This window comes from Fusarium vanettenii (genome assembly GCF_000151355.1).
Source record: "Fusarium vanettenii 77-13-4 chromosome 6 genomic scaffold NECHAsca_53_chr6_3_0, whole genome shotgun sequence".
Taxonomy (NCBI): domain Eukaryota; kingdom Fungi; phylum Ascomycota; class Sordariomycetes; order Hypocreales; family Nectriaceae; genus Fusarium; species Fusarium vanettenii.
In genome coordinates, this window is record NW_003315836.1 from 1 (window position 1) to 66,726 (window position 66,726).

The window sequence follows — 66,726 nt, forward strand, 5'->3', positions numbered from 1 at the left end:
TAATAAAGTCTATCATAATAGCTTCTTATAGTAGCTAAGGTATTAATAGGGGTTATAATTTATCGTAGGGCTTATAGCGTTATACCTTAGTTTTTGCGTAAAGGTTATATTAGCTAATAATTATTATAATAATTTTCTTTATATTAAGAAAGGTATATATTATCTTAACTTATTCTAAGGTTTTATTAATTCCTTAGTATCTATAGAGTTAATAACTATATATTTTATATATAAGATTATATTATAGTTCCTTTAGTACTTATTACTTATCTATTTTTTTATTACCTAAGAGTTACTTATTATACTCTAGGATTCTAATAAAGAGTAAATTACCTTATTCTATTATATAAATTATTCTAGTAATTTAATAGGGTATACTAGTAACTTTATCCTATTTATAGATAATAGGTTCTATCTCTAGGTAATACTTTATATATCGCTATATTTATTTTTTAATTTTTTCTTTAAATATATAATTATTATAGATATAGTTTATTTATTTCTATATAGGGTTATAGTTTTTATTATAGGGAAGTTAATTATAATAGTAATTAAAAATAAGTTTAAATACTTAGTTAGGGATAATAAGTATCCCTTAGTATATTAAGAGTCTATCTTTATTATATTAATATCCCTATGCATAGTCTATAAAGTTAATATTTTACTTTCTATAATTCTTAATAAGTTTAATATACTTTAATAATAATACTAGTCTTATATATTATTTAATATATATAATAATTTATTATTATAAATATCTTTTAATAGTAAAATATAATAGCTATTCCTTAGTTTAGATTTTTTTAGTATTAAGGTTAGGCCTCTAGCTAATAATATCTACTCGGCTATTTTTTAATCCCTTAATATAAATAATAATATAATCGAATTCTAAAAGGTATTTAATATATTATAATTATTATTTACTAAGTTCTTAGGTTATTATAAAATAAGAAATATTCTTATAATCTATATAAACCTTAATTTAGTATTAGCTTTCTAGGAGGTAATATTAAAATTCTTTAAATATATTAATAATTACTAAGAATTCTTTATTATAGATAGGGTAATTAAGTTTAGCTCTATATAGCTTATAGGAGTAGAATAAGATCGGGTATAATTATCTTTTATTATCTTATTATTTAATCTAGGCGCCTAAGGTAAAATCCGAGGTATTTATTTTAAGTTTAATTTATTAAGATAAATTAAATATCTTAAGTACTAGCTCGCTTAGGATAAGTTCTTTAATCTTATTAAGGGCATCTTTAGCCTTATTCCTAAATATAAAGGTTTTATTTTTCTTTATAAGTTCTATTAATAATATAGTAATCTTCCTAAATACTTTAAGAAACTTATAGTAATAATTAATAAATCCGAGGAAGGCTTATATTTCCTTAATATTTATTAGCTCCTTTTAGTCTCTAATTACTAAGACTTTCTTAGGGTCTATATATATCTCGTTATAAGAGATAATATGCCCAAGGAATTCTATTTCTAAGGCATAGAATTTATTTTTCTTAGGTTCTATTAATAAGTTAGCATTCTATAATATCTATAGTACCTTATAGATATATTCTATATATTCTTTTTTTATTTTAGAGAAAATAAAGATATTATCTAGGTAATATATAATAAATATATCTAAATATTCTTATAATATATTATTAATTATTTATTAGAATATAATAGGTATATTAATAAGTCTAAAAGGCATAATGAGGTACTTAAATAATCTATACTTAATATAAAAAGCGGTTTTCTATTTATATCTTTCCTTAATTTAAATAAGGTTATAGGCTCCTTTAAGGTCGAGTATAATAAAATATTTTATCTTAAAAAGTTAACGTATATGATAAGTGAGTGGATCAAACAAGTAAGTGGATCAAAAATCCTCACCCTTCTCAATTGAAAATTCTATAAAAACATAATAAATCATCTAATTAATTAAAACTAATCGCTATACTCTTCTTTAGATATTGTAATAACTATCTGACATGTTCTTGCATTATGACCCGTCTTGCCGCATCCTCCATAGCGCCTTTCCCTCGGTCGCCCCGACCCTCCTTGACTACTACGTCTCGACGATTCCCCCTCTGCCTGCCCATCCATATTCATCTGATTAATTGCTTCCCTTACTTCCCCCACTGTTATCACTCCTCCTTTCTGTAGTCGCCTCTGTTTTGCCCTCCGCCGCCGGCTTAGTGTCTTATTTGCCTGCTGAAGATCGCGGACCTCGGCCCTCAATAAGGCAAGCTTATATATAGTTGCCTTTGTTCCCTTAGAAAGCGACTTTAATGCTTCCAGTATTGACTCTGGCGAGCTACTATGATGCCTTTTGATTTGTCTATCGAGGTATTTAGATTGAGATTCGGCCTTAAGGACCGTCTTTGGCGTCTTTGAAACCCAAGTAGTAGAGAGCCCGGCCTCTTCCTTAGCCGGCGTCGGCGTCCGTAGCTGCATATTAAGCTTCGAAATCACACTTTCCGGATCAAGAGGAATAATGCTAGCCCCTCTAAAAGCTGCCTTGATGTTTTTCTCTGTTATGGTGGCCTGAAATGCTGCATAAAATGCTAGAAAGAACTCGGTCTTGGAAACGTGGGTTATAGAGCATCGCATTAGATGCTCGATTTCTTGACTATATGCCCTCTTGAGTAGGCTAAAGTACCCGACGTCGAGGGGCTGAAGCAGATGAGACGAATGAGGCGGCATAAAGAGCGTAATAATCTTGTTTGCCTGGTAATATTTCTTAAACTCGAGAGAGTGGTGACTTTCGTGGCCGTCGAGGATCAAAAGACGATAGCGGCTAACCGATCGCGTCTTAGTGTACCGGTTAAAGTGCTTTAGCTACTCTAGACCTAGCTCATTATCGGTCTAGCCATTGGGAGACGTTGCAATGGCCTAATCGTCCGGGAGGTTGCTGTCTCGGTACTAGTTGGCGAGGTGATACTGGCCTGCACCTATGATGAACGGCGGGATCGCCTAGCCTTCCGCATTGATGGCCTGGATGATAGTAATCCATTCCCGGCTTCTAGGCTGCACTAATTTCGGTCTTGCACGCCTTTCTGTGCCTGTGACGACTATTCCGTTTATAATAACGCCTATCATAAAGCCAACCTCATCGAAGTTGTAGATATCGGCTAGGTCGATACCGTATTTGGCGATTGTGTTCTCCATGAGCTTGAACCACTTTCGAATCTCGGTTGGATCTTTGTATTTGGCCCTCTAGTAGTCGTATCTATGAAAAAAGCGCGTCTTGAGCTTATCGTGTCGCTTGATGAAGTTGGAAGCCTAGCGCTTGCCGATGGGTGGTGCGTTCCGGTCGGCGAGCAGTCGGTTGGCCATTTCTTCCATACCACGCAGTCGTGGGGGAAACCCTCGCGAGTCCAGGTCTAGGATGAACTGAACTAAGATCTGTTCCTCTAGATCGGATAATTTGCGTGATTTGGGGGTGGTATCGCGCTGAGACTGAATGCCATTGTGTCGGCGCCATAGTGTACCATAACTAACTTTATAGGTCTTTGCAGCGCGTTTGAGACCTAGATTGGGGTTATTTTGATAGGCATGAAGTGCTAGAAGGATTCTTGCCTCATAATTTGTCTGTGATATGCTTGGTGGTGAAGAATCAATTGATTAAGTAGAGAGGGTGGAGGATGAGGGATTTTTGATCCACTCACTTGTTTGATCCACTCACTTATCATGTACGTTAATCCTTTAACTCGCTAATAAGAGGTAGTAATATGCGATCCTTAACTATAATAGTATTAAGTATTCTAAAATCGATATAAAGTTAAAGCTTTCTATTTTTTTTTAGTATAAATATAATAAGGTATTTAATAAGTAACTTACTTTCCTTAATATAGCCTTTCTATATTATATCTTTAATATATTCCTTTAATATTAGAAGTTATGTTTTATTAAGTAAGTAGAGTTTACTAAAGCTAGGTTACTTCCCGTTGATAAACTTAATTTTTAGGTTATATAAGGTATATTTTAGTAAACCTATCTCGAGTTCTTCTATAAAGAGTCTTTTATAGATTCTATATTTCTATAGTATACTCTTAAGTTATTTCTCTTTTAAGCTATCCCCTTTTAGTTTCTTAAGGTCTTTCTCAAGTATATAGAACTATTATATAATTTATATAATTATTTTTTATTATTATTATTTCTATTTATTATAGTATTTATATTTTATCTCTATAGGTAGAGAGGTATCTTATATTTATCTCTTCCTAATTTCTCTATTATTAATAAAAGTTTAAGATCTTTAATCTAAGTTATTATTTAATATAAAAGATATCTTAGTATTATAAGAGATTATCTAGCTAATTCTCTAGTTAAAATATAGGTTAAAGTATTATAACTATAGGTACCTAAGCATAAGATTATAGCTCTAATTTAATATAATATTAAATAAGATTTCTTAGTTTTTTCTTTTAATAAAAACCTTAAGGTAATTAATCTTATAATTAATAATTCTATTATTATAATCGAAAGGTATTCCTTCGAGGTTATATACTATATAGGGCTTATATTTATGCCTCTATAGTAGCTTAAGCCTATTTACTATTATTAGGTTAAAGTAATTCCGCTTAGCTCTATTATCTACTAAAGTATTTAATTATTCTCCCTTAACTTATACTTTTAACTCTAGGTATTATTACTTATATCCTCTATTTATAGAGTATAAGGCCTTCCGGGGTAGTTTATTCCCTTATTTATCTATCTATTGCCCTATATTAGATAAAGTATTTAGTTTTTTAACCTATAGAAAGCATAGCTATAATAATTATATTTATATTCGCTCTTATTATATACTTTATAATTATAGTCATCGATCTAGCTATATAGATACTCTTAGTAGCTTTTTTCTTCTTAGGCTCCTAGGTTTTCTTATTCTTACTAGCTAATTTATTTCTATTAGTCTTTAATCTTATAGGTAACCCATTTTTATTCTTAAATAGTATAATAGAGGTTATTATTATATTATATATAGGCTACGCTAATAGATTTATACTAATAGAAAATTTGATATCCTTTTATCTCGTATTATAGGTATAAGTTTTTATTAGGTTAATATAATAATATAATAAGAAAATAATCTTACTCTTATTTTTCCTTCTAATAGGTCTTATATTAGTATTACTAATAGGATATCTATAAGATATTAGTATATTCTTAGTATATTAGGTATATTTATATATTATCTCGTAGGTTAAAAGGTATTTCTAGATATCTAGGGTTTTCTATTAATTTTCTATAATAGGCGCAAATATAGATTTCTTATTTATTAGCGGTATTTATATATTCTTATGCTATCTAGATATATTATTCCCATATATTATTCTAATATCGGTTATTATCTTAGTTATATAATCATAGGTAGGGATCTTCCTCCCATAGTTTTTTATTAGTTTTCTATATTCCTTTTCTTACTTATATAAGTTTTTCTTATTAGTACTCCTAAGGGTTTATAGTATTTGCGATTTATGCCTAGGTTAAACTACTACTTATTATTTTTATAATCTAGTTATTATATAGTAATCTATTATATTAATTTACCTTCTATTATTTATAGATCTTATTATATTCTTATAATACCTCGACTTAGTATTAGGGGCATAATATATAATTGTATTATATAGGGTTATTCTACTAATAGTCCCTTTGATAGACTATGGCGGGTATCTAGGATTTGCTATTCCTATTATACCCTATGACCTATTTCTTATAGTCGAACCCTTCTGTGGTGGCTTCCTAGTAATCGGCTTATTCCTTCGGGGCCTAAGGCGGTGGCGTTTAGTTATCCTTTATCTTAATAGACTTCTTATGTTAGGTAACCACGATAGTTTTTATATTAAGATCCTTATTTAGTTTACTAGTTAATTCGGGTAATAGTTTCTATCTTAACCTATCTATAAGATAGAGCTATTCTATCTTCGAAGGTTTTATCATAGTATACTATAGCTTTAGCTAGGGGTAATTATTATGCCTAAATTATTCCTTAGTGAGGTATACCTAGCCATAGGGTATAGTAACTTCTCTTAGTTCTAGACCGGTATTATTATACCTAGTCTAGGCTATGCTAAGTATCTTAGTTATCCGAAGAGCTATCTATAATTTATTATTAGCTTATATAAATCTTACTTATTTTTTACCTTCGGGGAGCCGCTATTACTATAGCTAATAGTAACCCTCCTTAATATCTCGCTACTTCTTATAGTAGATCTTCTTAGTATAATTTATCTTATAGTAATATTAGCATTTAAGCCTATAGTAGTCGTATTTCTTCTATTAGGTTATTCTAAGTTTTATAGGTCCTATATAGGTTCTATAGGATATATTAGCTTATTAGGATTACCCCTAGTTAATATTAAATCGAGGTTTCTAATAGTTTTCTTTATTATTATAGGGGTTCTAGAGTTTTTTCTAAGAGAATTATTAATTATTGATCTTAATTACTTAGCTAATATAATTAATAAGGTTATTAGGCTAGTTTTTCTTATAGAGTTTAGCCTATATTTCTTTCTTAAGTTTATTAAAGAAAAAGGATATTAGGGGTTCTTAGTCCTAATTAAGCTTTAAGGTAAGCTAGAGGTACTTAGTGCTATATTCTAATATAGAGCGAGTTTATTAGAGTACCTTAATTTCTTTTTCTACCTAGGCCTTTTTATTTATTATTCTAAAGGCTTATTAGAGCGCGGCTTTAAAGGCTTTAAAGCTAAAGTAGAGGTTTATAGTTTAAGGCGAATATTTATTAAGTAATTTAATAAGGTATTCCTTTATAATAGGTTTAAATTAGGCTATAGTATACTTAGTAAGATGCCCTATAGTATACTAAACCTTACTTAATGCCATAGTAAATTATATAGGGTAATAGAGTATAAATACGCGTAGTTATATAAGGAATATTAGTAGCTTATATGCGGTATTATTAAACTTCTCTAGTTATTCTAGCTTTAGGATTTCCTTAATATCCTTACCCTTTATAGCGGTAATTACTATATAATTAATATTCTAGATATTCTTATAGTATTATTAATTTTAAACTTACTAAGTAATAGCTATGCGGTCAATAAGTCCTCTAAGTTCCTTTATTTCAGTAATTATAATAGTAACTTAGGCATAGAGTTACTTAATTTCTTTATTATCGCTATCTATTTCTTCGTCGCTATTAGGGTTAGCCTAAGCTAATACGATAGGGGTAAGTAGGTGGTTAGTAGGTAGAACCTACTAGTGGTTATTACTAGGAGTAGCCTAAGTAGCTATTATGTTTAATATTATTTAAGGTAATATGAGTAATCCTCTAAATAAGAGCTATTAATATATAATAAGAGGGTATTTCCTAAGGGATAAACTAATTATATTGGTTTATATTAGTAAAGGAGAATATTATATAACCTTAAAGGATAATATAATATTATATCTAGTAATATACTTAAGGTATTAAGTATAACTAAGTTATATTAATAGCTAAGGTAGCTATTATATAAGAAAGTATAATAAATATATTTTATATACTTTAAGTATTAATTATAATTACTCTGCCTATTAACCCTAATTAGGGTAATTATATAAGTAATTAGAGTGATTAGTAAGGTAATTACTGTGATTATTTAGTAGTAAGGGTAATCGCTTATTTAATTAATAAGGAATTATAGGGTCCCGCTTATGCACGTAATAGTTGTATATCAGGCCGTAATAACTTAGTTATACTTAATACCTTTAAGTATATTACTAGATATAATATTATATTAACCTTTAAGGCTATATAATATAATCTAGTGCTAATATAAACTAATATAACCGGTTTATCCCTTGGGAAGTATCCTCTCGTTATAGACGATAGTACATGGGTATTTGGAACCTATGTGGCTAGGAGAACATGATTTGATGGAAATGGATGTATATGAAGATACCTTGACGTGTAGCATGAGGATCACTTGGATTGATCTTATTATTCTAGTTATTTTTAATGCCTTATCTTTTACTTTAGTTTCTTGTTTTTGCAAGTGCTTACTAGGATTAATACTATTTGCCCCTTTTCACATCTTTGTCTGTCTGGGTATTATCCTCTATAGCCCTCTTTCATAGACTCGGCTTCACACTTTATCATAATCCTTCAGCTGTCTGCTCTGTCCTTTAGTACCTGCTCTTTAAGGTTTAAATAACCCCCAAGTGGTCTGCATAGGCAACCTTGCCGCTTAGTCTCCGAGCACCTATACTGCCGGATTTCCTAATGCGTGTCCAGACTAGCATATAGGCTAGAAGCTTAACCCATAGCCTAAATGAACTCTCTAGCCCCTCTATTAGTATCTTAATAAGATATATTATATAGCTAATCTTATTAAATTAGGTCTTATATAATATCTCTAGGATTAGTTATATATTATTAGCTATTAAATACTTTTAATTATATTAGTTATCTTACTAGCCTCCTTTAAGCTTTAAGTTTATAGATTCTTAAGCAACTACTCGCTTATCCACTTCTTAAGGACAGCTAAGACAGAATAATAGATCTAAATATATCTATAAACTGATTTCCCCAGTGAGAGAAGGTTATTGCATAGCACACCCTATACACAAACAAATGACGAGGGGACTGTTGGGTCCCCGCCCACATAATGCTGAACCTGTGGGTACATGCAGATATTCCTCTCCACCATGTTACCATGCCCGTCAGCACCGACAGCCCGCAGAGACGTAGGTTCTATTCCCCTCTCCACCCAGTCGACCATGAAGTCCACTGACATGGGCGGTGTTGGCCCGCAGCCGAAGCAGTGACCAGCCCCTGGCGCCAAGAACAGTCGGTAATAATTCTGGGCCTCGGAATCATGCCTCAAGACGCGGTCATAGTAGTCGGTGCTTCCGTTGACGGGAATAGCCGGGTCCACCATCCCGTGCCAGTTGACCATCTTGCCGCCGTTCCTCTTGAAGGCGGACAGGTCCGGATCAGACGTGCCGATGACGGACTCATACTCATTAATCGAGGCGTGTATAAGCTCGTCCCATTCTTCATGAGCGATTTTACTCATATCAAAGGCAGGGTCCTTCACGACCCAGTATCGAGCCCAGACGTCGGAGATGGGGAAGCCAGCCCCTGTGCAGCCGCCATCTTGGGCACACTGAGTAAGAAGTGGACCGATGCCTGGTCGAGTCATGATGGTGCCCTTGCTGAATCCATACCACTGGAACTCTCCTTTAGAGCTCCGAGGCCCATCCCATGTTGCGGCGACCAACTCGGCAGCCGCAGGCGAAATGGCGGTCTCAACGCCGTCGCAATCCACCTTGCTTCCAACAACGGTGTGGGGATCAAAGTCGCAGAGCCCTGGTTTGGATATGATACCATCCACTAGGCCGTCCAACTTGTCGCACGCAGACAAAGCAGCAGCCGTGATGGCTTCGAATTCGCAAGACCGTGGATAAATTTGCATCTGGTCCATGAGGAATTTGGGCCAGATGTTTGCCCATAGAAACTTGGCCCAGTTTATGGCAGGGTACAGCGCCACGATGCCGTCATAGTCCTTTGGATATCGTTGGGCAAGCATGTGCCCCTGCCTTCCACCGGTAGATCCTCCGTGGAAGTACGAATACGCGGGAGGCGCTCCATAGAACGCCTCCGTGACAGCCTTTCCAATAGTCGCGGTATCGTGCAGTGCAAGTGAGGCAAAGTCCACCAGCAAAGGCCAGTTCACAGTTCCAGGGCTAGTCAAGGCCCAAGAACTGTTGTAAGAGCCAGTCTCAGCAACGTCGGAAGAGTGCCCGCCATCGGTGGTAGACACGACAAACCCGGATGACATGAAAGGCAGCATCATGTACTCAGAAAAGATGCCTCCGGTGACGAAGCCCCCTCCTCCAATCCCCAGAAACCTGGAGTTCCAATTGTCAAGGGGCAGCAATGTGTTGACGTGGATCGTATCACCCCAGCCAGGGTGCGTGTAAGTGACGGAGACGTTGCAAAAGTTGAGGCCAGGAATAGGGTCGGTAGGTGGCAGCCCTGGGAATGGATCGGGGGCATAGGTGTAATTCCGACGCTCATGGGCGCTGACTGAGAGTACACTTACTCCTTGAATATTGGGGAGCGAGAGTCCGAGCGGGCTGCATCTGGGGTGCGATGGTAGCTGTGTTTGGGAGAGCCACTGGTTGGCCCAGCCCATAGGGCTCAAGGTATCCCAACCGAACTGGAGCATGTTTTCGGAGTGTTTCTTGAGTGGTGAATTTGAAAGTAAGAGACAGCGAATGGAGAGATGAGAGTGAAGCTAGGCCGGGCCTTACAATCCTTAAAAGCACTTGACGTGGGTGTTCCAACTCCCACCCAGATTGCTTCATCCGAGTGCAGACCTCCTTGGCAACGGCTTTCCAACGTAGCTGCCCCTCTCTCTCTTCCGCTCCAACGGATGCAGCACGGTGTCGGTTGCTGTCGGCTCGTAGTTGCGGTAGATGGCAACCAGAATGACGGGGTGATTTAAGACCCCGAGCGCTAGGCTACCTAAAGCGTCCCCAACAACCTGGCCTAGTTACTACACAGCCTGGGCCAAAGTGACTGCTTTACCCATACCGGGGTATGACCTATCCCCGAGTTCCAAGACAGGAGCAGTGGGCATGGCTGGAAATGGGGCGTTTAAGTGAATCTCTGTCGATATCTCAACAGTATGGATAAACGTAGAGTAAAAGGCTTCACTTCTAGAAATTCTACTACGGCATTTTTAGATATAATCTAAATCTACCGCACCCAGGTACTTTAATGTCGAATTCTAACGAGAGGGGCTAGATGGGGATATTTCTTCCCAAAGCTTGAGCTTAGCGACCAGCTTTCCTCAGTGCATGCAATACGCTCAAATTTTGGATTCAGGACCGTATTACGCCAGCTATCCGTGATCAAGAAACTCTCTGAAACGGGCCAATCCAAAGCCAAGTATCGTCCAAAATCAGCATCAAAATCCTCTCGTATGCAGGCAATGTCGACCAAGCCGAGCACCATGGCATCCCTCAGGCGAGGGAACTGCACAAAGTCGATGTACAGGGCATGGGGAATCTTGTCCTGGAATTCTGTTGAACGGAGCCATTCGGGGACGTCATTGTACGTCTTCATGGAAGGGAAGAACCGGTACTATGAGTTTGTCAACCACTGATGAACGAGTCATGTTAAGGGTGTTTACCCGAAGAATGCGATAGGCGAGGATGTAGACTGCACATAGGAGAACCATATTGTCCATGCTTGGTCTTCTCATCAGCTTGTACAAAATCTCGGACACTGGGTCTCCTGGGTCTCTGAGAAACAACAGATCTGCAATGTCGGGAGTGGCAGGAATTGGCGGGATAGGAGTGGGGTTACTGTTGAGCGTCATCAGACTGTCAAAGACAGTCTGCTCGAAGCAATCGGAATACGACTTGTGTGTCTTCGGGTTGCAGTAGCACCCTATCACCGGCTGTTTGATCTCTTGGGCAGATGGGGATGGTGCAGCCCCTGGGCCTGGTTCCATCGACACCGGGTGTTGGACTTGACCGGAATGAGGACTCCCAGGTCTGAGTGGAACAGGGTTAATGTTACAAGCATCTCGGCTTGATCCAACTCGCATGACCTGAATAACGCCGCGAAGACGCTCAATCTCGTTACGCGCATCGTGGATGTCTTTTTCGCTCTGCCGAACAAAGGCCTTCTGCTTCTCGCGTTTCTGCCTCTGGGATATCTTGTCCAATACTCTTTTCCTTTCAAGTTGTCTGGACGTCCTTCTCCTTGTCTTTGCCGAAGCGGTATCGGCCGATAGTTGAGTCATCTTGATGGAAAGGGAATGTCGCCGTTGCCATAGGGGGTGTGGGTAATCGTATTGCTGGCGACTGTCGGGTAGGATGAAGGCCCAGAAATACGATGAGAGTTCCGAGGCTGGACGACGTCGTCCAAGCCGGGCCCGGGGAGTTGGAAACCCCCGAAGGTGCGGGGGTCTAACTCTGATGCCACCGGCACAAAATGATTGGACACCAATTCAGTTTGTTTTCAGGCTCCAAGCCACCGACTTTCCGCGATGGACAGGGGAAAGAGGCGCAAGAACTCGGATGTACTCATCTACTGGTCGCAAGGGCAAAGACAGGTCCAACTGTGTTACGACTATAGTACCTTTCGCTTACTGTGTCATTGGGCTTTACAAGGCCTCAATGTCTCATAAATTCCCTGGCCGCTAATATCAATATCCCATTGAATTCACTAGCCCCTTTTGTCTAGACCCAAATCCCTATCCCGAGACAGTCCTTCAACAGTATCTCCCTCTGGAAACGGACAGGGTAGTTTACCGTGCTCGTGGCTGTTGTGGTCCATGGTATCTTTCAGAGACGTCATTGAGACCAGCAAAGACCAGGGCAGTACATGGCAGAGCCACGACGCTGTTAAATGGGCCATTACGGCGCCGCATCGTAAAAGAAACGGGCATCGGTACTTTCAAAGATTGGCTAGCAATCACAGCCTATTTCAGTAATGGACTAAGGGGATGTTATAAATCAGTTACTAGATAGCTATTGTCCCCCCTCTTTCCACCTTGATGTTGTTTCATCTAGGACTAATGAGGAATTCGAATCTCACATCCCCCCTGGCAACAAGCAGTGTCCGGAAAAGCGGCCGCTGAATGACTGCAAGAATGATAGCCTTGGCTCCAAAAATGAGAGTTAAATCTTCAACACTGAAAACATGGCTCCCTGGTTCTTACGGGCGAATTACTTTGACACCTCGGCCCTCTTCTGCTGAATAACCTTGTTGTAACGCTCTACCACTGGTGCGGTAACCTCGTCGGTGAAGTATTCCGCTGTGGAGGTGAAGAACCAGCTCCCGATGATTGAGATGACGCAGAAAGCAATCAAAGTGAACCAAATGTAGGTAAAGGACTCTGCATACGCCGACCTCGATGCTTTGGTGACGGCCTCAAGGACTGCTTCAGTGGCTCCCGGTACTGCACCCAGCGCCTCCCTGCTCTGAGAGCTGATGGCTGACAGCAGCCTGGGGAGGCTGGATTCTGGGAGGTCCGCAGAGATGGCCGCCCCCGAGACGGCTGGAGGTAGGAAGTCCTTGACTTTGGCATTAAAGATTTGGCCATACATAGTTGTGGCGATGGCGCCGCCAAGAAAACCTGCCGCGGTGCTGATGCATACAGCAGTAGCGATGGATTCGTCTGGGGAGGCTAAGCCGGCGATGATGGTGAGGACCGCAGCTTCGGACCCAATCGCAAGACCCATGAACGCCGATGGGAAGAACCAGACGGCGAACTCGACACCTGGTTTCACCAGCATCATCAAGCCAGCACCGAGAAGCAACATGGCAAGAAGGCCCATGGTGATCCAACGGACCTCTTTGAGATAGCGTAGGAGGATAGCGGCCAGCAGTGAGCCTAGAACAGTTGAGATGTTCAGAGGCAACTGCCAAACTGCCGTTACGAGTCCACCGGTACCAAAGACGTACACTGCCATCTGGGGTAAGAAGGCTTGACATCCATAGAGGGCAAGACCGCCAGAAACGCGTATAATCAACCCGACGTTATAGTTCCGGTCTTTGAAGACAGCGTGGGGCAGAATCCCGGTCGATGTTCCTTTCCATTCCCATAGCCCAAACATGACCAGGAGAAGAGCCCCGGGTATCATTGTTCCCAGGACAATCTCCGACGTCCATTCATACGGGTTGTCGCCGTAGTTGATGCCCACAAGGAACAATGTCAGGCCAGAGCATGCCAGAACCACGCCAAGCCAGTCAATCTTCAAGAGGCGTTGCTTGAAACTGAAGCCTTCGGGGTTCGGGCGAGGCATGGGACGATAGAAGAGTGCGAGGGCGATGAACGATAAGGCATAGAGGCCACCTCCGATATAGAAGCCAACACGCCACCCGTCCAAGGCCCCCCCAATGGCCCTCTGAATGAACACACCTTCGAGGATGGGTGCCCCGATAAATGACCCAGCGCTGAAGACGGCTGCAAAGGCGGTAGCGATGGGTCGATGCTTCTTTGGGACGATTTCTTGAATCAGAGGATTGGAAAGGAGGTCACAGCCGATACCAAGACCGTTGAGAACCTGGCCGCCGATAACCATGCTGAGGGTATTGGCAAGTCCACTGATGAGCATACCAACGCCGCCGAATACACAGCCCGCGAGAAGAAATGAGCGACGGTCGAAAACATCCGACATGTTCCCAATAATGGCAACCGTCACGGCGCTGGTAACCGAGGAGGATGTGGCGATCCAATTCGAAATACCGGCGTCTTCAGGGAACCGAGCGGCGATGAAGGCGATCGCACTGGCTGGGACGGATGTGGCCCAGCTACCCATAAAGATGATCATGTAGAGGGTAGAAAGGTTGGCCAGTACGTCGAAACTCCACGCGAAGTTGTTGGAGTCCACGTCTTCGATACCAGGGGATTCCTGTCGAGGGCTGTGCTCGAAGCCGCCGTTCTCATGGTACTCGACCGTCAAGTCCGTATTCTTTTCGTCTGCATGGCTCGTCATGATCAACACCAGGTGGGAGTTCTCTTGAACGTGGAAAGAAGGGTGGTGAATCACAAAGAGAGGTCGGCTCCCTGCAAGTGTTGTGTGGGAAAGACGAGAGAGGAGGGCGTGCGAACCACGATGGCTCTATATGGTGTTTGATCTCTGGCGGAGTATTTTACGAGTATTTTAAGAGTAATAGGATGATGCAGTAGCTGGAGAATAGAGGTAGTATCAGAATGATGCAGGTACTCTTTGACATGGCACGGGAAACAGAGTGCTTAAATAAAGGGAACTCATGACACATCTACGATTCCGACAGCAACACTGGAGGCTGAAAGACTTTGCAATCAATAGTTACCCAGCTGAACAAAACACATTACGATACAATTGGCCAACTAACGCGACCCTTGGACTTCCCCGCTTTCCCCAGATTCTTCGAGGCCCTCCCCGCAAGATCTTAACAAATAAGCTACAACTCGCTCGATCCCATTGAATGGACCGCGTTCAACTCACTTGCCGACCAAGGTACCGTAGATTCCTCGGATGTTGATCCGAGGACCTTCGATGCCCTTGATTCCATATGTCCGAGAAAACGCCCTGTATCCGGAGATCTGGACGCCAACACTATTCAGCGCTGCGGTGCGTCATGTCGTAAGCATAGCCTTGTACAAACTAAAGTCTGTCGACGTCTACAGAATCGTGGCTGGTTCGAACGCTAATGCACTGGACGACTCGTCCAGATCGCCGAGCTAGAACCTATCGGGGATGGTTACAGGATAGAACTTCAAAGCGGGTCAGCAGGCTCCATGCGAGTCGTACATGCAGGGGTTGCCTTTGTAACACAGGCTTCCAATCTTGTCCAGTGGTGGCTGAGAGATCATGGTTTACTCGGCAGATGTGGTCGGCTGCCATGCATTCTGTTGAGCTTGGCTGACGTTGGGACTGAATGACTATGCGGAGAGACGTCCAGCAACAAACGCGCACGACCTCTATGCCCTTTTGGAATCTAATCAACTACGCTCAGCTCTCTCTTCGGCCACCTTGTGCTCCCCGAGACCGATATCGAGGGTCCCGAGGCTACCCTTCCTCTGCTCAATTGTTCGCATCGATGGGACCCGAATGGTTACCGATCCAGCTGGCCAGCGTACGAAGAGGCATGTACCTATAAGAAGAGGGAACATCCCAAGTCCCAAAAACCCCGTCAAACATCTTAAACTACTCCTCATTCCAGAATCATCTCTTGACCATCACGCCAAACCGCCAATCATGTCTCAAAACCACCATTCAGCCAACCTTGTTGAAGATTTGGCCGTGCTTCGACCTCCATATGACCCTTTGCTTGTACCAGCAGTTGAGACCAGCAAGAAGTCACTGCCTGATATTCTTGAGCTTGAGTCCTTGCGCAACCTCAGCGGCGGGTTCGAACTCGCCAAGATCCTTGAAGACTTCCCGAGCCTCGATCATGCCGAGTATTCTGTTCCCGGTCTGAACCAGGGCGACCCAGAGGTCGTACTATCCATTCTCAGACCCAAAGACCCAAGCAACAAGCTGCTTCCAGCCTTCTACCATATCCATGGCGGTGGTCAGGTGGCAGGCAACCGATTCTCGGCATTGGGGGTGGTCATGGAATACTTGGCCGGTATCGAGACTGTCTTCATTTCGGTTGAATACCGACTTGCGCCTGAACATCGTGCCCCAGCTGCCCTCCACGATGCCTACGCCGGTCTCTTGTGGGTTGCCGAGCATACAGCCGACCTTGGCATCGATGGCTCCAAGATGATCGTTTGTGGCGGTTCTGGCGGGGCGCCAATTGCTGCTGGTACAACGATGCTATGCAGAAATAAAGAGAAACCGTTTCCGGGCGCATTGATGCTTCTGACGCCAATGCTGGACGACCGCGTTGATACTGTATCGTCAAAGCAGTTTGAAAAGGGTGCACCGTGGTGTGGCATAACAAATCGCATGGCCTGGGACCACGTGTTGGGTTCTGAACGTGCTGGTCCAAGAGTTAGCGAGTTAATTGCTCCAGCTCGCGCAACTGATTTGACCGGACTGCCACCTACCTTTGTCGACGCAGGTGCTTGTGAGGTCTTTCGTGACGAGGCTGTCAGGTTTGCGTTGAAACTTTGGGAATGCGGTGTGTCAGCGGAGCTTCACGTATGGCCTGGGGCATACCATGGATTCGACATGCTAGGGGAGACTGCACCAGTTGCCGTGGCTGCGAGAAGCGCAAAGCTCTCTTGGATAAAGAGAGTTGTTGCATCTTGGGACGCGTAAAGACGAGTTGCATGTGTGTCTTGGCTTCTTGTTAAGGAGTTGTAGAGATAAAGCAATGCTATTATTATATTGACCATTCAGAATGGGTCTGATGATGCATTACACGCTTTCCGTCTTTTTTGTGAGGTCATTGGGCTTGTTTGAAGTATCTATGCCGTGTAAATCTCTGATGTCGGGCATCAGTACAATGAGTCTCAGGAATGGGGAACGAGAACAAAAAGGTACGCCATGAAGAACATTCCGAAAGCACATGTTTGTGGAGTTAAACCCGTCTCCGTCGTGCGATGTACAATGTGCTTTGTGTTGTGAGACATGAGTTGGCGAAACGGATCTATCCTTGAAACTACGCCGTCTATGGATACATAATCTCCGTCAATCCTGGGCTCATCCTCCATCGCATAACAACCGGTGTCGCGTTGATTTTATGCTCTGCATCGTGTACAGGCGAAATCTAGACCGACTCCCCTGAGGCCCCGGACTCTGCTAAGCGATCGTATAACTATCGCTCTCGTTCTCGTTCTCGCCATGACGACAGGTCTGCAAATAAAATTAAGCTGGGACGGTTGCCTATGGAAATCGCGCTAGTAATATCCTACATAATCGTCTTCTCGGGAGTTGCGGCTATCCGGGTCGGTTATATAATGGAACATCGGTCTATCTTCCACCTGATCATGGTCCACTTCACACCTGGCTATGGACTCAGGGGTTGACGACCTCATTCTTACATCATCCGCGTCGAATCACACGATCTTCGGGCTCAGTTAACCCATCAAGGGCCGGGCTGCAACTATAATAAAGAACAGATCTTAAACACAATATAACATCATGACCCGATGTTAACACAGTGGCCTAGTTAAACTTCTGCAGCAGCAGAAGAGTCATACCTAGCTACATCATCATAAAAGTCTAATCTCTCACGGGTATTTTAACTGCTCTGACCTCCGTAAGGTTTTTAAGTCGTTGAGTCACAGGAGTGACTCAAGGGGAAGGAAGAAGGTTTCGGTCGTGAAGATGGAAAGGTTTGGGTGGTGGAGGAGTACGGGCTTAGTTAGAGCTTAAATGCAACATCTCGGCGAATTGCCAAACTTGTTGGTTGGCGCACACATCATCTTTGAACACAATGTCGAATCACACGATGGTCCTCAAGGCCCATGTCACCCCGTTGATGATATATCTCCCAAGTTTCGTCACAATCTAGATGTTGTCTATAACCCGGCAGACGACAAGTACCTATCGTACGCTATAGGCATCGATTATGAGAAGTAGTACACAAAGTGCGAGAGCATCAGCTACACGAGATGACCAAACAACATCTCCGTCTCCACGGAAGATAACATTCGCGGTCCTTGATCCCCCTTTGACGTGGTCGTCAACAGTGACCGCCCAGCTGGCATACATGTAACAAACCCCTCGGTTTTTCCCCTTTGGACGCCTAAAAAACCCCAAGAGCGAGATCGTCCTCGGCATGAAAGACTACTCCATCTTTAAAGCCAAGTCGTGGGATTGAAACCTCAAATAACAAGCAACTTGGAACGTAGCAGAGTGGGAGAACCCTTGGTGGACCGAAGATCCCTTCTTTTGGCGTGACAAGCGTGGAAACTGGCACTCGATCAACCACTGGCCGGTATACTACGTCGAGCACGATGGGCAGCAGTGGCCGCGAGTTGTCTCTCATCTCTTTGCTCGCAAGCTAACAGTGACCTTGGCATTTCAAGCTCCAGGAGGCGTTTAGTTCCAACGTCACGTTTACTTATGGCTCGTGGCAGGTGTTTAAACGCAGGGAGAAACCCAACTTATTCTTTAGTGACGATGGAGAGATGACGACTCTGTACATGATGAATAGTGTTCAAGAGATGAATCAGACGGGGCGGCGTTCACGCTAGTTCAGCCGATTGGGAAGAAATGGAAGAAGTTTGAAGAGAGTCTGGGCTTTGGCAAGGGTACCAGCTGAAGTTTGCCAGATAGTGATATCATTCTTTGTTCTCAACGGCCAGTTTCATCTGTGTTATGTCCTCTTTCAAATAGATGCTGTCGTAAACCGACATTTCGAACACCCAAGCAAGACTTTAGTAGGTATTGGAGCCTTGAGACCATGTACTTACCCGCGATCAACGCTTTGAACGTTTGTCATCCTTTCCATTGCGATTCGCAAGCTCAAAGAATATTCCTATATTTTCAAAAAGAGCCTTCACGGTTAGCCGCAGCAGGATGCTGGTACCAGAACAAAGGCTGATACTCCATAAACGGTGTGCCACGGTTGTGACTTATTACCCAGACTCTATTTAAGACTCATTCGCCCGCCGATTGAGTCCCTGTCGCACGAACTCCCAATAAGTCTTCCCTTACTCATCAGCCAGTCATCTATTTTCCACTACGTCCTCCCCAAAACATCATCAAGAAACATGAGTTCCCTCTACCCAGAGGATATCCTTATAGAGATCTCCCGATACTTGTCCTTCAGCTCTCTCCTTGCCTGGTCGCTAACCAGTCGCGCTCACCATGAAACACTGACAAGAGTCATCCTGCACAAACTAGGTCCGTGTCAGTGTCGGCCTATGAGAGAGTGGGATGAAGGAGAGTTACAGTCTACACCCCGACTCTCGCGTGGCGCCGTGTTGGTTTGGGCCGCTTCTCGAGGACATGTTCGGTTGGCGAGGAATATCTTGTCCGTGCAAAAGCCGGGACCATGGATCAATACGCCCATTCTCAGCTCCGGACACGGCACGTCTCTAGGCTCGTTTGGAATGACGCCTCTCCACGCCGCCGCCAAGGGAGGCCACGCAGAAGTTGTCGATCTTCTTATCGAGTACGGGGCGGGCGTTGAAGCAACCGTGGCAGGAAATCTCCGTCCGATTCACTTTGCAAATAACGAAGGTGTCGTCATGACACTTGTTCGGCATGGAAGCTCCATCCACCCACTGGGGAAGAGTACACTGCCCCCGTTGACATACGTCCTTACCACGAAGCCTCACCCGAGTGCCATTCAATGCCTTTTGCGGCTAGGATGTAGCCCAAATGCTGCCACATGGCTCGGTTTCACAGCTGGTGATGCTGCAATTCAGATGGGAAATGTCGAGGCGTTGGAGCTTCTTCTGAACGCTGGCCTAGACGCTACCCCCTCGGTGTCAGGGAACAACTCCCTTGTATACAGAGCAATTTATTGTCGCCAGAATGATCCATCTGATCTTACCTTTCGTCTTCTTGAGCTTCTCACCGGTCATGAGGCCTCTGGTAAAGGAAACCTCTCAGAGTACAGCTCACGATGGCGGATCGACATCCCATCACACCGGGACTCGCGTTTGAGCCTACGACGGCCAATCTGGGATGTTTCAGCCCATGATCTAGAGAGACTTCGGGACAGCTGGACCCCCTTTCTCGAGCTCTTTCCAGAGAGGTCTAGTCTCTTTATTAGCCTGTTCTTGAACGCAAAGGATGCCTCAATCAGAGACGAAGTTCAAGATGCTGACCGGTATCTCTCAATGGCTTTCAGTCTTTTTGATCACCGCGCAAGCCTTGTCTTTGACGTCCACAGAGACAGCTCCATGCTCCTCAAATATTTCTTGAGTCATGAGGACAAGTTCCCCCAGGTCTTTGAACGGGTATGCATGTTTTTGCTTGACCGTTTGGCAGGCGTGCCAATCTCACATGGCCAAGGCCCAGTCATCAGGTCACCCATCCACCTTCTCTTCACCAGTGGATACAACTTCTTCCATACAGAAACCAATGCAGCGATCGCTCTCCGTCTTCTCGGGTATTTTCTGCATCTCGGAGCCGATCCAAACGAACCAGACTCTAAAGGCAACACTCCACTGGCTCTACTCTGCCAACTCCCCTTCCAAACCAACCTGAACCATAGGTTCTATTTCAAAACAGCAGTCGATAAGTTGTTTTGTGGTGGTGCGGATATTAACGCCTTGTGGAAGGCGGAGAACTGTGCCATCCACGGGATATTAGCGCAAGTCACGACATGGGAATGGGATCGAGATGTATACGGCTGGTTATTCGAATGAAGGCACCGTCGAGACTGCCACCTTGAGTATCGCGACTCAGACGGTATGACTCCTCTGGGAAGAGCCACTGCGATCCTATTCACTCCAGCGCCATCTACGCAGTGGTGGCACAGGAAGAAAACGCGCTTTGCGTCACGACGAGCAGACTTTTTGGAAGCTCTTTTGGAACTGGGCGCTGACATCCACGCAGTTCAAGGGACAAGCCGGGACAAGCCCCTCTGTGCAGGAGGGACACCCTTACACTTTGCGTGTTACGATTCTGATCCTCTCATGCTACTGACGCTCTTGAAGCATTGTGCTTCTAACGATTTCGACCGGCTCACCGATACGGGCTTCACGCCCTTGATGCTTTTGGAGGCTGCAGTCAAAGATGGGGTGGTTGGAGAGACGGAGGCAAAGAAAATGGAAGAGCTACTTCTGGCGTTTGTGTCTACTAAGGAGCAGAAGATAGTGAGGGTATCGCAAGATGGGACAATTTGGCTGCAGAGTGATGCTGACTTTTATGTGGAAGCAGGGCGAGGGTACTTCAAGATAGTATTGGCAGGGCTGCCAGGGTCTTAACTAAGTAGTAGCATTCATCCCATCTTGACGCCAATGCGAGAACAACCACAATTTATTGACTCATACCTCTTCCAATGTCTTCTATCAAAATCCAACAATGCCATGTTATCGCCGTATTCTTAACCCCACCAATCACATCACAGGACGGAACCCAAGGTCCACCAACAATGGTATATAAGACGGCGCTAGTTTCTGACAACAAGTCATTCTCTGCCAATTGCAACTTTTGTACCTGAACAACCGCAACCATGGCAGCCGCTTCTACTACCCAGCCGCCGCTGCGAATCGGCACCCGAAGGTCCAACCTGGCCATGGTCCAGGCTGAGGGCATTCGAGACAGTCTGCAAAAGATTGCGCCCGACCGCACGTTTGAGATTGAGGCTCTGAAGACACTGGGCGACAAGGACAAGTCTACGGCGCTGTATAGTTTCGGGGCCAAGAACCTGTGGACAACTGAGCTGGAGGAGAAACTCACTTCTGGCGATATCGACGTGGTTGTTCATTGTCTCAAAGGTATATCAACTACTTGTTCTAAATGCCTGGTGCTAAATTCCTGCTAGATATGCCAACCAAGTTGCCCGACACTTGCGAGCTGACAGCAATCCCCCTGCGGGATGACCCCCGCGATGCCCTCATCGTCAAGGCTAGCCTGCCCTACAACAACCTGAAGACGCTACCCGAGGGTGCTGTAGTTGGTACATCATCGGTACGACGCTCAGCCCAACTTCGACGCCTCTACCCTCACCTGCGCTTTGCCAACCTACGCGGCAACGTCGAAACTCGCCTCGCCAAGGTTGACGACCCGGAAAGTGAGTACACCTGCATGATCATGTCTGCATGCGGCCTACAGCGAGTCGGCCTTGGACACCGCATCACTCAGTTTCTGGGCTCCAAGGACGGGGGAATCTACCACGCAGTTGGCCAAGGAGCTCTCGGGCTGGAGATTCGCAAAGGAGATACCAAAACCCTTGAACTGATCAACCAACTGGTCGATCAAAAGTCCACTCTGGCATGTCTTGCAGAGCGTGCTCTGTTGCGCACACTTGAAGGCGGCTGCACTGTCCCCATTGGCGTCGAGACGGAGTGGGTTGATGAGTCGCAACTTCTCCTGAGAATGAGAGCAATTGTTGTTAGTCTTGACGGTACCCAGAGCGTTCAGGACACGATGGATGCAACAGTGAAGAATGACGATGAGGCCACGGCGCTGGGACGGGAACTGGCTGCGAGACTGGCGAAAGGAGGTGCAAGCGAGATCCTCAAGGAGATTAACGCCAATCGACCACCCAAGGACTAAAGTGGCCTAAGGGTTGTTGATGTAAGAACTAGATAGAGCCAGCCTCGCGTCCGTAGAAAAACATGAGACATAGAGTCAATGATCTCTATTTTCCGAGGCAAATAAAAGTCCCTAAATATAATAAATAAAATACTCAAAGATTTAGTATATTTTTTCTCCCTCTTATCTCTTATTTAGCTCATAATTAGATTATTAATTGAATACTCTTTATTAATTTAACTAAGCGCAACCGTCCGTCCGTCCTGGTGTCTCAAGCTTTCATACGACCGCGTGCCAGCTCCTAGCCCGTGGCAAGTCTTTGAACGTACCAAATGCGCCGGCTCGATAGCTGCAATTGATAGGATATAGTCAAAAGTATTCTTAGTCCATCATACCAAAGTCCGATATCTTAACCCGCTAAATCATCTCCATATTCCAACAACTTGCCGCTAACCAACCTAACCACTCTGGAGAGACCCTCTTCGTGCCTACATCAGGACTTCCGGGACCGTTGAGTAGTTCCGAATTGTATCCGACAGAATCCTGTGTTTTTCCTCGGCATATGAGCGGGTTAATTCGCGGTCTAGGACGTAGTCTAGGGCCGTCTTCCCATTTCTATCTCTAAGAGTGCGGTCTGCCCCATAATCCAAAAGTGCCGCGAATTCCACGGTGGGCCCCAAAAATCCCTCCAAGAGATGTAGGATTTGATCCTTCGCCGCTAAATGTAACGCAGTTCGCCCATCGTGGTCCTGCGCGTTGACGTCAATCCCCATTCTTCCAACAAGAAATGCAAAAACCGACGTTAGCCCCTCTTTATCGCTGAGAAACCGCTGTCTAGGTGCGGAAAATACAGAGTGAAGAAGGGTTTCCTTCTTGTTGTTGACCCCGTGGAACTTGTAGCCCAGGGCAAGGAGGATTTCCAACATGGACAGCGGGTTGGGTCTAAAGATTTGAGATGTATTGAGATGAAGGAATGTGTTCCCATTGTCATCCACGGCGTTGATGTTTACTTGCAATTCCTCAACAAGAAAGCTGAAAATGTCGGAGCGCGATCGAAGCCCCAGGCAAGCAGCTTCGAGGAGCATTGTGTGATTGCCTGTCGAAGCTTTGTGGCGTTGGATCAGCCTCTGCGCAAGATGGGCATTACCCCGAGCAATGGCCATGGCCAGAGGTGCCCCTAGCGACCCTTCAAATACGGTTGTGATATTGACGTTGAACTTGTACTTTTCAATTAGTTCACTGCAAAGGTCCTCGTTTCCAGATTCCACAGCATGATGTAGCAGGTTGTCCGTGCCGTTGCCGTTCTGTTGCCGTACCTGGCACTGAATCATTGCTTGAGCCTTCTTCGTTTTCGCCAATTGATGAAAGACGCCCATGTCTCCCCTCCTCACGGCATTTTCAAGGGCGGTTCCAAAGAGAAAGCCAGTTGGCTTGGTAGGATCCGCACCACGGTCCAGGAGCAGTGACACAACTCGTTCATGACCCCCGACGGTTGCCAAGTAAATTGGAGTCTGGTTTCCTCTACGCCATGTCTTGAATACTTTGTCGACTGCCAGTTGCATTTGGAGTCGAGAAAGGATCGATTTTCCATCAAGAAGATGTTCGGCAACATGGTACAGCCCCAAATAACAAGCAAGATGCAAAAGCGGCATCCCAACTCCGTACGAGTCGAATCGACGCTTGTACTTTAGCACATCATCCCTAATGCCAGATTTCTTGGTGAACCACTCCTTATTTTCCCTCATGAGTAAGAGGGTTAATGTCTTGTCCAGTTGTCTCATGTGGTCAGACCAGTACAGTGCAGCATAAGATTCAAGTGGCAAGTACTCCCCCAATAACTCATGAGAAGGTACTTGCTGGATGAGGTGTTGAAGCAAACGTCGGCAAATGGTCAGGTGACCTTGATCCCCATCCACATGGCATCTTGTCATCCCAGAACGCGATGAATTTGAAAGCATGAAGTCCTTTGCACTTTGGTGAACGAAACCAACAACGGTCACTCGTGGCAACGATTCAACCTTCGCATTCACCGGTCCGAGTAAGCCGAGATATCTGTTATCATCCATCTCAGTAAATTGAAGTAGGTGGCCGCAGGCTTCAATGTAACTCTGGCACACGCTTTCCCGATTCATGAATTCTGTGCCCTCGATCCGAAGCGCCTCGCAAAGCTCCGAGACTGACAATGGTACCTGAGCTAGGGTGATCCAGGCCAGCAATTTAGTTACCACTGCCTGATCTTCAAGTTTGATTTGATCCAATATTCGTTCATATACTGCGTCGAGACCGCGAGGGAGCTGGTGCAGGGAAGATTCAATCTCCCGGGCCGATTTCTTGTTGAGATCTGCAACCATGAAGCTGACCCAAAGGAATGTGCCTTCTGCACGGTCGTGGAAAACGGTTTCGATGTGTTTGAGAAAGTTGGCGTCGCGAATGCCCTTTCTCGCGCCAAGTGCTGAGACCTGGTCCTGAATGTACAACTCAATGTCGTGACCCTCACCGTCCAGTCGAACATAGTTAAAGGTGCCGAGTGCCTCAGGAAGACATACAGGATAGCGCCTACTCAGAACAGTGAGTTTGACCTTGTGTCTCGCCCTGTTGTCCGCGTCGAACAGCTCCTTGAGTTTATATAAAAGTGGTTCTAGAGACGTTTCGGGGCACTCATCAAGCGCATCAAGCACACAGTAGATTGGCGTATCGATCAGGGCTGAAATCATTGCTTGAAAGATGGCCCATAAGCTCTCGAATGAAGATTCGGAGAACAGCCCGCCCTGTTGGACTTTCCAATGTCCTAACAGAAGTGGCAGTAATCTTTCATGGCTTTGAATGAGCTGGTACATAATACCACGGAGAATATTGACTGCGGTGTTTCTTGTCGACACTTTGTTGTCGCAGAAGAAATAGATGACGGTACCGCCAGACGAGACGGCCTTGGCCTTCAGATGCTGAGTGAGAAAGATCGAAATGAACGTTTTCCCCTTTCCAGGAGGGCCAGATATCCAGAGAAGGCTTGGTTCAGGTGTGTTTTCCCAGCTTTTGTATCCCTCGGTCGAGATGATCCATTCGCAAGTTCCGGCGGTCCTCTTGCCTTTGGCAGTGATTATGGCATTTCGGTCACTTGTCGGATCAGTGACAAACAATGCCCGGAGGCAACGCTCCTCTTCGGTTCCAGTCTGAGTTGAGTTCTTAATCTCGTCAACCTTCTCAATCACTTGGTTAAGTTGGCTTGACTGTTGGTGGTTTTCGCGCCTGTTCTGTGTCAGTCAAGCCATGACAAGGTAGAAATGCAGGCCTGTGTGCGGGCAGACAAGCCGACCCCTTAGGCAATGAATTTATCACTCTTTGCATACTATGGGCCAAGGGATAGGTGAAATTGAGGGTTAGGTTTAGGATAGGTGAAGATTAGGATTTAACAAGTTAGTGTTAGGTTTAGGATAGGTGAAGATTAGGATTTGACAAGTTAGGGTTCAGTTTAAGATGGAACAGGGTTTGGGTTGCTTTGAGTAGGTACAAACACAATCAAGGGCCGATCACCGGAATCACTTACGAGCTGATTACCTGGACCTGTAGAGCCAGCGTACTCTTCAAGCGTTCGAGTTGTGTAAACGAGTCTCGGATGTCTGACTCTTTGGCGAGGCCTCCAATAGCCTTCCACGTTTTTCGGCCGACAGGGTCTGAGGCACGGAAATCGAACCGATCGAAAATTTCACATAGGTCGGTGCTCACGGATGCGCAGCTTTGAATAGTCTTGATGATGGTCGGTTCACTCCCGAAGGCCGGAGCCCCACGGTCACCTGCCCGTGGGATCCCTTCCACGAGGGTCTGAAGCTGTTCGAGCTCTGACCTCCAGGCTCGCAGCTCTTCAGGCCCATCTTGCACCTTATCGTAAACCTTTTTACATAGTCGAACAACCTTGACAGTCTGTTCGATGAATTGTGTTGTGGCGGTCGCGATGGCGAGGGCGTCTCCCATCTTGTCTCGGTCGGTTGGGCTCGCTTCGACCGGTGCCCTTGGCTTCGAGTCGATTCGAGGCACGGGCTCGGGCTCGGGCTCGCTCGGGACTTTGTGTTGCTTGGTTCGGTGCGATGATGAACAGCTGAGAATGAGGATGAACAGGTCAGAAAGGGTGAAAAGATGGTGGAGGGGGGGAGCCGGGTTTATGTGTCTTGGAATCAGGCTGTGACAGCCACGGCCTGCAGGTGAGGCCTCAGCCCCGACGTGTTGGTCGCTGGCAAGGTCGCCTTGCGTGCCACGCGTTCGTAGAAAAACATGAGATACTACGTCCATAATCTCTGTCTTCTGGGGCAAAAAGGGTCCCTAAATATAATAAATAAATAAAATACTCAAAGATTTATGATATTATTCTTTATTTTTATCTATTATTTAGTATATAATTTGCTTATTATGTGAGTACTCTTTGCGAAGAATAGACATTCTGGTGTCTCAAGTTTTCTCACGTCCGGGTGCGTGCGAACCATCCATCCAGGCTTGGCCGTACAGCTCGTACCTAACTGCGCGATGAAGATGTGATTGCTCTAGGGTCTTATAAGGTGAAAGCGTCTAATAGATATCGTATACATAGAAGATATGATGCATTTATGATGACCGTTATTATTTTTCTTAGATATTATAATGAGACTACCTACCCTGAGCATTAGATCATGCGATAGCATCACGGGTGAGAGGTTACGGTTCTGTCATCCTCTCACCGCGCGTAGAGAAGCGATCCCCAAGACACTGAGTACAATATGCAGCATTTCTCATGCATAAGAACACAAAGGGATGAAATAATGATCCCCTTCTGTATCAGTAGTCCTGCAATATAGGAAGCAAACCTAAACATCCTCTCAACCTATCAGCACTGTACTTACCAAGAGACATTCCGGCCTGTAACCCCGCCTCGCCGTGTCACACACCTCTACGTCAGAATGTCTTATCAGCCTTCCTCACAAAGAGGCGTCCGTGGAAGCGGGGAAGACTCTATTCCTTTCACGCTCCATAAACTCGATAAACAATGGCTTCAACCGTCGAAATCTCGCTGCCTAACGGGCTCAAGTACAAGCAGCCAACCGGCTTGTTCATCGACAACAAGTTTGTCGACGCGACGGGTGATGACTTTACCGTGTACAACCCAGCGTGCGTCACTCACCTCCATATCTCAATCTTTGCTGACGAAGACAAAGAACTGATGAGAAAATCATCACTATCAAGGGCGCCTCGGAAAAGGATGTCGACAAAGCTGTAGATGCAGCTCGTCGTGCTTTTGAGGGTGAATGGTCGGAACTTGCGGCCGTCGATCGTGGTGCGATCTTATACAAGATTGCTGAGCTGATTGATCGTGATCGCAAGCTTCTTGCAAGCATCGATGCATTTGACAATGGCAAGGTATACACTCCCAATTGACAAAGAAAAGAGTTGTGAGTTGACAATTGGTAGACCTACACTGCGGCGCTGGAGGGTGACCTTGATGAATCCTACAACGTTTTTCGATACTATGCTGGTGCCGCTGATAAGATCACCGGTCGGACGATTGAGACTTCGCCGGCGAAGCTTGCATACGTGCTCCAAGAGCCTCTAGGAGTATGCGGTCAAATCATTCCATGGTACTCATTACATGAACCATCGCGGAGAAGCATGAGATGTTGACCAAGTATAGGAACTTCCCCTTCATGATGCTGGCCTGGAAGGTCGCCCCAGCCTTAGCATGCGGCAACACAGTCGTCCTTAAACCCGCCGAGCAAACCCCCCTCTCAGCAATCTACTTTGGCAACCTCATCATTGAAGCCGGCCTCCCCCCCGGCGTCGTCAACATCATCCCAGGCCTGGGCTCTGTGGCGGGTAAAGCGCTCGCCGGCCACATGGGCGTTGACAAGATCGCTTTCACAGGAAGCACGGCGACGGGGAGGGCCATCATGAAGGCGGCGGCTAATAACCTCAAGAATATTACCCTTGAATGCGGCGGGAAGAGTCCCAGCATCGTATTTGAGGATGCCGATTTGGAGCAGGCTGTGAAATGGTGTCACGTCGGCATCATGGATAATATGGGACAAGTTCGTTCTCCCCCATCCATCTCACACTATAACTAACAACACCAGGTCTGCACCTCAACCTCGCGAATCTACGTCCACGAAAACATCTACGAAGACTTCCTCAAGCGCTTCGTAGAAGTGACAAAGGAGAACCAAAAGATTGGCGATCCCTTTGGTAAAGATACCTGGCAAGGTCCTCAGGTGTCACGCACCCAGTACGAAAAGATCCTCTCGTACATCGACCAGGGCAAGACTTCGGGCGCACGTCTCCTGCACGGCGGCGCAAAGACGGGGTCAAAGGGATACTATCTCGAGCCCACTGTTTTCGCCGATGTAAGTTTACTCAAATGCTTTATTATAATTGGATGATGGCTAACCTGCTTAGACCACTGAAGACATGGCCATTGTTCGCGACGAAATCTTTGGCCCGTCGTCGCAATCGCCAAGTTCCGCACCGACGACGAAGTCGTCGCCAAGGCGAATGACACCGCGTACGGCCTGGCAGCTGCCCTCTTCACTGAAAAGGTCGCGAGGGCTCATACAGTCGCTCGCAGACTTCAAGCGGGAATGGTGTGGATCAATTCGTCGGGAGACTCACACTTTGGCATTCCGTTCGGCGGTTACAAGTCATCGGGAATCGGGAGGGAACTTGGACAATATGCATTGGATGCGTATACCCAGAGCAAGGCAGTTCATGTGAACCTGGGGTCGAAGCTGTGAGCTCCAGATGAGCCTCTCGCCTTGGGATGAGTGTCACAGAGTGTGACTTGAGATCACGAAAAGCACACCAGTCAATGAACCAAATATGGAGTCGTGCACAGCATTCATTACGTGGTATATACAACACGGCCCTCCTGGCCCTTGGCGTGCATTGCTTCTCTGCTGCTGTCTTTTCCCCCTCTCTTTGTCGCACGCTCCAGTGCGTCATGTGCCTCGTCTTGTCTTGCACATGTATATCCTCTTCCCTGTGTAATCCAGCCTTCCCAACTTTTGGTCTTTTTTGGCGTCGATCCTCGTAGAACCCAAGTAGGCTTGCCCGCCGGCAAAGCAGCTAAACTCCGCAAGCAGAATGAAATGAATAAAAAAGGACATGAGGGAATATGGTATCAGATGGGTTGCGGCTAGTGATCAAGCGGGTTTAAAGCCTGATGAGAACCTAGGGTCTTAACCGTGCAGACCACAGGTGCGCTCTCGCATCAGCTCGCGTCTCTTCTTCTCCTTGGCTATGAGATTGTTAGCATCTATTTGGTCTCATAGTGTGATATCAGGTTAACTTACTTCCGTCAAAGACAAGGAACTCGTGCAGACCAGATCCGACAGGCACCATGGGCAGGACAGGCACCTTCTTGTCGGTGATGACCTCCAGCAGAGCAGGGCCATCAGTGTTGATCAGCCACTTCAGCGCGTCAACAACCTCGTCGGGCTTAGACACGCGACGGCTCTGAATGTGCATGGCATCGGCCAGCTTGATGAAGTCGGGGTTGGTCTGGTGGGTGTGGGCATATCGGTCCTCGTAGAAGATGTTCTGCCATTGTGTCACCATGCCCTGCTCCTCGTTGTTCAGGACAATGACCTTGACACCAATGTTGAACTGAGCAGCGGTGGAGAGCTCAGTCAGGGTCATGTTGAAGGAAGCATCACCGTCAATGTCAATGACGAGAGCATCAGGCTGGGCAACCTTGGCGCCAATGGCGGCAGGCAGACCGTAGCCCATAGTACCCAGACCACCAGAGGTGATCATGGATCGGGGGTGTCTCCATCGGAAGTGCTGGGCAGTCCACATCTGGTGCTGGCCGACACCGGTGGAGATGTAGGTCTGATCCTTGCGGTCCTCTGTGAGCTTGCTAAGCTCCTCAATCAGAGTCTGGGGTTTGATCAGACCCTGGCGCTCAGCCCGCTCGTAGTCGGACAGAGGCCACTTCTTCTTCCACTCGTTGATCTTGCCGAACCACTCCTTTCGGTCCTCCATGGTCTTGGCGTCAACGAAGGGCATGAGCTGCTTCAGGTTGGTAGCAACATCGCCCTCAATGGCCTCGGTGGCCTGGACGACCTTGTTGATGTTCTTGGGCATGATCTCGAAGTGAACAATACCACCGCGGCCCTCAGCAGCAGCAGCCTTGGCGCCAGGGGCGAACTTGGCGATGCTGAGAGTGACACGGTCGTCGAATCGGGCACCAAGAGCAATGATGAGATCAGCCTCCTGCATGGCCATGTTGGCATAGGCAGCACCGTGCATGCCGAGCATGTGCAGAGACTTCTCATCGAGCTCGTCGTAGGCACCAAGACCCTGGAGGGTGGTGGTGACAGGGATAGAGCACTTGTCAGCCAGCTCCTTCAGCAGCTCGGGGCCACCCTCGGAGAGGATGATACCCTGACCAGCATAGATGATGGGCTTCTTGGCAACGTTGACGAGCTTGCTCACGCGCTTCAGGGAGGCCTCGAGCTGCTTCTTGCTCGCCTCCATGGCGGCGCGGGAAGCGGCGCTGGGCAGAGAGGGCAGAGCAGTCTCGGTGGGGATAGCTCTCCGGAGGACACCAGCGGTGACATCCTTGGGAAGATCGACGAGGACGGGGCCAGGGCGTCCGCTGGTGGCAATCTCGAAGGCCTCGTTGATACGTCGGGGAAGTTCGGCGACATTCTTAACCATCACGTTCCACTTGGTGCAGGCTCGGGAGATACCGACGACATCGGCCTCCTGGAAAGCGTCACTGCCAATGGCAGAGGTGACGACCTGACCGGTGAAAACAACCATGGGTGTTCCGTCGGACAGAGCATCCTGCATGGGAGTGATAACGTTGGTAGCACCAGGGCCAGAGGTGACGAGGACAACACCGGGCTTGCCAGAAGCGCGGGCGTAACCCTCGGCCATGTGGCCAGCGCCTTGCTCATGGCGGGGGAGGATGAAGTCGAAGTGTTTTGAGTTGTAGATGGCATCGAAGACAGGGAGGATAGCGCCACCGGGGTATCCAACTGTGACTCATGTTAGTACTATGTGCGGTATCGGGAAGTGGTTACACGCACAAATGTGTTTCACGCCATGGCGCAGCATCATCTCGTGGAAGATTTCACCACCAGTCTTTCCAATGAACCTGTTATAACCTGGTGAGACTGCGTTCGGGATATGTAGGGACGGTGTAGGTAGCATACGACTCATCCATGTCATTCTTCCGGGGGTTGACGAGAGGTTGCACATGGCTCTGGTTCTTCTCGGCATTGAAAGCTGGGCTGGGAATATCGCGAGCTGGTCTGCAGTCGCAATGTTAGTATATGCATATTATAATAGGTGGAAACTCGATGTGCGCATTGGGGTAATATTACCCCAGTCCAAGTGGCAAACAGGACACGAGGGGCAATCGCAACAGCGCAATCAGGAATTGGCGACTCACGCAGGAGCAGAAGTAGTCTGATTCCGTTGACCGGTGGTGATCTTCTTGGGAGTCTGGATAGCTGCGATGGCGGATGTGGTGGTGAATGATCGGGTATGGGCGACGGCCCGGATGGCCTTTGCGGCCTGGCGTGTTCGGAGCATCGCGAACGGTTGTGAGGAGGAGCTGGAGCTCGGTGAGTCGAGGAGCCACGAGGCTCGAGGAGGGCTCAAAGGGTAGAGGGGAGATGGGGTCTAGGAGGTCAACGATTCAGAAGCAGAATCAATTGAGAGCCCGACGAGAAGCGAAGAGGGAGATATATGACGAGAAACAACCCGGGAGGCGACGGAAAAAAAGAGGTGAAGAGTCAAAAGTCTGTTTCGCTAAAAAGAGACAGAGGCAGAGGCAGAGGGGAGCCGGGAAAAAATATCACAGCAAGTCGGACGGCCGGTGGCCGGGGTGGGACCGGCGTGGGTGTGGGGTAGGTGCCGCGCAGATTGGGTGATGGTGACTCTTTCCCCCAGCGAAAACATGGGCGGCTTGCGGTACTGCTCAGGGCAGTAACCAGGAGCACGGGCCAGTCGCGGAGGCGCCAGACCAGAACGGCCAGAAGAGCCACCAGTGAGGGGGCGGATCGGGGGGCGCGGGCCAATCAGGACTCATATGAATGGCCGATATCGCCACTAGCACGAACGCCTGGATTGGCTGGATTGTGAGAGAAGCTGGTCTAGCTGGCATTTAGCTGGGCCAAGGGAACAAAAGTCGGATGAGTCGTACATGTACAGCTCGAGGTCTCGCCTGCTCAGGTCATTTCAGGTCAATTGACATGCAACCCGTTGACTCACCTTGATTTTGCCGGCGGAAAGATGCTGAAGGTGATGTTGGCCTCTCGGAACACATGTGGCGGGGAACCTCCTCCTGCAGCAGCTCCATACCCTCCTTGCTTTAGTTCAGACATGTTTGCATGCGGCGACTTGTTTCTGGTATTTCTGTGTCTCTCTTGAAGCAATTCCTGACTGACCATCAAATTTACGTCTGGTCGCTCTCAATTGACATTGCGATGCCATAGAGGCCCGGTTCGTTATGATGCATCCGGATCACGTGTCTCATCTCAAGCGACGGACCCTTGCAATTACCGCAATTCCTCTTGTCCTCGATGCCATCTCGGATTTTGCCCGTCACCATGTGAAAGTAAAAATAAAAGTAGCACGTCCCTGAATTCCCCTTTCGGCAATCATTTTTGGTCCCGATGCTCCCCACAAACTCAACTCTGACAACCTGTCATCACGACCCCGGACTGATAGCGACACGATATAAGAAGCTTGTAGATTGCGCCCTCTGGTCATCAATTCCTCTATGACTCGTCCCGACAGCTTGCGATATTACCCCGCCACGGCACCCTCGCCTCGCAACCCTCCTCAAGCATCCCAACCCGCAATTCCGGTGCAGGGAAACCTCAATGTAACCCAGACATGGTTGGCTTTAATCCCCTGCGCAGGACCCGTATTTGATCCGTTCAACATTCATATTGACCCTATTTAAGCTTTGCGAGGCCAATCCCCAGGAAATGAGTACTTCACCATCATGGCGCCAATTTTGAGTGTCTCAATCGGTGTCTCTTCTCTTACACTCACCATCCACACATCAGCCATCAACTCTCGGTGCCACACTTGTCTCTGACGGATCTGCAAGCCACATGCGAAGCGCCCGTTGAGGCCCGATGACGGCGTTTCTCGTAAAGGTGTCTGTATCTGACAGGATACGACAGTATTTCTTTCCCAAGCGGTGAGTTCAGCCCTCTATGCCATGGCTGCGAAATTCTTCAGGCAATTTTATGGCACAGTTATGGAGGGCTGCAGATCCCTCCAATTGTAACACACTTGGTTGGCTTGGAGCACCTGGCGAGGACTAGGCGCTTGATCGATTGAGCCCAGTTGATCCCGAGATCATTTGTCTTGCCTTGCAATCCGAAGTCTATCAAAAGGGTCTCGAATTAGCATTTGAACTGTTTCTGTTGCTGATGCTCTTCCCCCTCTTCTGCTTTCTATTGTTGATCATCATGGCAACTCTAGAGAGGGCATCAGCTTCAGAGCAAAAAACACAGAGTCATCAACACGTACCAATATTAAAACTCAACCACAAAATACTAAGGGCCCGAGTTTGGCTAGAAAATGCCCATCTACCTGGCTACGATTAGATTCAGTACCACACATCCCCCACGAGGCTATTAGGAGACTATGATTCCCTGCCACCAGTATTGTAAGCTAGATGAGTCCAAAGAACGAGCAATCGATCACGTCAGACAACTTCGGCCATACCAACCAGGCATGGATGGATTGTTTCATGGCAGAGGGAGCTGGTTCCACAGACATTGAAATGAAGTCTCGATGCTAATCATTACGCTCCATTGTGTCAGAGACGTCTCGAGCAGCTCGAGCAGCCTAAGACCTTGGCCATTTCATGCAGGTGAGAGTATGGCTTCCTTGATATAACGACCTTCAGTCTATTATTGCGAGCATTTCAAACGTCGTGACATATAGAGCTTTGTATTGTAGAGATATGAGAAAATGAGGTATCAGATATACCAACTTCTGTAACGTCCCACATTGACGCTGGAAGTTTACTTGTATCACAATGGGGAAAGCAGAAGAATGATGAATCACAATAGGCCAAGGCCCAACGTTGAATATTGAAATATGCCATAACCAGCTTAATACAAGCAAAGAAAGAAACACGCATACCATTAGAACACTATTTAACTCCAAGGGTATCATAGAGATAAAAGTAAAACAACCCATGATCAAACAAACTTCGATTTTGCCCCAGCAACCAACAACTCCTTATTCAACAAACACTTTTAAACTCAAAGGGGACTGCGCCCAACGCAAGTTGAGATCCTCAGAAAAGGACCTTAACGCCAGTCTGGCATCCTAAAATGCTGGAGGAGGAAATCTACAAAAGTTATTAGCATTTTTTATCAAAGAGTCGGGAGTCAGGTCGAACTTGCCTCAAAAGGTAAGATTTATAAAGCCACCAGTCAATAAAAGCGTCGACATCATATTCGCATCTCAAGTCTTCCTCTTGGACCGAGATGCTGTCTTCCCTGCCATATTCCGAGCCATACTCGGACTCGACCTCTGACGACAGGTGTTTCTCCCAGTCGTCAGGGTCGTTGGCGAACCGGTATGGCTCGCCCTGCCAAGCAGGGTTGGCCGCCCCATGTTGTGGTTGGGGGCTTTGTGCCACCGGAGAATTGGTGGACTTTGCAATCTTTCGATTGCGGCGGTAGTCGGCGTACTGGGTAGAGATGGTGCGGCACTTGGCCTTGACACTCTTGGCCAGGCGGGAGGAGAAACGGAAAGGCATCTTGTTTGGTTGTTGGGTTGAAAGAAGATGAGAAGGGTATGAATCTCGACAAGTTAACGAGATTATTGTCGAGTATTGATGTGATGAATGTTTTTGTGGAGAAGTTGAGAAGAGTGTAAGTCTTGAGAGTTCAAGACAGACTGCTGTCGATTGTTGATGGGAATTGAGAAGGGGTTGTTGGAAGTTGTTGTTTGAATCTCTTGAGATAAAGTGTGTGTGAACTGATGGTGAAGGAGAGAAGAGAAAGAATGGAAATCATAGCAGGAGGACGGGATTATATAGATGACCAGAAGTCAAGGTTTTCTTCTATGGAAACAGATGGATATTTCGAAATCTCAACACTCCCTCCATGACTCTTCACCGTCAGGAAGAAGCAGGCAGAGTGATAGGATAGAGGTTGTTGAGCACAATAATCTGCAAGATAGAAAACTCAATACCGTATATCCCCGTATACAAGATCTAACTTGGGGGGAGAGGATGTCCAGCGTGACCCCTGTGCCTCTTGAAAAGACCAAAGATATGCAAGATAGACTTCGTACAAGTCGATATCCCCTGTCAAAGTTCAGGCGCAGCTAGACCACATCAAAGCCAGTTCCATGGGATGTTTCGAGAATGTTCATCCTTGAGTAATGCTCTTCGATTGGGAATGTGTTGGGATCTTGGACGTGCTAGTCTCTAAAGTGAGGAGCCATTGAGGGTCAGTGACGAGACAGAAGGTCACATAATTGAACAACAAATTGATGTTAACTACTAATCTCTTGTATATCAAAATAGGTTTTCTATAATAGGGAGGGGACATGTCCTAATTGGTGAGTCTAAGTGAAAGGGGAACAACTGGTACCAAATCCATCCACCTATTGACTCTTCCCAGCCTACGATCCTAACTTGACCATGTCAGAGCACCTCATTCGTGCACAAACACCAAGTCCCAACACTTTCAGAATTTGTCAATACACAAAAATTGGTCACCAGAGTCATCCGTGAAGTGCAGTGAAGTCCCATGATAGTTTTGCGTTAACAGAGCAACCACAACGGCGTGAAGTCACCCGTCGACTGCCGCCTGTTAATTGGCCGCCATGTAATCCGGCACGTGCAAAGCTCTGCGGGGACAGCCGTCTGCCTGTCCACCTTTGAAGACGCCAGGCCAGAACTCGAACTTGATCTACTTGGTGCTGGTATAATTGCAATCAGTCTAGGATATGGAGAACTTCAGAATTCTTTTCTTTCATTATGCAAATTCATGCCTCTTGGGCCAAGTTTGGTGCAAAAAACAATGGTTAAGCGCCTAGAAACCACGGGGTTTCATGGGTCTGGAGGATCGCCCACCTCCAGGCAGCGTCAGCACCCAAATCCTCAACTCTCCTTACCAACCACAACAACTCAAACCCGCTATAACTTCATTTCAATGAAACCATGTTTGTCTATTCACCCCTCAACCGGCATAAATCCGAGATCCGCCTCGTGCGCTTCATCGAGTGTCCAAGTGACACATCAAACCTTGAGCTAGAACTGCGCCACGCCTCCATGAACGACACCACATTCAACGCTCTCTCCTACGTCTGGGGCGATTGCTCCGAAACAATCGACATCACCCTCAACGGCCAAAATTTTCCAGTTGGTCGCAGTCTCCATTCTGCTTTGAAGCAGCTGCGTGAGAATGGCTTCCGCTCTTGGATCTGGATCGATTCAATCTGTATCCAACAGACAGACCTTGAGGAGAAGGGGTGGCATGTTCAAGAGATGCGGACCGTTTATAGTCGCGCCGAGTGTGTTTACATGTGGCTCGGCCCAGGTTCCGATGCCACCGACAAGACGATAGAGTTCATGGCTGAAATCGGACCAACGCTTGTCGAATTGAACGCCATGGAGATACTAGGCTCCTATCAAAACGGCATCGTCAGTACGTACTTTAGGAGTCGCGTATCGGGTGAGGACTTTGGTCGTTCTGATGAAGATCCGGCCGTAAGGCTGGCCCAGTACATGTATGGCCTGTTGGATCATCCAGGACTGCAAGCCGCGAAGGAGGTTGACGGGATCAAGGTCCCTCGGGGTGTTCTGATCGACGGACTTGCCGAGATTGTCAAGAAGGAAAACTGGCACCGCATATGGATCGTCCAAGAAGTTGCCCTCGCCAGAGTCGGTCTCATCATGTGTGGCACCAAGACCACCTCCCTCGAGCACTTCCAATCGACCTTTATGACTCTATGGGACTGCGGCGTCTTCGACAAACGTCATGGAAGCCGCATAAACGGGGGAATAGGCTTCGAATGGGCCTGGAACTGGATCCTGCCGCTGCTCATCCGCCGACGTAGACAGTACTGGCGCACAGGACCACTCCGGCTCTCCGAGATCCTACGTCTCTCGTTCAGGGCGAATCATACAATATACGCAGCCTCTGACCCGCGCGACATCATATTCGGGCTTCTGGGTGTCATCGAAGACGGCGATGAGTTGGGTCTACGGGCTGATTATACAAAGTCCATGGCCGAGGTCTTTACCGCGGCGACAAAGGCATTTCTTCAACAAGATGCCGGTATAAACTCCTACCGCTTAGAATACGTCACCCCCAGAGCTGAGAACCTCGATGGTCTTCCTTCTTGGGTCCCGGATTGGAGAGAGATTGGAGAAAAGGGCACTTTGGTAGAGGACGCTGGCCTTTATATCAACGCCACTTCTGGTATGCCAACATCGGAAAACATGGCTCACGATGAGAGTCCCTGGGTCTTGAGACGCTTTGGATGCTACGTCTCCACGATAACCGACGTCATGGAGACCCCGAAAGATCTACACAGCTTCCGAAAAGGCATCCCCTACGGTGACCTCGTCGAGGATTTCATAGCATCAGTTCTCAAGTTCGCCAATCTTGGACCAGAATCAGGCCCAGCCGAAGATTACGTCTGGCGCACTTTCATCGGTCGGCAGTATGGAGAACCTGGTTCTTATCATCGTTATCACCATTGGATGGACGGTGATGTAGGGCTCCTGGTTCGCAGCATCATGCGTCAGGGGCAGTTTGACTCCGAGCATCTCACAGAGTCCCAGAAAGAGTTTATCAACAACGGCCCATTATATCTTAACACTGTCCGATTAGATCTCGACACTCCCCAGAAGCAGCTCGAGCATATCGTTCAAGAGTGGCCAGAAGACATCCTCTACTACACCGTGGGGAGGACTCTGTTCAAAACGAACAAGGCCATGTTTGGACGAGGGCATGTTCTCGTGCAGCCTGGTGATATTGTCACTATTCTGTCTGGGTGCGAAGTGCCAATTATCTTGCGACCGCGTGAGGAAGGGGGGTATACGTTTGTTGGGGACGCCCATGTCGACGGCATCATGGGCGGAGAGTTTCACCAAACTGCACCAAACTACCAGACATTTGACATATATTGAACCTCATAAAGGAGGTCTAATAGTCTCGGATCCAGTTTTACAAATGAAGATCTCTCATTTGAGGCAGACGAATGTATTTCGGGTCAGTGAGTGCCATGGCCATCTAGAATGGAGACCGAACATGGGATTAGAGTAGGTCATTTTAGCACACACTTGCTTGCATAGATACCTTCCAAGAGGAGGGCAAACTCCATGTTTGGGTTTCCTCCTGACCGGGATGGGCGATTTAAGCGCCCCTAATACTCCCAATGGTCAGTAGTTGGCGGACTAGGAAAGGTTGCCCAGGTAATTAAACGGCTTCATCAATAGGGGTAACTGGCGGAACAATATTCATACATAACAAACCAACGACGACTTTCTCTTTCATGAGTGCTTGACTTAAATTAGAACTCCAAGTCTACGTCAGCCAATGTTAAGTGTTGGTGTGACGTTGCAAAGCGCCGAGTCTGTCTTGAGAAGTTGGAAACACCACAAAATTGACCAAGTTCACCAACTCCAGACAAACATCCCTCCGCACCTCCAGACAAAGTTCAATTCATGACACGCCATGTTATACTTAATCATTTGGCTCTATCATCAAATGCTTAAGTTCAGTCACGTTCATGAATGCACCAGAAGTAATCTTATAAAGATTCGCATTAATGCTCTCCCTCCCACCTCTTCGTCACCACCTATCTACCAGGTATCAATTCCTTCCCGTACATGTCTCCTCAACTGGCACAAAGGGGTATCTGCCCGTCTCGGTATATCCTCCTCGCATGATGTCCCGAAAGATGCCAATATTCACACAGAAACACAAGCCAAAATGTACTGCAAAAAAAAGAAAGACCCGTAGAGAGGCCTTGGCCTCGTTCCTCTCGTTCCATCCCTTCTTCAACACCGTGGTATCTCAAAAACAAGAAATGCAGACTAGAGAAAAGACATATAAAGAAAAGGGGGTGTGTATGTGTCGGTCCCACATGCTGGTAATGTATCCGAAACAGTAAAACATGGACAAAAAGAAAGATACAAGTGATGGTCTCCTCAGAGATCCAAGAGGATGGGTATCCCGTCGTCATAACGTTCCTGTCCTCCTCTTGTCCCATGAAGGGCAGATATTAGTACAGATATAAAACGTTGAAGCAAAAATGTTGAAATCATGATGCTAAATGCTTTTCCTTCCAATGATATGATAAACGCCTTATAGTCTCATGTCCCCATCATCGAGGTAAAAGGACGTCGGTGAGCCGAGCTGCTGCATCTGTGCTTGCTGCATGAAGCCATTTGGGTTTGATGTGTACCCTTGTGATGGGTGGCCCATCCGCATGGGCAGTTCGTAACCAGCCGGCACGGACGTGGGAATCATCTCAGCGTACATTTGTGGCACGGGGGGTACAGCGTCGGTGCTGGATGCTGGGCTGCCGTATACGCTGGTCTTCTTCTTAGGGCGAAGGTTCTCGAGGCTGAGTCGCTTACCCCAGGAACCAGGTCGTTTTGATGGGATCGGTGTGGCAGGGCGAGCAGACTGAGGTTGGTTGTGGTTAGGGGTCATGTAGACATTGGTCATGACCTCATCCTGTTGAGGGAACTGTTGGATGCCGCTCATGTCTGCCCATTGTTGCTGGGGAAGCTCCTGTCCCGGCAAGATGTAGGTCATCGAAGCATCGGCAAAGGTGTTCATCTGGTCAGGGGCGAACTTGGGTGCATCGATGGGCCAGACGTGCTCATTGGGGATCGGGAATGGCGTTCCAGGATGGGGACCAGCTGCGATGTCGTCTCGAATCATGGGCTCGGGAATACCGTCCACTGGTGTCGTAGGTCGAGTCTCCTGCTTAATCCTTCGGTTGGGGAACGTGCTCGCCTGAGGTGTGGGTGGTTGCTGCTTAACAACGGGTTCCGGCGGTGTGTTATTAACGTTGTTCTCCATCTTGGGTTGCGCTCCATCAGCATGGCCAACGGTGTCCATCAAGCACTCGGATCGGACGGGAAGAGAGAACTGAAGATCGATCTCGCTAGGAGGTGGCGTGTTGGGGTTCGTAAATGGCGATGTACCGAGGATGAAGGCGAGGCGAACAAGAGTCGAGATATCCTGGCCAAGGTGGCGCGCCTCGAGCATTCGCTTGAGATCACCAGAGGATCGTGGGCGCCATGTGAGTTGCTGCCTCTTCTCCTTAGGCCAGATGCATGTCTTCCAGATAGACTTGACCTTGGACTGACGCATGAGGTTGTGCAACTGAGCCTTGTACTCCCAGTTGTTGACGTCGAAACCGTCCTCGAAGTGCTTCGCAATGTGCTCAAAGTACTTGTCTCGGCTGCCCGACGCCTGGTCGTTGGTCTGGGCCTCGAAGACACGGTCCTTGCAGTTGGCGAAACCGCACGCAAAGACAACCTGAGGGCACAACTCTGTCTTGGCAGAGCTGTTGGGGAGAGCGTCCATGCGGTGCGTCTCCTTGGCGTGGGTGCTGTAGGCACGTTCAGTAGCAAAAGAGAGGTGGCAGCCCTTCGTCTTGCACAGCCATGTCACATCAGAGCCGTGGAAGTTGTAGAGATGCTTCTTAAAATCACTCTTGCGACCAAAGCCCACGGGGTTGTTGTCCAAAAAGCACATGGGGCACTGGTATTTCTTGGAAGTCGGTGCGACATGTCGAGGCGAGGGGTGAGAGGTGACATCGCATGAGGGAATAGGCGACTGCATGAGGCTGGGCGAGTCGAGCCACGTCCGGTCAGGAATTTTGCCGACTTCACCCTCATGAATCGAAGGCACGTCGGTAGAAGTGTCTTGCCATGTAGACTGGGTGCGTATCGAAGCGGCATCGGATCGAGCGTGAGAAGCCTCAGAGCTGCTCCATGTCAATGAGGGAGCACTTGTGTTGCTAAGAAGCGTGGTCGCTGAGAAGGTCGAGGCCCGGGCTACCGTGTGTCAGTTAAGTCACAGCATAGACTATCCAACAGAAACTCACATGAAGTGCCCAGACCGCTCAGAGCGCAGACGAGACTCGAGACACCATAGCGACGGGCCAGACCCAGAAGGATCTGCTGATCGTCTTCACTCAAAGGCCTAACGGCTTGATCGTCTTGAACCTGGAAAGGAAACATTATAGCAAGAGTGCACAACGTCCGTGTCAATCGACAGAACGTTGATGCGCGCTCAGCGCTTGTTATGTAAAATCTACAGCGAGTAGGGTCGCTGTCAGCAACGGAGGGCCTGCCGTCTTAGATGTGTGTCAAGTGCGGGAGGCAGCCGTCGGGGATGAGACTCGCATGAGGCTCCAGGCGAGTATTATTCGAAGCAGGCGGTACAGGTGAGAATTAATCGCTCTAAAGTGAAGCGTCGTGTGCGCGGTGGCGGATCGATCCCAGGAGTCCTTCGGAGAGAGCGAAGAGGATGGCTGTGCGGCTGAGACTAGTAGGTCGTTGCAGAAGTCGAACTCGTAAGCACGCTACAAGAGGAAATGCGTGAGGTGAGTTTAACGAGAGGAAATCGCCAGCCCGCGACGATTAGTGAGGATCGAGTCGAGTCGAGTCGAGTCGTAGAGTCGTGACACAGTCGAGGGTGGTTTGTGGTGAATGGATGTGGAGGGGACAGGTTTGAGTGTGACGGGGTTTGAGCGCAGGCACGGGTAGGTAGCGGGAGGAGGCAGATTAAACCAGAGACAAGAGTCAATCAAAGACACAGGCCCTTGCTCCAAGACGGGAAGACAGGAAAGGGTAGGGCAGAGACAATGGGAGGGGCGAGAAGAAGCGAGGGGAGACGGACGGGGCGAGTGTACGCAGCGCAGCAACCAAGAGGCAGGGGAACAGGGGAGACGCACGAGAGAGGAAACCCTTCTAGAAGCCTTCATCGAATCCTGGACGCGGCGTGAGACATTATAACGGGCTTGCCGGAGTGAATCGCTTGGTCGGCCCACGTTGGCTAACCCATGTCCTAGCTAGCTCCTCGACTAGTTGCTCCCTCAGACAGGGGACCCCAGTATACGACCAACGCCGTTTCAGGAACGTCATTTGCAGAAGAAGCTTTTTTTCTCTCTTTTTTTTTTTCGAAGCCGGCTCGGGGAGGGTCTCGCTGCGGGCTTGTCTTCATCGTGCGGGTGCCGGCAATCTCATGAGCCCCGAGTACGATGTCCAGATGACGTGCCTTGCCTTGGACGAAGTGATCCATCATGACCGATGCCACAGTCACTCGTAGCGCACGCGCACACACACTCAATAGGGCCAAACACTCAGCCATTCCCCTCCAGCGCAGCAGGCGGCGTGCAGCCTCTTTGGGGGGCGCCTTGCTGGATCCTCGATAGTGTGAGGAGAATCCGTCGCCATGTCCCTTGTTTGGGCAGTGGTGGCCCAGCAGCCAGTGTCGGAGTGGACGAACAAGTCCTAGTTGTGACTGATGGCATAAGCCTCCCAACAGAACATTTCTGACCCGTGATGCCCGACTCTCAGTGATCGACTCGCAGGCCACGGAACAAGCCTTCCCCTTCCCCCTGGCAAGTCGTGATTGCGCCCGCAAATTGAACCTCGTTTCCCCTGCAGCCCCAAGCATGCGAGTCGCGACGGTGAGCAGCCGTGACCGTAACCCCTACGGCCTGAGGTGCTTCTGCCGTTCTTCTAGAAGACGTTACAGCCGAGCGACGATTAGGCTTTGGTACTGTGCGCAGTCGTTTTGATTGCGCCGCAGCATCTCGGGGTTCTCAGCAATAGGGTTTGGCTGGCGGCGAACCGTGCTGATGCCGGCGTGGTTCAGCATTGAAGCATGAAAGCATGAAAGCATGGCCCTGCTTGTCTCCCTTTCCAAGTGCCGAACGGAACGACACGACGCAACGCAACGCGACGCAACGCAACGCAAAGGATTGATTGAGCACCCCGTATCGTCTCTTCCGCTGTGACCTGTGACCCCGAACACGCCAAAAACAGTCAATCATCAGTCAGTCACTTAGTCAAAGCAACTGGGAAACGACCCCATCACGCCCAGCCTAGCGTTATTTCTTTGCCTTGTCGCATCTCTCTCTTCAGGCTTCGTCCAATCCCCAGTCAGCATCGAGTCGGTTCTGCCGAGTACCGGGTCTCGCACTGGGGACAGAGGCAGATTGCGCTGACCAAATCGAAACTGATTCAAAAGGCGCGCACGCAACACACAGAGCAGACCAGAGGGCCCACCGTGGTCATCACGCACTGCTGCAGCGACGACATCCACAATGGACTGACCCCTGCCGACGAAACAAGAATGCGGACGGAGAGCAAGTGCCCCGAGAGCCTAGAGCAAGCCTAGCAGGTACATGTGCCCAAGACGACGTGAACCCGAGAGGGTCTAGCGTTGCTAGTGCTGCTAGTTCATCAGCGAGTTCTCTGGCTGGACGCGGGCCAGCAGACGACCCTGTTTCAGCGGGAAATGACGATGGGCCAATCTCTGGCCTCTGCTCCAGGGCCCGACGTCTGTTTGGTCTGCTTGCGAGCCGAATCAGCGAGGATCGAGGGTCGAGCGAACCAAGGCGAGAGTTGGTGTGAGCATGAGGGGACAAAGGGCGCTGCCGAGACTTCTGGTGCGGAGCTGGAGGGCCAGCAATGCATGGCATTGGCTGCGTAAGAGGGTCATGACACGACCCAAGCCAGAAGCTCTCAGCCAGGTGCGCCAAGCCCACTCCAAGCCACTCCAAGGTCCCCTTGCAAAACCCTGGCGACGACGGCGAGTGTGGCCTTTTTTTCCTTCGAGACGGTGAATGTGGATGCTGGCGTGCGTGAGTGGTTCGTGTGGCGCTGGCTATGCGTTATTCTCGTACGTACAATATACTGAAGAAGCATGTCGTGGTGTAGAAGACGGTGAGAGGAGTGAATTCTTGGCAGGGCTTCTCTCTGTTGGCCCCGTCTCGCTTCGCTTGACATGGCAAACAACTGCTAGCTATGCTATTTCTGCACAATGGTTGTTGGTCTCGACGTTTCTCTGATTTGACTCGATGGATTACGGGTCATCTCCAATAAAACCGTTACGAGACACGTTCGAGATGCGCCGTTGATGAGTCGGTCAATGAGATCCTTCCACCTGGTAGGAAGCAACGCCATCCGCTGCTAGCAGGACGAGAAAAAGAAAGAAACAACCGAACGACCCGGAGTCGGGAAATGACAGATTACCAGATGCATCTCGGGTTGATTGCTTCTTGTTTGTGTTATTTCGTGCAGGTTGCTTCTGGCTGACGCCTCCTTTTGCTTGTTCTATTTTTCCTTTGGGCTTCTGCGCCTGCGCCAGCGGAAGCAGCCTCTGGCTGCCGCTGTAAGCTTGTTGCTTTTTCTTCTGGAAATTTTCTTCAGCTTCGCCAGTGGTGGATCTCGTGTCGCAGATTGACAAGAGACGAGTGTGGCTGGCTGCGAGATGCATCTCACGCCTGATGATCACCGAGATGAGATTTGATGGAAATGCAGTTAATTACGGTGCTTCCGTCCAGAAAGCGAGCTGAGCTTCCTTCTGCAACCTGCAAATCAATCAATCCATCCATCTTTCAGAATGCTCTGCCGGATGGACGAACGAACACCCACTCACACAACAGGGACTGCAAGATGCATTGGACGGCTTCGATCTCTTGGTCTCCTGCTCTGGCACGGGACCTAGATTAGTACTCGCTTCGTATCTTAGGCTCCTACGGCGTCCGTGGTTGCATTTCACACCAAGGATGAAGGCTTCTGACACGACGGGCATGCCTGCATGAAACGATGATACCCCCAGTCCAGGCTGGGGAAAGGGCGAGCAGAACAGAGCAACAGACTTGCTAAAAACAAGGATGGAGATGGTAACGGCAGAGGTGATTGATTCGTCGCCCTCGTAAAAGTGCGTGACCCCATTCCCTTTCAGGGAGCCTGCAAGTTTGCAGTGGACGTGGTTACTGAGGTGAGTAGGTGACACTGGCCACACATTGCACTTTCCTTTTCCTTTCAAGCCGACCGGGCGGTTGTCAAGGTTGTCTCTTGCCTGGCCTTGCCTTGTCTTGACTTTCTTACCTTGCCCACCTAGGTAGGTGCCTTCTGCCTGCCTGCCTGTGTCCGCCCGCCTGTGCCTGCCTGTGCCTGCGCTGCTCGTTTGTTGGGTGGTCCTTCCTGCGCATCTTCCTCTATCCGGGGCCCCGGTCCCTCCTTCCCCATCCCCCCATGACTTCCGATTTGTTGCTCGCTCAGGCTTCAAGTCTCTCAATGTCTCACTCATGATCTTCGTTTTTTCTTTCCCTTGGCTTTTTTTCACGTCAGCACAACCGGGCAGCAAACCCACGACTCTTGAGGGACCAACCAGGGCTCAAGACCAAAAGACCCACCAAGGATCATGTCCGTTGCGAATCACGGCTAGACTACCTCCCATATCCGTACTTCCATCCTCCGTGCCTCCCCCTCCATCGCTTCCCCACGGCGGGAAACCAAAACGAGTCGAGACCGCCCAATGTCACGCCACGCTACAACGCTGTTGGAGAGATGACATGCTCGTCATCACTTTTGCTATCAATCGTCTACTGTTCTGCAAGTGTCTTGGAGTTCATCAACGCCCTGGATCACACAGAAGAAGGCCGTCACACGAATGGAAGCCATTCCATCACCTCGCACTGATCAACATCAAACGCAGCCCAACGTCAGGTGAAACCTTCTCTTCAACGCCCTCCCACGTGGCCCACCCGCTCGCCGATCCTTGTGGCCCAACTGAACTGGATACTTGACGTTCCTTGAGTAACCGATGGCTCTTTAGTCAACGAGATGTTGGCTCAAAGACGACGTGCAAAAACGACATGCAAACTGCTTGCAAACTACTTGCAACTTAGTCGCTGCTTCTCACCAGAAACCCTTCTTCTTACTACCTCCAGATATAGCATACCCAAGTCAGCTTCTTGTTGTCTCTTATCCCCCCCTTGTCAGCAGCCCAGCACCCCTTGTTCCCAAAAGGCACACGGACACACACATCGCAACTCGCGGGCAACACGGAGGTGTCGGTCTCCCGTGTCTGGAACGAGTCAGAACACCCTCATCACTGTGCACCAGTCTGTTGATCTTCGTTTCTCGACTTGCTGGTGGCAACTCTGCTTCATCCATTCCACGTGGAAGTCATGCAGGTCCTCCCTTTCAGACCATGTCACCATCCCCTCATTTCCATGGCTCATCCTTCCGAGCCATTTCATCCCTTTCTCACCCCAACTCTGCAGCACCAACAGAGCACCTTTCCATCCTCCCGGGTATCAGCCAGACGCAGTACTACTGCGTAGTATGTAAGCCACTCAGCCAGCTTGGCTACATGCAGTCTACACCCGGGGCTAGCCAGTCGCGTAGCCAGGATCAAGGCATGGTATTGTTGCTGTAATCCTTTCACTGCCTCTTTTCTCGGCATTATCCCAATCTAGGTTCGCGGGGGTGATGAGCAATAGCGGTGCTTGGCTCCAACGAGTTGGCCTTATCTCTACTTGGCTATCCGGCCACCCTTGCCGTGCCAAACCTTTGAGCCATTTGACCAAGTGCGGAGGCCTCGTCCTCTCCGCACGCCATCGCAAATGGTTGGTTGTGTCGTTACGATATGCTAGATCCTTTCACCCTCTTTCTGGCTCTCAGCCAACCAGCGCGTGACAAGGTCTGACTCGCTTGGGGTTGTCGTCAGCTGTTGAGGCTGCTCCAAAAACAGCGACTTCTCACGAGGTTGACAGAGTTGCTATGTAATGGATCCAGCGCAGCGCATGCCACCATCTGGCCAAGGTCCAGACCATGCCTTCCGTCCCCTGTCCGCACATCAGAAAAGAACTCAAACCATCGTGCCCCCCCAGACTTGAGATGATTAAACCGCGCCATATTCAAGCCTCTCACGTCGATATCTTGGGGAAGCCTGCAAGTATCTCCTCTGACGGGGACATGGCATCACGCCCTTCTTATCAAAAACCGGCATCCTAGTTGCCCGTTCCCCCTCTAATCCCCGCACCATCTATCTCCCTCTTTTTGGTCCTGGTCTTTGCTCCCCCTGGTAGATAATCAGCTCACAGGAAGCCTCGTTCTTTTGCTAGCATCTGACTGGATGGATGGGGGAGGATCGCGTCCTGGGGAGACCGTGGCGAAGTGCGGAGATTACAGGTCCCATCAGTAACCGCAGCTACCCTACACTGTCGTCTGACTTGGAGAATTTCGACTTCATAGGCTCCCATGGCATTGAAAGTGATAGGTATTGAGTAATGATATCCATAGCTATGAGGCTGTTGTAATATTGCTCCTACTGGGTTATGCTGTAATTAACTGGGGCACGATGGGGGAAATCCACTTGTGAGTAGTGACGTTGTAGAAACACCGTGAGGTAAAGTTCACTGAACAAACTTCGTTGGTGGCATAACCACGAGAACTTTCATGGCTACAGCCTCGTTGTCGGTTTCCCAAGATTCTTACCTTCACAGTACTGCTCTTATCTGTATCGATCATGTCCCATCCGTCTATCCGTGCCGTTGCCGATATCTCACGGACTTAAGGCTCTGGGACACGGGCTACCCTAGGGTAACTCATAGTAGTAGCAGGTTGATATACAACATTACCGATTAATTCACCATGGAATGCTACAGCTTTCCAGGTCTAATCGTTCCGTATAGACATGCCAATATTTAACTGTTAATCCGATACACGAATACAGCTCTTTGGATGACAGTCCCAGATCATAGCCTCACCATCAAAGCCAACGTCAAAGTCACATGTAAATTAATGTCATATACTCGATCGTATATCCTTATTTTCCATTCATCAAAAAACACCTCAAGGCACCAGAAACAACGTCTCTTACTCTCACATTCGGGGTATCAAATCTCAACACACTCCCACGAGCTCTCCTCCATCCCATCATGTATAAGGGTTGCCAGACTTCCATATCCGCTGCAATGCAAAGTATAGGCCTTTGTGGGTAAAACTACCCAGCAGTGACTCCACCAGACAAAGAAAAATCCCAAAGATATATCGCTCCGACGGTCCCCCCTCCATCTTTTGAACCTTGCGTATATGAAAAGTAACGAGTAAGGAATGAGCAGGATGGTCAAGTTGTCATTGACCATGTCCCTGAGTGAGTGGGTTAAGTTTTAAGTAAAGGCTCATGTTTGCCATGCGTATCAATATTAGAATGACTGCAAGGGCAATAGACGGCCTGAACAAGCATTCAGATCTGGAAGTCAACCAAATCCATCGCTCGCCGTGATCTAGGCATATGCAGAATCATAGCCTCCAAACGACATTTGTTGACCTATAGGAGTAGTAGGAGTAAGGCATGAAGCGTCGGACGCAGAGGTCGTCATACTCTGGGGATCATAAGGAGCCGAAAAGGCTGGCTCCTGCATGAATCCAGCGTCCATCATGTCGGCATCGTTCATGTCGATGTCTTGTTCAGGCATGCTATTGGCGATAGACCGAAGGCTTCGGAGATCCTCGGCGATAATACCCCCTGTGGCCTGCTGCATCATGGCGAATTGCTGCTGCTGCCGAGGGTCGTACATCTGCGCCTGGGGTATGTTTGCATACTGAAAGTGATGCGGCATAGGCGCCGGAGCTGCCGTTGTCGTAGGCATCGTATGCCGAGGTGGTCGGGCGGAACGACCGGAGCGAACTGGACCAGGACGCGGTACATAGACACGCCGTTGAGAAGCCAGATACGCTGCCAAGTTGGGGTTTGTCCCCCGAGAAATGCGGAACTGATACTGGTCGGCATCAGGAGAGGGACCCGAAGGTGGAAGAGGAGGTGCTCGTGACTTGTGTCCTGGGATTGGCTGGCGGCACTGGTCCTTGACGGGGTTGATAAAGTCCTCGCGGTACTTGGTGATGGAAGAGGGCTCCGAACCCAGGGCAATGGCATACTGAACCATGAGTTGCAGATCACCCAGATGCCGCGTTTCGAGTCGTTTCCGTAGGATGCCACTGGATTGGGGATGCCATTGCAGACGATTTCGTTCCTCCTCGGGCCATGAAGAGCTCGCCCAAGCTCGCACCAATCCTGACTGCTTCAACAAATTTCGCATTCTGCCAGAATATGTCCACTCTCCACTGTTGGATCCCTCGTCGAAATGCTTCACCACGTGAGCCACAAACTCCTTAAAGGTCGAGTCGGCATCGTCGTCGCTGGGAGCCTCAAAAACCTGAGGGCAGTTTTCAAAGCCACAGGCAAAAACGGTCTGGGGACACAAGTTCACCTTGGCTTCGTCGAGAGTCATGCGAGAGCCACCGTGGGCCTGTTTCAGATGGGTCTTGTACGCCGTCTGCCAGTCGAAAACCATGTTGCAATCCGAATGACGACAGAACCACTGAGCGTTGGTGTTGTGAAAGTCCTCGATATGACGCTTCAAATCATTTTTACGCGTACACGTCTTTTGAATGTCTTCTTCCCTGCAGAAGCCACATGTGAAGGAACCCTTTTGCTTGGGCGCGTGCGGAGCCGGAGTTGCGGAATCACCTGACGGGGTCGTCGAGGCCTCTTCCTCTCGACTTGTCGACTGCGAAGTAGAAGGGCGAGTAGACTGATTCGATTTTCGACCAAGTAGCTTGGCAGTGCGTGCTGACACATTGGAGATGATGCTGCCACGGACAGAAGAGTTATCGGAGGAAAAGGTTCGCACGCTGGCGGTATCGAAGAGACTGGCGGCATCCTCGGACTTTACCGAGGAATAAGTACTTGAAGAGATGACTGAGGCTCCATCGTTGACTGATGAATACAGAAATTAGCGACAACGAGGCCAAGGTAGACGCAGTCTCGACTTGGTGAGATTAGCGACAAGAAAGAAGCGGTCACTCACGAGAGATGGCAGGCGAGGTTGCCTCCTCGTCCATCAACTGGGCTACACCTTCGCGACCATAGCGGCGCATAAGATGACGGAGTAGTTGACGATCGAGCGAATCATCCTGATGCGACATGGAAGAATGTTGAGATATGCTATCGGCCTCGGACCACGAGTCCGGAGCCATGGTTGATGTCGGAAGATGGAGTTGGCAGGAGACGGGGAGAGGGATTGGGGCGGTCGAAGGAGTAGTGGAGCCCAGGGAGGCGATGCCCCAAGCAGCAGCCCTGGGTTGGGTTATTGGTAGTGCAGGTCAGACCCCGGGTACTGTAGTTCGGGGAATTTTTGTTGCGGCTGAGAGTTGGGAAGAGAGAAGATAGATAATGTGCGAGGGTGGGAGAGAGTGAAAGGGAAGAAGGGGAGATCAAGGCCAGAAGGAGGCGAAAAGGCGTGGCAATGACAGCGCGACAACTAAAGAAAGAGGCCAAGCCAAAAAAGAAAGTCGTTTTGAGATTTGGATCGCAAATGACAAGCAGGAAACTGAAAGGGCCAAGCCGGAGGAACAGGGATCACTAGGTTGGTACTGATAGCGGCCTGGGTGGGAGAGATAGCGCTACGCGATGCGAGAGGACGCGGGCATTTCTGGGGTAGTATGGAGTTTGGAGAGAGGCCCCGAGAACCAAGGGAACCAAGGGGGGGCACAGACAAGGGGGCGGATAGACGGATGGGATATGATTGACAGGGAAGAAGGAGTAGAGTAGATGAAAAGGAAAGCTGCAGCAGGTCAAACGTCAGCGGGGAGAGACGAGAGTAAAAGGCCGACCGACACAAGGTGTTGGATGACGGTCGATCTCTTGAGTAAGAGGGGAATGGGCACTGCCCGGGGCCCTAGACCCAACCTGGCCGGGGTATTCTTGTTGGAGAATTCATGGACACACAGGATTGACTGCAATGGAGACCCAAGGTAGAGAGAGACGGACTCGAGAAATGACGGGATGGGACACTAACCAACGGTTTGGCCGAGGTCAACGTGGCTGGAACTTGAGGATCTGCGTCAGCGCTCTACACCACGGCCTTTTCTTCTAGGGCTGAGAATGAGTGAGAGTGAGCATGAGTCCCCTGGAGATCATCATCATGGTCAATTACTCTTTTACAACTCTATTTTAAAAAAAAATTGTCATTGCTCGTCTATGCTTCTTGTTTCTCCTGCATCACAGAAACGCCGGCAAGTGGGATGAGCCATCCCGGGTGGAGAGACAGAAGGGAACCGGGCTGTGGAGTTTTTTAAGAGATCCAGGCCCTGAAAGGGCTTGTGCGTCCAAGGCTTGACCAGAACCTTATGCGGCTGGATTTCACGGGGGCCAAAACTCTTCTGACTTGGGGCATCGCCACTGAAACCATGTTGTTCCCTCGTCATGAGCTGACCTAATGGATTGCTGTGATGGATTTGAAAAATGGGATGCTTTTTACAGAGTCAATAGCCTTGAACTTACTACCCCAGGCTTTGGATCAGGCCCCAGAGCGTTTCCGGTCATGGTTTGTGCCTGGGCTTTGGTATTTAAGAATATCTACCTGCCAAAACGAACCTTCCGATGAGTGTTGAACCACGATCTTGAAGTCTTGGGGAGTTTTGGCCAAGTAATCTTGACTGGCCGACTTACGATGCAAAAACTCAAAAGAAGGGACAAAAAAGCCCAGACCAAGTGGGAGAAAAAAACTCACCCCCAAGATCTTCTTCTTCCCCCGAGTCTCCCCCTGGTGGGGCGTGCCTCGGACGCCGTGCCACCCTAGGAAGGTGGTTTAGGTGAATCCATCTCGTCATGAGAATTGACGTGCTTTTTTGAGGAAAGACATGATGGGGATCGTGATTCTTTGTGTAACTTGCAAAATGTGATGTATGGTCGATGCTTGAAAATGAGAAAGAGGGTTGGTGGAAGAAAGCCATGGGGGATCAACTGTGAGATTGATATATATTCTCATTCTTCAATCTGAGACAAGATAACAAACCAACAGCGAAAGATCAACAAGACTCGTTGTGCGTCAACCCCATGATGGCTTCAATCCCCTCCTCGCCCCCCAGGAACCGGAACGGGATGAACCTGAACTCTGCCCGGTCTCCACGTCAGCCAATAAGAGACGCATCATTCAGCCAGTCATCACAGTCGAGCCATTAATCACCCAAAACCCCAAGAAAAACCCGCCCGATAAGCCTTTCATCCCCCTCAATTGGGGGTCGAGATACGGATGAAAGATTACTATACAAAAAAAACACATGTCCTCGTTGGTTGTTTCTTTACAACTTTGTGCTACGATGTTACTAGATGGCTTTTTCCAACTCGGGTCTCACGGCATTTTAGAGCATACAAACACAAACACAAAAAACAACACGTGAAAGATTTGAACAACCATCAGTTTTTCCCCAAACACTAGATTTCCCTTATCATCTGGCCCTCCACGTTCCATCCCCTGCCCCTGATTCGTCTTCCCGATCGTCCGGCCCCTGTCCAAAGAAAAGCCCACCCCCAGAGAGGGGAAGAAAAAAAAGGAGACTGGTTTTGGTGTCAACCCCCGCGAAAATGTGTATCCTGTTTTTCTTTCCACCTCTAGACACCCACACCCCAAACCCAACCCCAAGAAAAACCCATGACTGAAGATGCTGACACATCGTCCGCTTCGCTCTCGGTCTGCTTCCGGTGTCCTCTCCCCCTTTTACCGGGACGCCGGCTTGTGCCTGTCATCCGTGCTTGCTAGCCCTGATATTTTTTAAACTCTGAAAAGCTTTGTCCGGGGAAGGTCGGGTCGCTATAGATCCCAGTTTCTTTGCTTGTCCTTGTCTTTTTTCTTCTCGTATCGGTTGATCTTCAAAAAGTCCTGGGTCCATCGCCTTCATACCTCGGCACAAAAAAGAGACACTCTCCCATAAACTTTTACGCCACTACATTCTTGGACAAGAAATACTACGTAAACCTTCAAAACTCAAATAACAACACAACCCTCATGGACCCTGAAATTCCTCATCATCCTTGTCTCCCGTAACTTCCGGATCGTCAAACCTCGGGACTTGAGGTGTGATTGATTAGATTCAATTTCGGCACTTGGGTAACAAAAAGAAAACCTCCGTGCCGTGCCGTGTAGCTTGCATTGTAGGCCCGACAAGGTCATATACCGTGGCTTTCTCCCGAGCGCAGAACGACGGGCTCGGGCTGAAACTCGGGAAGAAGAGACGTATGTCGTGTAACCCTTCTGTGTTGCACCAGATTTCGGTTCGACATGGCGTAACAGAAAGGAATCTATTTCAACCAGTCGAAGAAGCACGGGCTGGCAAGCCTTGTGCTATTCGTACAAGACTAACAACGTTCTGGAACTTTGTTGACGAATGTAATATCAAGAAATACGATATTCTATAATTCTGTATGTGTTTTTACTTTTCTCCAAGGTGTTTTACTGTTGTATCCCTTCTCGCCTTATGGCTTCACACCGTCCTGAATATAGTAAATTGCACTTCCCGTCGCGGGCCGACTCACGACAACGGCCCCCTTCTTCTGCTCCTCTGTAAGTTCCCGCTTGGAAAAGTACTCCTTCTCCAACGCTTCTGTAACAGCCTCGACCTTGTCCGCCGGAACGAGGTGCACGCTGCAACCTCCCCATCCTGCGCCGGTAACTCGTGCACCGTAAGCTCCGGACCGCAGAGAGATGTCGCAGATCTCGTCGAGCTCGGGGCAGCTGCACTGGAATAGGTCACGGCAAGACACGTGCGTCTCGTTGAGGAGGTGGCCGAGTTCCTTGTTGAAGGGCGTTGTGTCGGTTGCGCCTGTGTGGACGGGGTTCTCGAGGAGAGCCATGAAGTGGAGGACACGGAGGGCTTCGGTGAAGACGTGCAGGGCACGCTGGCGGAGCTTGAAACGCTCAGCTCGGACAGGGAGACGGGACATGAAGCGGGCTTCAAGCTCTTCGACTGTAATGTTGAGCACCTTGGCCACCTCCTCTCGCGTATAACCCTCCTCCTGTGATAGAGTGTTCTTTGTCACTTCGATCAACTTCTTAAGCTCCTCCTCCTTAGTAACGCTCTTGGCGGCTGCGTAGTCTGAGCCGTTAAGATGGTAAAAGAAGGTCTCATGGAAACCCTGAAGACTAATACCCAAGGGGCCTGCGTCCTCTGGCAGCTGAGTGCCCGGAGGGTTAAGGACAGCATTAAGATACGCCGCAGCCATGCTGCACTCGACTACACGTAGATTGTAGTGAATTGGGCCTGTAACCTGCTTGTTGGATGTGACAAAGGACTGCACGATAACGAAGCAGAGCTCTGGATGTGTAGGAGGGAACTTGACAGGTCGAGCCTCGAGACTCGGGCTGAACGAGACAAAGAGGGCTGCGCCTTTCTCAGAGAAAACAGAGGCGGCCTGATCCATTCTATGAAAACCGAGTTAGCTGTGTGTTCAGATATGTGCAGTCTTGATATCACGTACCCTCCCGAGTTGACTCCTACAGCACGCTCGTTGACGATGGCGAGCTCTGTCAATTCCTTCTTGTCCACCTCCTTCTCGCCGTTTGCCAGCAAGATAGCCAATGAACTGGTGCTAACAACAGCAGCGCTCGAGCTCAATCCTCCACCGACGGGAACTGTCCCGTCCATGAGGAGCTCCATATTGCAAGGTCTGAATCCAGCTCCATACTTCTTCCTCAACAATCCAAGCACACCTTGAAGTCCACTCTTGAAGTAATTCGTCCACTCCAGTTTTGTCGCATCGATCGTAACATCTCCGTCGATAGGAACCTCAAAGTTCTGTGCCTCAAACTTGTCCTCCACATTCGCAATGCGGATGCGGAATGTCTTGGCGTCGTCGGCGACGGGAGTGTGAGACACGGCGAGGAGTGCGTCGGCGGTGATGGCCATGGGGAGCACAGAGTAGAGGGAGTAGTCAATGTGCTCGCCAATAATGTTGACCCGTCCAGGAGAACGAGCAACAAAAGAAGCTGGATGCCCATATATGGACTCAAACTTGGCGAGGAGGTGATTCCATCGTGGTGCTTCGGTCGCGAGAGAGGCCGGAGGGTAGATGTCGGCGAGAGCGTTTGCGACGGGTACAGAGCGAGACATTTTGGCAATTGCAGCTTGTCTCTAATTGTCTCCAACTTGTGAGAATCTTGGGAATTGGTATCCGCAAGGTCTCAAGTGTCGTTCGTTCGTCGCGTGAGGAAGCTGTAGGCGTTGCAACGTTTCTATGCCCCGCTATTGCCCCTCGTGGTATGTGTCGAGGTTACAGCTTGTGATTGATGACGTAGGTAGTGTTGAAGAGCTCAATTTTGAAGCTCGTCGCGATACTTGACCAATTCTATTTAAATAGAGGTCCAGCAAAAAGATCAAGTGTAAATGTATCAGGAAAAGAAACCGACAGAGCCGTCGGGTCTCAACACATCTTGTACCCCGTGTTCAACGTCCGTCAACCCCTCAGCTTGTTGCGCCGAGTATATCCCCACCTATCGGCGTGTAGCCCAGGGTCTTTTTGCCTATGGTCAGTTCCCCGTAAAAGGTATCGCGCGGTCCGCTGCTCGGTGGAATATGGCGCGTGGTCTTGAGCCTGTGGGGATTTCTCTGGGTTGATGGGCAGAGGCTCTTCGTCATTGAGCTCGTTGTTGGGGGTTGTGGTCGGCTCTGGATCCGACCGATGCATGTCGTTTCTTTGTAACTGCATACCTTGGGAATCAGGTGAAAAGAACTCATGATTGGAAGGGATTTCAGTCAGGCTATGGTGGAATGATGGAATTGGTTCCAGTGGTGGGATGCGCGGGTGAACTATCGGGGTCAGTTCCGCCGACGGCCGAATAGTCAACTCGCAATATCATCAATTTGATACAAACAAAATAGCAATGGCCATGAATCACTGCTTCGTAGCAAACAATCTTTACGTCTGCACTGACAGCTGGCCAGCACTGGTCCAGCTGTCAACACTGATAATCCTGGCTGCCATGTAGCAGACACTGGCAGGCGTCATAGCAATATCGAGCCTTTGGCCTCATCATGACTTTTCCTCACCTGGTGTTCGTTCCAACCCAACCAACCCACCATCCTCAGTTGTTACACACGGGATAGAATCATTGCTCCTCTTGATCAATCACGAAAACTTCAGAAACGAGACCGAGATGTCCTACCCGGCGCAGGAGCTGCAGCCAAACACCCTGTATCTGACCATCTCAACACCTGAAGCGCCCGCGACCGCCATCGCACACATCTACGATGTCGACATGACCTGGCTTCAAGGCGCCCTGGCCGCACCCATGGAAGGAGCCGACAACTTTGAATGGGGAATCTACTGGCATCGAGGCCACCAAGACGGCACCTGGTACATGATGCACCGCGCCGGTGATCCTGAATTGCCCACCTACCAACTTGGCCTCAAGATGAAGCATCCCTTCAAGAGCATGGAGATGAGGCAGTCTCCCCGTCTCCACCACCACGTCGTCGGACTCATCCGTCTCATGCGCATCTCCGAATTGACCGGTCCTGAGATCACGACCTATCTCGACTGGCTCGCACCTAGGGCCGCCATGAAGGCGCAGCGGAGCGTCATGTAGGCCATGACGGTCTACGGCCGTACGCGCAAGCACGTCGCCAAGGTGCGCGGAATTTGTGAGCTTGGATTCGATACCTCTGGGTTGATCCGCGAGGTGCTGCAGTTTGCGCATCACGAGATTTGGTATTCGCTGGCTGGACAGCTGCCGCGTCCGATCTATCAGCCGCCTGTCGGAGTCGAGAAGGAGACGACTTGAAGCATTGCGTGAGGAGAGTCCAAGGACGGGTTCAATTGGTGAGTGAGGATCGTGAATGCGAAGCTGACATGGCTAACCCTCGCGTAGCAAAGGACCATTCTGTATCACAACCTGTTCGTCGAATAAGAATGTTGATGATGGATCAAGAAGTGAGGCGTAGCGGGTTGACATGACATGGATGGTTCGTTGAACACGTTGGGTGACGAATACTCTCGATTGGTGCTGTTGCTGTTTGTTACTGGGCATGTTACCGAGTTTCCCGCACGTGAGATTGGACGAGAATTGAACACGAGGCGATATAAATTGTACGAGAGCCTAAATAGAACGTTTGCTTGTAAAATGAAACCTGTTTTTTAAAGTCAGGTCGAGGGTAAACAGGTTTGGCCCATCTCTTCACCGTACCTTACAGCAGGCGTGCCGAGGATACCGAAAAAGCCAGGGAGCAAAACACCACGTGACACAAGGCCAGGCTGCTAGACATTCCTCCAGCCTCTGCAATCCAATCCATTTTATGCCAGCAACTCCTTGAACATATCGAAAAAGACCGCCAAGACTGAATAGGTTCAATTTTGAAGCAGCGGAAACATGGGACATCACAACCTTCGCTTTGACGGCGATCCTTATTCGTCCAGCGGAGCTTGGAGTCCGCCAACCAGCAGGGCAAAGTAAAAACCCGGCACCTTCGGGAAGTGCTTTTATGCAAGAGTTTACTGACTTGGGGTGGTTAGTTTCTGCGAGGAGGACTATGTCATTACCTTGTATCTTGCAGAGTTTGTCAACGCCTTGACCAACGTCACCTATGGTATGTTTGTTGAAGCTTGGTGTGTAACCTTTGAGGCTCCGCTGACTGTAACCCTCTTTAGTCTACTTTGCTCTGCGATACATGTATGGTGGTTCGGGCAGACGGGGGATTCTACCTGCCCGATGGGACTTCATGTCCATCTCCCTGCTGGTTCTTGGCATCGGATCGTTCCTGTTCCACGCATCGCTCCGCCAGACCCTCGAGTTTGTCGATGAGCTCTCGATGCTGCTGCTCTCCTGGTCCATGCTCCGGACCGTCCTCGTAATGCGACAGACTCCCTCAATGATCCGCCTCATCACAGCAATCCTCCCTGTATTCTTCATCTCATTCTCCGTCTTTTATGTCTGGTCGGCAAAGATCATCTACCAGGTGATTGGATTCTGGTTCAGCCTCATCCTCATCGGCCTTCGCATGCGGTACCTCTTGTACTGGCTCAAGCCGGGCTTTTCTGAGAAGCAGACACACAAGTGGGCCGTCAGAACCTGGACGGCGACATTTATTTGCCTGTTTGGATACTTTATCTGGAACATTGACCTCGAGTTTTGTGCCGAGCTCAGAGATCTTCGAGCGAGGGTCGGATTGCCTTGGGCGTGGATCTTTGAGTTTCATGGTTGGTGGCATATCTTGACGGCTCTTGGTGCCAGTCAGTTTATGGGTGTGGTGCGAGAAGTGCGCGAGGAGGCGGCCCGTATGAAGCAGGAATGATTGTTGGATATGGTAGGCGTTTGTCTTCACTCTGGACGAGGGGTTAGGTTCTCGTGGCGGTAGATGTGTGAGTTTTGTCAAACCATTAGAGGGCTTGGATTGTAAAATTATACTTGGTTTGGATGTATCTGATAGTTGGTGTCAACTGCATAGACCTCACCCAGTGAAGGATCCGCCTGACCTTGGCTGGCCAACTGTACCTGGCGTCTCGCCTGGAGATCTTGCATTTTTAAGAGTCGAACTGGTCTACTAGAGAGATATGACCTTTCAATATGAATGATTGGTGAGACCATGGTCAAGGACTGGGTTTGGCAAGTTGTGTCCATGTTCTAGATGCCGTCGCCGCTCGCCTTGAATAGAGTCCACCTGGGCGCTGCCCGGTGACGCGAAGTCTTCCTTGAGCCTAGAGTGACGCTCATATGTATAATGCAGTCGCGATGATACATAGTTTGCCCTTGATATATTGTCTCTGTTGGGTCGAACGGGTTTCCAGGATTTGCTGTCAGGTCCCTGCCTCGTGGATCGGGTGGCTCTGGGGGAGCTTGACTCGATGGATGGGCGTTGGACTGTTAAGTGCTCTGACTAGAAAATGCGCTTGGAGAAATCGAAGCGGATGTGATAACACTTCTTCGTCCAAGAGGCCGAAGCGACGCCCTTTTCGAGCCCCCTCAGGTTGGCACCGCAGTTGAGCACCCGCGTCCAGGCCTGGGATGATGTCGAGTTTAGGTGTAGCCATTTGAGGTGGGATGGGTGAAAACTCAGCTGCAACGGAGATAGGCATGCGTGCTTTTGTTTAGGAACTTGCTCCTGATCGGTGTTGGGGCGTGGGAGGTCACAACGTAAAGCTTGTCCGAAGCAGAAAGGGGTTGGGCCGACAAGACCATGGAAATTCTTTCAGTAACCTGCGTAAAAGCGTGTAAGGAAGGCTCCACGTAAAGTTATAGAACTAATGCAAACTGTGATCGGAGGAGTTGTCGGCATCCCCAAGCCGGGCCGTCACCTGCGAAATGTCAGGCCAACCCCTGAGGTGTGACCCAGAGATAGGTGCTCGGAGATGTGCTCGGGGGATTTTCGACTCTGACTCATCATCGCGAAGCATTAATGCGGGCAGATAATAGGATGTTTGCCAAGTAATGGGTCCCAAGGCATGCTCTCACTCGTCGTCTGCTCTGTGACTTCCACGTCAGCCAAGACATCAACGAGATCCTAATGCCACATCGGCAATAAGTAGACGCGCTCGTAACGACCCTTGTGTAAGGAAAGGAGAAAGGTCCTCCGGGGATCGCTGTGATGCATTTGAGGGTCCTACAGGCGAAGGGATATGGCTGAGCTAGGTTGAAGGTAGGGACATGGACGAGGACAATAGTTCACCAACAGAGCAGTAATTCTTTTTAGAGGGCTACGGTTACTAAACAAGAATGCTAAAGATAGAAAAAAAAAGCCTTCGTGTAGTCATGTCTGGGTGGTCAAGGCCCTTTCTTTGTTGTCGGAAATGTGGCTCAACTCCGCATTCACCAACGCATCTAGGGCCAACGACTTGCCACAACGAGTTTCCTTTTTCGAGAGGTCAATAGTTAGTTACTCGAAGGTGATTCGAGATGAGAGACAGGAGCAAGTAGATGCCTTGACAGGTCAACGGGGGGTGACTTGTCAGACTGTTTGAGCTTCCGAATAGCTTCCATCTTTGTCTACGCCAAGCCCTCAGCTATTAATCCCACAGAAGTGCATTCTTACAGAGCAGTTACATAAACGAGCCGACATCCGTCGTACCAACAAACCTCGAATCTATGCTCAAACAAGACCAAGCCCCTGGCATGGAACACGGATGGGCGCGTGAAGTGACAGCGGATGGTGACAGATTACGGACCGGCACGTCTGAAGGCGGGAAGCCGCGGGAGTCCCGCATGCCACGAGATGGGGGAGCTTTATTTGAGCAAGAATGAGTGGGATGGATCGGATTTTGACGTGTTTTTGACGTGGGATATTTTGTTGGTGTAACGGGGATGCAGTGTGTGTACCTACTGATGTTTCGACGTCATTGGACCCTTGGGGAGGAACCATAAATTACCCCTCAACCCCGCCGAGGGCATCATGATACCCCGCCTCAAAGAAGACGAAGAGCTGTAGATAGATGGCCAACCTTTCAGCAGAAGCCTCATGGATTCACTAGAGAAATGATGATACTGTAACCATGTTCATGTACTTGTCAATCTGACACTGTCCGTTATAAACCTCCCACTGTACGGATGTCGGGTCAACATGATGCCATGCACATGCACAGCGCCCACCGACACGCCGCGCCAATCACGGCCCAATCGATGACCCTGAACGCCCTCCCCCGAGACGTCATTCGTCACGCCTCGTCTGGAAGGACCAAAAGAGGGCACGAGAATCCCTCCTCTCTTGGGTAAAAGGCCGCAGGTTGCCCAATGAGGGAGGCGTTTATCTTTGTGCCCACACGAACGGGGGAAGGTCATGGTACTTCTTGCTCTGTGAAAGTGCGTGAGATGGAAAAATAGGACCCGTTAGTCCCCCCCCCCCCCCCCACGAGGAATGGAAGGGGAAGCCCATTCACTGCCGCCGCTGACTGACTAGGCTTTAAAAGAAGGTATTCCTCCACTCCCGAGTCTTTCCTCTCTCTTCCTCTTTACTAAACCTCCACAAATTCCATCAACCTTTTCCAAAAAAACTCCACATCACAAAACACACCACCAACTTCAAAACCATCATCAACATGTCTGGCTGCGGTTGCGCTTCTTCCGGTTCCTGTGGCTGCGGCTCCAGCTGCACCTGCGCTGGCTGCCCTGTAAGTGTCCTTGTTTCTTCTTGGTTAGAGTCAAAGTTGGAGGACTGACGGTTGCCAATCAAGCACAAATAAACTACGGCGCCGATGAGAACCTTGAGGGTTATTTTGTTTCTGGAGATGGGCGGCGTGAGATCGACTGGGGATGGGATCCACTCGTTTCGATGATGATGAAGGCACACGAGATACAGATTGGTCATGAATAAATGCAACCTTTGTTGCCCATGTTGCCATGTTTGCTTATGATGTGATCAGTAAACTCTTACAATCCTCAAACTCCTTGAACGCCTCATCGATCCGATCCTTAACGACCTATTCCCCAGTAACCACCATAGTTCGATTCAAGGAACGCCAACACTGGGCCTAGACCCACGTCCTGCCAGCTCTCCTTAAGAACCATCAAACCCTTGGCAGTCTTGTGCTCATTATCCGTGTATTTGTTTCCCATTTCTTCATCGAAATCTTGAACCGACAACTGTCGCTCGTGCTTCCGTCCTCTCTCATACGCCACCAGCATAGCCTCTCGCAGCAATCTCGACCCGTACAGGACAGCCGCCAAGATGGACACGGCAAAGCTCGCCTGTGCGATGCGGCAGTATCCTTGGTTCTTATCCCAGGCGACGGAGCAGTTGCGAGTGAGGTACCAAGGTGTTGGGCTCGGATGTTCAGGGTCGGAAAAGTCGCTAGAAGCTTGGTTCGTGAGGCTCAGGCTCCAAAGCGACAAGAGGAGGATGTCGTAGAATGCGCTGATGTACCAATAGAGGAAACCGGAATAAGACAACAGTGCGCGGGCGAAAAAAATGAAGAAGCCGAGTATAGCGATGCCAAGGTTGGACTCTGTCAGTCTTGAGACAACCGTCAGCTCATCGTCTCGTGATTGATTTGTTGACGCTTCTCCTCACCTTTGCTGCCAGAGGTAGGGAACCTCGGGGGGCTCTCGATGGTTGGCGTAATAGTAGATGATGTTGTTTGGGTTCGAGTTCCATCCTTCCTCTCCGCCGTTCTCCCAGAGTCTAGATCTGAAGCGATCCGGGAACGCGAGGCCAAAGAGGATGACGGCCATGAGGGCGATGGTGAACTCGACCATCAAGAGGCTGAGGGGTACCTTTGGGGCGGCCATGATTGAAAGAGTGTCGCAGAAAAGAAAAAACTAGTAGCTATCCCCCGGAAGAAGGAGAGACATGCAGCGGGGGCATTGCTTTTCCCATGTGGGCGTTATTAGGTGGTGATCTCCTGGAAGAGATTGGGATGCGTGACTGGTGATGATGCCATGAAGATGTCTCGGTGGGTTGATTGTCTCGCCGCTGAGAGAGAGCCCACTGAGTGACCTCGCCGACTCGGCCACCACAACCGCTGTAATTTTTTTTTTTGCGCGCTCGGGGTGAAACTTGCTCATACTCCCGCAAGCAGGGATTATCCGGGTATGACACGTTGAACATGATATTGACAGTGATTCACCCTTGTTTATTATAATTAATTCCATCCAAAAGATGGGGGATTTACTGCTTTATTAAATCGTATTGACCTTGGCTGAAATAGAGTTGCTTGTCAAGTACGCCACCAGATCCCCCATGGACGTAGTGGATAGCACCCCATGCCTCTGAGCTTCGATTACTACCCATGCTGAATCTCTTGAAGGTCAGTCTGTTTCTTCATGTCTCATTCTGCTCAATATCACTCGCATGGCCCTATCACCTGGCACCCCCATCCTGGTGCCCTTCTGTGTGCGTAATCTCGCTCTCAACGAGTAGCACGTCTTACATGATGCCAACCCCACTCCCTGCAGGCTTGGAGCAACTGCATTCGAGTTCCGTGTATCTGGGACTTTGGTTCACTAGGGACTGGGGTATCACTCTCTTGTCTCGAACCTTTGAAATATACATCTTGATGTAGATAAAAAGCTGAACTGAAGATACCATCACCAAGATACCACAGTGTTGTTCTGCTTGGCTCATTGACCCTGCCATCACATCTCTACAAAAAAGGGCCACTCACTGCCTTTTGTACCAGAGACTAAACATTATCTCCGTGAAATTCAAGATTTCCTTTCAGTCCAATTATCCCGCTCGAACCAACATCGTAGCACTGCCATGACAGTGACTCAGCATTGGCTGCAGGCTTTGGCCCCCAAGAACCCCCAGTATCAAAAGCAGAGCAAAGTCTCTCAGATGAGCAAGTTGTACGCTCCTTGGCTGGTGGCCGAGCGTGCCGAGTTCACTCCGCCTCTATATCCTGACTAGTGCCGGATCTTGCGTGTTGAGCAAGTTTGGGATTCAAATCGTTGCCTTCTCTGCCGTCTCGTGAAGCTTCAACAAGTACCGCATCTTTCTTTCAACACTCCAGTTTGAGCTAGGTATACGCCCCTATTTGACATTACAGACAAGTTTGATGTTGATCTTGAAAAAAACACTTACTGTTTGGTTAGAGGAAGGCAGAGCATGCAGCTTGGTCCAGGAGGTTCCTTCAAGGTTTGAGTAAGGTCGTACAATACAAGTTGGTTCTGCAACCTGCACAGCTAACGAGCCATCAAGCACAGAAAGCGGCAGAAATAAACGGTAGGTTTAGACTGAGCTGAAAGCTCTGCTTGATTGATTGTCTATCCAGGAAAAGTATCCATGTCTAAAAGTGTAAAGTGCCGTATCCCACACGCCGAACAATGCAGGAGAATAAAGTAAGGACAATCAAGCCTTATATGACCAAATTAATAACTCCAACGGCTACAACCGCCGCCAGCATGCACGTCGTTGTCGTCACACTTGTAGATTTGGATCCCGCGCTTCGAGGATCCAAATCCTTTAAACACTGGTCGATACAGGCGTCCAAGTCCTTCTCGCTGCTTCCATCACTATACCGCGTCTTATCACCGGTGTAATACTTCATGTGACACCGTCTTGTACATCCATAAGCCCAGCAAGATATGCGGTTCTCCTCGCTACTGTCCCACCCGTCCAACTCTCTCTGGCTCCAAGTCCCGTTTGCCCCGAGCAGCGTCGTCCGGCTGCTGTAAGAATAACCATTAACGTGGGACTGGCCTCTTTTGTACAGGCTAGCAGATATGCGGATCCGTGTCTTGTCAGGCGCCACGTCGGCGGGGATGGTGATGTTGACGCGATCTGTGTCCAGGGGTACACTCCAGGCGAGCCAGCATACCGGCCCCGAACCCCATCCTGGTGGCTCTAGCGCGAGGTAGACGCGGTAGGCGTTGAATCTTTTCCGGGCTTCGTGATCTGACGCGTCGATTCTTGTTCTGATTGTGAGCTCCTCAGTCTGACCGGCTGTGATGTTCCAGGGGACGACGATTCCAGTCTCGGCGTTGGTGAAGGTGGCCGCCAAGAGAGTGAGGGAGACCACCCGGAGAAAGAGTGGTATTAGGACCATTAATGAGAGTGATGAAGTGAGAAAGTTTAAAAAGAGTGATTTGCTCTGCTTACAAAGGCAGAAGACGAGAATGAGTGAGAGTTCTGTTGTGTTTGTTAGGGGTTCAATCCCTGTGTATTTTTGCTGACACCCCTGTGTTGCTAACCACATCTGGTCACCGCTTCGGCCGTTTCCTCTTTGAGCATCCCCTTGGAAGGATCACTCGAACAGAAAGATTACACGCATTGGACAAGAGATGATAAATTCAAGGGTAATAACCTGAGATGAAAGAAATATTGATATGTTTTCCAATGGAAATTCTTTGATCATGTGGGTACGAAGGTAGCGTGATGCAGAGTTCAAGATTCAAGAGCACGAACACTGACCATTCGCCGCTCCGAAGTAAAGGTCCCTTCATCAGAGTTCAATTGTCTTGTATAATAGTTGAAAAACAATGTTATTTAGGAACATGGGGTGGCTAGGGGGTACGTACGCTTGTGTGAGATAATCTTATCAATCATGGCCCAACCGTTGTGATCGTGAGATTCTCGCTAGGCTCCGCGGGAACTCCGTGAACACAACTTGAAAACTAAAGAGAGCTCCCTTGAGCATATAAAAACATTAAATGACTTGAAAAAAGGAAATGATTCAATTTCAGCATAACCCAAGGCCGTCATTCATAGACGAAGTAGATATAATATTCAGAATCTTGATTAACGGTTCCGTGTGCAAATAGAGCCGCACTCAGGAGGCTGACCGGAGCTTCCGCGGGGCTGAGACGGACTTTGAAGAGTCCGGACACAACTCCAGGCCATATATAAACTGTCTGTTAGCCATCTCTCAACCATTTAATGATTTCCTATCTGATTGAAATATTTCCGCGCCGTTGCGTTGCACTGTAACTCCGACCTGACCTTGAGCTTCACAACCCAACCCCTTAAAGCTGCTTATAACATAAACCACAATTCATCACCATGGTACCGGACAGCATCAGGCTAGTCGGCAAAGCGTTGAACTTTTTCGTCCCATACCTCGGAACACTTGCAGTTCAGCGCATAGCCGCAGCCTATCACAACTGGACATGGCACGACACGCCCAACGCTCAGAACGTCGTCGTCATCGGAGGCTCCTTTGCTGGCATTGAGCTGGCGAAACGCCTCGCAGAGACTTTACCTACGGGATACAAGGCTGTTTTGATTGAGAAGAATTCTCATCTAAACTACTCCTTCAACTTCCCTCGGTTTTCCGTCATGGAGGGGCACGAACACGAAGCTTTCATCCCCTATGATGCCATCTGCCGGGGAGGGCCTCCTGGAATTTTGACACGCATTCAGGATAAAGTCGTGGAAATCACCGAGGAGCAAATCATCCTGGCGTCGGGGAACAAAATCGACTATACGTACCTTGCCATCGCGACGGGTTCCTCACAGCCACTCCCAGTGCAAGTCTCAGCAACCGAACTTCAGGATGCTTGCCGTGAGATGCAAAGCGTACAAGAAAAGATCAAAGCCAGCCAGAGGATCGCCATCGTCGGTGGAGGGGCCGTGGGCGTTCAGATTGCCAGTGACACCAAGAGCTTTTACCCACACAAAGACGTCACGTTGATACACTCACGTGGCCAGCTCATGAAATATTTTGGAAAGAGATTACAGGACTATACTTTAACTGCGCTTCGGGATGAGCTCAAGATTCGCGTTCTGTTGAATGAGAGACCCAAGCTCCCGCCGCAGGGGAATATGGCTACGTCGGCGACTTTGACTTTCTCAGACGGACGAGAGGAGAAGTTTGATCTTATTGTAAGTTTTGAATCTGGTCATAAACATGAGCAAGCTAACTAGAAATCAGATTGGGTGCA

General features: G+C 48.7%; 19 protein-coding genes across 19 annotated transcripts in view; 8 read left to right on the forward strand and 11 right to left on the reverse strand.

Annotated features, from left to right (window-relative positions):
• Positions 1-8,570: 8,570 nt before the first annotated feature.
• On the reverse strand, positions 8,571-10,151 carry NECHADRAFT_42743 (uncharacterized protein; the record flags this gene model as incomplete). The annotated part of the gene is made up of 1 exon (XM_003041040.1): positions 8,571-10,151. One exon carries the CDS (start codon positions 10,149-10,151, stop codon positions 8,571-8,573), a length of 1,581 nt encoding a protein of 526 aa, XP_003041086.1.
• Positions 10,152-10,744: 593 nt separating this feature from the next.
• On the reverse strand, positions 10,745-11,738 carry NECHADRAFT_6075 (uncharacterized protein; the record flags this gene model as incomplete). Its single annotated transcript, XM_003041041.1, has 2 exons — positions 10,745-11,104; positions 11,154-11,738. Coding segments are annotated over 2 exons (945 nt in total), but the record flags the coding sequence as incomplete, so codon positions are not given.
• Positions 11,739-12,699: 961 nt separating this feature from the next.
• NECHADRAFT_42708 (uncharacterized protein) lies at positions 12,700-14,058 on the reverse strand (the record flags this gene model as incomplete). The annotated part of the gene is made up of 1 exon (XM_003041042.1): positions 12,700-14,058. The coding sequence occupies one exon, from the start codon at positions 14,056-14,058 to the stop codon at positions 12,700-12,702; it is 1,359 nt and encodes a 452-aa protein (XP_003041088.1).
• A 1,662-nt stretch (positions 14,059-15,720) lies between these two features.
• NECHADRAFT_42774 (uncharacterized protein) lies at positions 15,721-16,731 on the forward strand (the record flags this gene model as incomplete). The annotated part of the gene is made up of 1 exon (XM_003041004.1): positions 15,721-16,731. The coding sequence occupies one exon, from the start codon at positions 15,721-15,723 to the stop codon at positions 16,729-16,731; it is 1,011 nt and encodes a 336-aa protein (XP_003041050.1).
• A 2,402-nt stretch (positions 16,732-19,133) lies between these two features.
• Positions 19,134-21,302, forward strand: NECHADRAFT_81308 (uncharacterized protein; the record flags this gene model as incomplete). The annotated part of the gene is made up of 2 exons (XM_003041005.1): positions 19,134-20,587; positions 20,744-21,302. The coding sequence occupies 2 exons, from the start codon at positions 19,134-19,136 to the stop codon at positions 21,300-21,302; spliced, it is 2,013 nt and encodes a 670-aa protein (XP_003041051.1).
• Positions 21,303-21,550: 248 nt separating this feature from the next.
• On the forward strand, positions 21,551-22,596 carry NECHADRAFT_81309 (uncharacterized protein; the record flags this gene model as incomplete). Its single annotated transcript, XM_003041006.1, has 2 exons — positions 21,551-21,815; positions 21,863-22,596. The coding sequence occupies 2 exons, from the start codon at positions 21,551-21,553 to the stop codon at positions 22,594-22,596; spliced, it is 999 nt and encodes a 332-aa protein (XP_003041052.1).
• A 467-nt stretch (positions 22,597-23,063) lies between these two features.
• Positions 23,064-26,859, reverse strand: NECHADRAFT_100770 (uncharacterized protein; the record flags this gene model as incomplete). Its single annotated transcript, XM_003041043.1, has 2 exons — positions 23,064-25,821; positions 26,120-26,859. The coding sequence occupies 2 exons, from the start codon at positions 26,857-26,859 to the stop codon at positions 23,064-23,066; spliced, it is 3,498 nt and encodes a 1,165-aa protein (XP_003041089.1).
• Positions 26,860-27,586: 727 nt separating this feature from the next.
• On the forward strand, positions 27,587-29,367 carry NECHADRAFT_94167 (uncharacterized protein; the record flags this gene model as incomplete). The annotated part of the gene is made up of 8 exons (XM_003041007.1): positions 27,587-27,708; positions 27,756-27,957; positions 28,009-28,175; positions 28,229-28,622; positions 28,668-28,934; positions 28,987-29,126; positions 29,156-29,272; positions 29,316-29,367. 8 exons carry the CDS (start codon positions 27,587-27,589, stop codon positions 29,365-29,367), a joined length of 1,461 nt encoding a protein of 486 aa, XP_003041053.1.
• Positions 29,368-29,408: 41 nt separating this feature from the next.
• On the reverse strand, positions 29,409-31,840 carry NECHADRAFT_61644 (uncharacterized protein). The gene is made up of 4 exons (XM_003041044.1): positions 31,749-31,840; positions 31,623-31,690; positions 29,880-31,571; positions 29,409-29,824 (listed from the first exon to the last, which is right to left on the reverse strand). The coding sequence occupies exons 1-4, from the start codon at positions 31,757-31,759 to the stop codon at positions 29,766-29,768; spliced, it is 1,830 nt and encodes a 609-aa protein (XP_003041090.1). The 5' UTR covers positions 31,760-31,840; the 3' UTR covers positions 29,409-29,765.
• A 3,024-nt stretch (positions 31,841-34,864) lies between these two features.
• On the reverse strand, positions 34,865-35,332 carry NECHADRAFT_81313 (uncharacterized protein; the record flags this gene model as incomplete). The annotated part of the gene is made up of 2 exons (XM_003041045.1): positions 34,865-34,918; positions 34,970-35,332. The coding sequence occupies 2 exons, from the start codon at positions 35,330-35,332 to the stop codon at positions 34,865-34,867; spliced, it is 417 nt and encodes a 138-aa protein (XP_003041091.1).
• Positions 35,333-36,745: 1,413 nt separating this feature from the next.
• NECHADRAFT_81314 (uncharacterized protein) lies at positions 36,746-38,722 on the forward strand (the record flags this gene model as incomplete). Its single annotated transcript, XM_003041008.1, has 1 exon — positions 36,746-38,722. The coding sequence occupies one exon, from the start codon at positions 36,746-36,748 to the stop codon at positions 38,720-38,722; it is 1,977 nt and encodes a 658-aa protein (XP_003041054.1).
• Positions 38,723-39,344: 622 nt separating this feature from the next.
• Positions 39,345-41,950, reverse strand: NECHADRAFT_69901 (uncharacterized protein). The gene is made up of 2 exons (XM_003041046.1): positions 41,662-41,950; positions 39,345-41,611 (listed from the first exon to the last, which is right to left on the reverse strand). Exons 1-2 carry the CDS (start codon positions 41,795-41,797, stop codon positions 39,903-39,905), a joined length of 1,845 nt encoding a protein of 614 aa, XP_003041092.1. The 5' UTR covers positions 41,798-41,950; the 3' UTR covers positions 39,345-39,902.
• A 6,409-nt stretch (positions 41,951-48,359) lies between these two features.
• Positions 48,360-50,623, reverse strand: NECHADRAFT_69902 (uncharacterized protein; the record flags this gene model as incomplete). The annotated part of the gene is made up of 2 exons (XM_003041047.1): positions 48,360-50,363; positions 50,455-50,623. The coding sequence occupies 2 exons, from the start codon at positions 50,621-50,623 to the stop codon at positions 48,871-48,873; spliced, it is 1,662 nt and encodes a 553-aa protein (XP_003041093.1). The 3' UTR covers positions 48,360-48,870.
• A 3,192-nt stretch (positions 50,624-53,815) lies between these two features.
• On the reverse strand, positions 53,816-55,534 carry NECHADRAFT_69905 (uncharacterized protein; the record flags this gene model as incomplete). The annotated part of the gene is made up of 2 exons (XM_003041048.1): positions 53,816-54,846; positions 54,903-55,534. The coding sequence occupies 2 exons, from the start codon at positions 55,532-55,534 to the stop codon at positions 53,901-53,903; spliced, it is 1,578 nt and encodes a 525-aa protein (XP_003041094.1). The 3' UTR covers positions 53,816-53,900.
• A 1,043-nt stretch (positions 55,535-56,577) lies between these two features.
• NECHADRAFT_81318 (uncharacterized protein) lies at positions 56,578-57,009 on the forward strand (the record flags this gene model as incomplete). The annotated part of the gene is made up of 1 exon (XM_003041009.1): positions 56,578-57,009. One exon carries the CDS (start codon positions 56,578-56,580, stop codon positions 57,007-57,009), a length of 432 nt encoding a protein of 143 aa, XP_003041055.1.
• Positions 57,010-57,552: 543 nt separating this feature from the next.
• On the forward strand, positions 57,553-58,956 carry NECHADRAFT_100775 (uncharacterized protein). The gene is made up of 3 exons (XM_003041010.1): positions 57,553-57,869; positions 57,933-58,006; positions 58,068-58,956. The coding sequence occupies exons 1-3, from the start codon at positions 57,790-57,792 to the stop codon at positions 58,709-58,711; spliced, it is 798 nt and encodes a 265-aa protein (XP_003041056.1). The 5' UTR covers positions 57,553-57,789; the 3' UTR covers positions 58,712-58,956.
• Positions 58,957-61,576: 2,620 nt separating this feature from the next.
• Positions 61,577-62,634, reverse strand: NECHADRAFT_69908 (uncharacterized protein; the record flags this gene model as incomplete). The annotated part of the gene is made up of 2 exons (XM_003041049.1): positions 61,577-62,349; positions 62,440-62,634. The coding sequence occupies 2 exons, from the start codon at positions 62,632-62,634 to the stop codon at positions 61,819-61,821; spliced, it is 726 nt and encodes a 241-aa protein (XP_003041095.1). The 3' UTR covers positions 61,577-61,818.
• Positions 62,635-64,202: 1,568 nt separating this feature from the next.
• NECHADRAFT_102700 (uncharacterized protein) lies at positions 64,203-64,897 on the reverse strand (the record flags this gene model as incomplete). The annotated part of the gene is made up of 1 exon (XM_003041050.1): positions 64,203-64,897. Exon 1 carries the CDS (start codon positions 64,890-64,892, stop codon positions 64,203-64,205), a length of 690 nt encoding a protein of 229 aa, XP_003041096.1. The 5' UTR covers positions 64,893-64,897.
• Positions 64,898-65,974: 1,077 nt separating this feature from the next.
• The window catches only part of NECHADRAFT_16436 (uncharacterized protein), a gene marked incomplete at both ends in the record, with an annotated part of 1,075 nt that continues 323 nt past the window's right edge, over positions 65,975-66,726 (forward strand). Inside the window, 2 exons of the mRNA XM_003041011.1 lie at positions 65,975-66,667; positions 66,717-66,726. The exon at positions 66,717-66,726 is cut by the window's right edge and continues 323 nt beyond it. Of these exons, the coding sequence (XP_003041057.1) occupies positions 65,975-66,667; positions 66,717-66,726 (703 nt within the window). The remainder of the gene's footprint in view (positions 66,668-66,716) is intronic.

Coding starts and splice junctions, on each gene's coding strand:
- NECHADRAFT_69901 (XM_003041046.1), bottom strand. CDS start 41,797: ATGTTTCCTTTCCAGGTTCAAGACGATCAAGCCGTTAGGCCTTTGAGT. Junction 41,612..41,661: donor GAGCGGTCTGGGCACTTCAT/GTGAGTTTCTGT, acceptor GACACACGGTAG/CCCGGGCCTCGACCTTCTCA.
- NECHADRAFT_100775 (XM_003041010.1), top strand. CDS start 57,790: ATGGGACATCACAACCTTCGCTTTGACGGCGATCCTTATTCGTCCAGC. Junction 57,870..57,932: donor CCGCCAACCAGCAGGGCAAA/GTAAAAACCCGG, acceptor TGGGGTGGTTAG/TTTCTGCGAGGAGGACTATG. Junction 58,007..58,067: donor CTTGACCAACGTCACCTATG/GTATGTTTGTTG, acceptor AACCCTCTTTAG/TCTACTTTGCTCTGCGATAC.
- NECHADRAFT_61644 (XM_003041044.1), bottom strand. Junction 31,572..31,622: donor CCATGGCGTGAAACACATTT/GTGCGTGTAACC, acceptor CATGAGTCACAG/TTGGATACCCCGGTGGCGCT. Junction 29,825..29,879: donor GTTCCTTGTCTTTGACGGAA/GTAAGTTAACCT, acceptor ACAATCTCATAG/CCAAGGAGAAGAAGAGACGC.